This window comes from Nicotiana tabacum, chromosome 5 (assembly GCF_000715075.1).
Source record: "Nicotiana tabacum cultivar K326 chromosome 5, ASM71507v2, whole genome shotgun sequence".
Lineage (NCBI taxonomy): Eukaryota > Viridiplantae > Streptophyta > Magnoliopsida > Solanales > Solanaceae > Nicotiana > Nicotiana tabacum.
Window position 1 is genome coordinate 164,620,872 of NC_134084.1, and position 71,854 is coordinate 164,692,725.

General features: G+C 38.6%; 4 protein-coding genes, 1 long non-coding RNA gene and 1 other non-coding gene across 9 annotated transcripts; 3 read left to right on the forward strand and 3 right to left on the reverse strand.

The window, feature by feature from the left end:
- Positions 1-4,973: 4,973 nt before the first annotated feature.
- On the reverse strand, positions 4,974-6,566 carry LOC107780012 (uncharacterized). Its single transcript, XM_016600520.2, has 3 exons — positions 6,474-6,566; positions 6,001-6,384; positions 4,974-5,612 (listed from the first exon to the last, which is right to left on the reverse strand). Exons 1-3 carry the CDS (start codon positions 6,564-6,566, stop codon positions 4,974-4,976), a joined length of 1,116 nt encoding a protein of 371 aa, XP_016456006.2.
- A 3,146-nt stretch (positions 6,567-9,712) lies between these two features.
- Positions 9,713-9,819, forward strand: LOC142181325 (small nucleolar RNA R71). Its single transcript, XR_012709992.1, has one exon. It is a non-coding gene; the product is annotated as a small nucleolar RNA R71 (small nucleolar RNA).
- A 2,482-nt stretch (positions 9,820-12,301) lies between these two features.
- On the reverse strand, positions 12,302-15,441 carry LOC107780019 (uncharacterized). Of its 3 annotated transcripts, XM_016600534.2 has the most exons (3): positions 14,965-15,303; positions 12,832-13,974; positions 12,302-12,625 (listed from the first exon to the last, which is right to left on the reverse strand). In XM_016600534.2, exons 2-3 carry the CDS (start codon positions 13,812-13,814, stop codon positions 12,616-12,618), a joined length of 993 nt encoding a protein of 330 aa, XP_016456020.1. In that variant the 5' UTR covers positions 13,815-13,974; positions 14,965-15,303; the 3' UTR covers positions 12,302-12,615. The 3 variants fall into 3 exon arrangements, 2 of the variants coding, with proteins under 2 accessions (XP_016456020.1, XP_016456015.2); XR_001646731.2 differs by lacking the exon at positions 12,832-13,974 and having other exon boundaries at positions 14,965-15,441; XM_016600529.2 differs by lacking the exon at positions 14,965-15,303 and having other exon boundaries at positions 12,832-14,958.
- Positions 15,442-24,697: 9,256 nt separating this feature from the next.
- LOC142180667 (uncharacterized) lies at positions 24,698-26,026 on the forward strand. Its single transcript, XR_012709296.1, has 4 exons — positions 24,698-24,813; positions 24,966-25,035; positions 25,380-25,466; positions 25,591-26,026. It is a non-coding gene; the product is annotated as an uncharacterized LOC142180667 (long non-coding RNA).
- Positions 26,027-37,615: 11,589 nt separating this feature from the next.
- LOC107823364 (phosphatidylinositol 4-kinase gamma 8-like) lies at positions 37,616-41,644 on the forward strand. The gene is made up of 4 exons (XM_016649999.2): positions 37,616-37,814; positions 38,635-38,682; positions 38,782-38,839; positions 39,483-41,644. The coding sequence occupies exon 4, from the start codon at positions 39,584-39,586 to the stop codon at positions 41,297-41,299; it is 1,716 nt and encodes a 571-aa protein (XP_016505485.1). The 5' UTR covers positions 37,616-37,814; positions 38,635-38,682; positions 38,782-38,839; positions 39,483-39,583; the 3' UTR covers positions 41,300-41,644.
- Positions 41,645-42,175: 531 nt separating this feature from the next.
- Positions 42,176-47,301, reverse strand: LOC107823363 (uncharacterized). 2 transcript variants are annotated; one of them, XM_016649997.2, is made up of 6 exons: positions 46,838-47,298; positions 45,500-45,586; positions 45,150-45,259; positions 44,670-45,041; positions 42,885-43,596; positions 42,176-42,571 (listed from the first exon to the last, which is right to left on the reverse strand). In XM_016649997.2, exons 1-6 carry the CDS (start codon positions 47,067-47,069, stop codon positions 42,504-42,506), a joined length of 1,581 nt encoding a protein of 526 aa, XP_016505483.2. In that variant the 5' UTR covers positions 47,070-47,298; the 3' UTR covers positions 42,176-42,503. The 2 variants fall into 2 exon arrangements, with proteins under 2 accessions (XP_016505483.2, XP_016505484.2); XM_016649998.2 differs by lacking the exon at positions 45,500-45,586 and having other exon boundaries at positions 46,838-47,301.
- Between the last annotated feature and the right edge of the window lie 24,553 nt (positions 47,302-71,854).

A 71,854-nucleotide genomic window follows, 5' to 3' on the forward strand; every position in this document is an offset into this window, starting at 1 on the left:
GGGGTACCTGATCAATTTCGGGAACATTATGTCCAGGGTGATCACCAGAGTGGTCAACAAGAATGAGAGTTCATACCCTTTCCCGAACTTCCTCACCATTTACTTGGAGGATCAGGAAGTCAAGGGAAGGGACTTTGATACGAAGGTGAAACCAATGAGACCATTCTCCTGGTACAGCCTTCAGGGTTCCGACAACCCTAAGTTCAAGGGCAAAGCCTCCACTTCCACTAGCCAGTCTGAAGAGCTAGGAGTGGTGGCCACTAATTCCGAGCCTCCTACTTCCATACCACAGCCTCCTTATGGACCATCTACTTCCATGCCTACTTCAGTACCTTTTTCATCAACTTACTCTCTCACTGCACTAAGGGTTAACCAGATTTTGTCCAGCATCAACAACTGGATGCACGCAGCGACATCAAAGCTGTTTGTCATTTCTAGCACAGTGGCAACTCAGTCAGCTCTAGTACAACCTCAGGTGCCAGCTTCCATTGAGGAATCACTAAAGGAGATTCTGGACAACTAGAATAAGCTCCTGGACAACCAGAAGATGATTATGGCCACTTTGGAGGCACAGGGAAAGGCAATCATGGACTTGAGCAAGCAAACAAAGAAAATGAAGAAAACTCGGGCTTCCAAGGAGTCGGTAAAGCTGCTGAGGAAGGAAGTGGACAAGATTAGATAAGCTGGCAACATCCCATTGGAGATACTATTGGAGGACCTAGTTCCAACAGCTCAGGCAGCACAGGCACCGGAGCAGGAGGCTGATAGAGAGCCTATGAGGAGAGGGGTGATTCCCTAGCCTGATGACATAGAGATTGAGTTGGAGGACCTTGAGGGAGGTGACCCAGGGACCCAGCCACATGACCCAGCCAATGACCCCATGTAGACAGAGGAATCATAGGAAGTTTTCTTTACTCTCTAACCCCTCTTTGATCTTATTTATGCTTTTAGCATTGAGGACAATGCTAGTTCTTATTTGGGGGGAGGGGGTTCCTATTTTGATTGATACTGGAATGTAATTATGATACTTATTTTTCATTATTGTTATTTTTCACTTTTGGTATGTATATAACTTTACCATTTATTTTTCACTTTTCGTTATTTTTCAATTTAGGTATGTATATAAAGTTACCTTTCCATATGTATATATTCATTCCCCTTTTATGTATATTTGTCTCAATCCCCTATTGTACATATTCAGTTTACTTTCCGTATTTTACTTTATAACTTCTTTTGCAATTTTCCTTAATAGCATAGCTTCTTGTTTTCATTTAGTAGTTTCTTTTTCAATCTGTAGCTTCTTACTTTTTCAAATTTTCGTGATCAATAAGCCTTTGATTTTCTTAATGCCACGGTTCTTTCCAAAGATGGAATTTGTATGAACCGGGTGGCTCTTCCCGATGATGGATGGCATGACAACCTTCTTAAGGATTTGAGCTCGTTTTCTTTATGTTTTTGGGTAAATAGTAGTAATAAATAAAAGTGTCTCAGGCAAAGCTTCACTTGGGCCTAACACATTTACCTTTGACCTTATGGTTAGAGACAAGTTGATTTGAAATGAATGGTGGCAGTTTTGACCTTTAGACTCTTGTGTTGATTAAACAAACATCGAGTGGTTTTTAGGAGCCATTTATTTTGCTCAATCTTAGCTAAGGTTGTTATGGGCCCTCGACTCTGTTCTCTTTAGAAATCCAATAGCTTGTGATGTGAGGTATTGATGTACAAGTCCAAGTTCCGTGTCAATAAGTCTACAACTTGCCCTGAATGTTTGTCTAGGCAAAATTCTAAGTGTAGCTCGACTTGAGAAATGATTATAGGCTCTTCTTGATCCAAATTGAAAACTTGAAAGCATTCATATCCCACCAAATATGATATCCTTAGTCAACCCCGTTGAGCCATAGCCCTTGTTCTTTCAATAATCATGATACATGCCTTTATCCGTTCTAAAATGACCCTCTCTTGGCACCCGATCTTTCCTTAGCACAATTGGCAAAATCATAAGTTTGGGGGGGGAGGGAAGAGGAATGCAAAAGTGATAAAAGGTACAAAATGAAGAAAAGGGAAGGCAAAATAAAAAGAAAAAGAAAGAAAAGACAAAAAGTCAAAAAGAAAGTGAACAATGTAGAAAAAAAAGGGATTCAATAAAAGCAATGATGAAAGGCTTGGATTGATTATAAAGGAGAAAAATGATTATCATGAACAAGAAAGAGTGACAGTGTGTCTATCTAGTCCCCTAAGGAAGAAGAAAATGTCTCAAAGAGTCAAGAAAGTGTGAGCCGAAATGAAAAAATGAAGTGCTTAAGGAATGATGAAATCTACATAGGCCGATATATCCTACCTTAAACCAAAATCCTTCATTACATTCCTGCAAAATCCCTATATAATTTCGAATTGAGTGAGCTTACATTAGTGGTGATTCATATGAGGGTCAAGCTTATGGTACTTAGAGCCAAACTTGTGACATTCCCTTGAGAGAGATGAGTGTATTTTTCCACAATCTTTGTTCTGAGTGCTATAATCTAAAGTGAGATTTGCTTATGGAGAGCAGAGGAGAAAGAGTTTGGGTTCCACGGAGACCTACGTAGTATAACGAGCTTCCTTGATGAGTTAAGTCAACTCTTAAAGCTCTTGTGTCGCACTAGAGCCATGGTGATAAAAAGTTTGTATGTTATTGATAATACATTGGTATTAAGGGTAATTGTTAGTCCCAATTGATGCTTGCTGAAGTCACCTTAGAACAGCTGAAATTCTTCTTTCTTTTACCTTGTGGAGGTGAGAATTACTTTATTTGCTTGAGTACAAGCAAAAGCTTAAGTTTGGGGGAGTTGATAACTATGAATTCTAGCCTATCTTATGCTCTCTTTTGCTTAGGTTTTGGATAAAAATGTGTAAAAGTATTCCCGAAAACTGACTTAGTGTGCTTGTTTGAAGGGTTTGGTCAAAATGAAGCAAGAAAGTCATAACCAACTCATAAAGGATTTAAACCTGCATAAGTTCAAAGCTGAGACAAAAGCGCTGACAGCGAAGGAAAAGAGCGACAATGGAAGGTGTATCGCTGAGGCGGCCATAAATACGCTAACAACGAAATTGAGATTCAGATAAGGCAATTTTGGGCACAACAGATACCACTGACCCCAGTGAAATAGTGCGGCAGCAGAATACTTGATGCGGCCACGGTGTTAAATCTGTTGAGGTCAAATTAAAGATTTAGAGGCTTGAAAATTTGAGCTTAAATAAAAAGCGCGATCTGCAGACATTTTACGCGGCCGTGATCGAAGACAACATTGAGACGGTCTGTTTTACGGGCCTAGCAAAATCAAGCCCAACCCCAGTTTAAAATGGAAGAAACGCGGTCCGCGCTTGCTTTTGTGCAGCTGTGAAAGTTCAAGCGCTGTGGCGCTCAGTATTGTGCTGACAGCGGAATCTCCGTAGGGGTAATTTTGTCCAGTAATTTCAGTTGTATATAAATAGAACTTTTTTAGATTTTTAGTTATCTTTTGTACCGAGGAGCTCGTGAACAGCCATATTTTACTACTTTGAGTAATTTTAGAGTAACTTTAGCTTATATTCTTAGATTTTAATGTTGCAATCAACTTTTATGGCTTATATTTCATCTTCATCTTTGATTTCTACCTTTATTATGAGTAGCTAAATCCATTAGATAGGGTTGTGACCCAACCCTAGTGTGGGTATATAATGGGTCTTCTATTTTAGGGTTTAATTATTTATGGATTAGTGATATTTAGCTTGATTCATGCTTTAATTGTAGTATTGGTGGTTGCAAACATTGATTCATGCCTTTATGACTTAGACTCTTCTTGAGAAAGAGGGACTAAGTCTAGAAAATTAGGCTAATAAGGAATTAGGGTGCACTCAAGAGATTGATAGCCCCAATTAAAGGGTTAAACCTAGAGATAGTAATACCCGACTTGAGCTAATTTTGCTTGTATTGTTTGAACAACCAATTGGGCTTAAGAAAGCCAATTAGGGCAAAGTCACTCAAAATACCGAGAGGTATAGAGTGAGTAATTATGTGTAAAGGTTATATCACGACCCCAAATATAACAAGCTTGTCCTAAATTTTAGATCCCATTAGATACTCGCCTAGGTATAAGTCACTTCCCTAGTGCTTTTTTATCACTTGAGAAAACTTTACAAAAATATTGTACTTAGTTTATTTTCAACAATCAATAGTATTGAAAGTAGAAGAGTAACAAATCCAAACATGTTTAGAAGTACAATTAAGAGAAACACATATAGCTAGATTAGATAGAAATCCAACTCCAAACCAATATTAACTCCCTATGAAAATCGATCCCGACCCTTCAGGTAAAAGCTGCATCGACCACTCCTCACCATTATATAGTGGTGTAGTGTTGGAGCCGATCAAGCACCTGTTGCCTCACCAGGAGGCTTTTTGTGCGGTTGCTTGTCATTATCTCTTTCTTGTTTCTTGGAAGTTTTGCTCGTTGCCGTCATTATGACACCTATGTTCCTGGTTGCATTGGAGTTGAGGCAGTGGTGGTGCGATGGGGGAGTTGCGGTGAGGGTGGTGTTTAAGTTGAGAGGGAAAGGAAAGAATGGGGAAATTGGGGCATTTCAAGTATTTAAAACACTTACCTATTCACACTGATGGGGACGCGACGCGTCCCAATTGGTTTTCCTCACTTTAGACGGATGCGCTGGTTGGCGCTTTAGGTAGACTTCACTGTCTCAAACACTTTCGCCCTTAAATTCTGGCACTGAGGGGAATGTGACGCATCCACTCTATTTTCCCATGCCTGGAGTCTTTTTTTTGGAATAATTACAACAAAAATTACTCCTACAAGATAAAACATATTAAGGAACTCCTAAAAAATCAAAAATATAAAAACGAAAGGGAAAATTTAGTAAATTATGAAAGCAAAATAAAAATCTTGGGTTGCCTCCCAAGAAGTGATTGATTTACCATTGTGGCACGACGATACCACTCCTCAAGCATCCTTCAGTGCAATTGAGGACTTGTGACGATCCACGTCACCACCCCAATAATGCTTGATTCTTTGCCCATTGATCGAGAACGTCCTCTCAGAATTTGGCACTCTTAACTTTATAGCCTTGTATGGTGTCACACATACTATTTTAAAAGGTCCAGACCATCTTGACTTTAATTTTCCAGGAAAAAACTTCAACCTGGATGCGTATAACAATACCAACTGGTCCAACACGAAATGGAGATGCTTGATGTGCTTGTTATGCCACCATTTGGTCTTTTCTTTGTATAGCTTGGAGTTCTCATATACATTCATCCTGAATTCATCTAGATCATTGAGTTGGAGCAATATCTTCTCACCCGCCAACTCCATATCCATATTGAGCATTTTGACGGCCCAAAAGGCCTTGCGTTCTAGCTCAACTGGAAGGTGACATGCTTTGCCATAGATCAACTTGTAAGGCGAGGTACCAATAGGTGTCTTATATGCAGTCCTATACAACCACAGAGCGTCATCCAACCTTGCAGCCCAGTCTTTCCTATTTGCACTAAGTGTTTTCTCCAAAATTTGCTTTATTTCTCTGTTCGATAGCTCTGCTTGCCCACTCGTCTGAGGGTGATATGCGGTGGAAACTTTGTTCTTGACCCCATATTTAGCTAGAAGGTTGTTCAAAAGTCTATAGCAAAAATGTGTACCTTCATCACTTATCAGAGCTCAAGGAGTTCCGAAACGTGTAAAAATGTTCTTCTTGACAAAATTAGCCACCACCTTCGCATCATTAGTAGGTAAAACAATGGCCTCCACCCACTTAGACGGCTAGTCCATTGCTAACAAGATGTATTTGTTCCCTCTAGACAATGGGAATGGTCCCATCAAATCGATCCCTCAAACATCAAAACTCTCCACCTTAATAATGTTCGTAAGCGGCATCTTATTTTTCTAGTGACTGTTCCAGTTTTCTGACATCGATCACACTTCTTCACAAATGAATGGACATCTTTAAACATAGTTGCCAATAGAATCATGCCTGTAGAACTTTTGCAGCTGCTCTATCACCACAATAATGTCCCTCATAAGGTGATGAGTGACAATCATACAAAACATGTTCCATCTCCTTCTCTGGAATGCATATCCTCATCAGGTATTCAGCACATTGCCGATACAAGAATGACTCATCCCAGAAATAATAATTTATGTCATGTAGGAATCGCTTCCTCCCTTCAGGTGGCATTTCTGGAGGAAGTAATCTGCTTACTATGAAATTTACATAATTCGCATACCATGGTGGCGGATCATATGTGACTGCAAAGAGTTTCTCATCTGGGAATGTCTCCTTAATCACCCTTCCTTTTTCCATATGCTCATGATTTTCTAGCCTTGACAAGTCGTTAGCCACCTGATTCTCTATGCCCTTATGATCACGATTTCCAAGTCAAATTCCTGCAAAAGAAGTGCCCATCTAATCAGTCTCTACTTAGCATCTTTTTTTAGATTAAATACCTGATCGCCACATGATTCGTGTACACGATCACATACGTTCCTACGATCAAAACTTGTCAAAAGCATAGACAACTGCCAACAATTCTTTTCCATCGTGGTGTAATTGAGTTGTGCATCAGTTAGGGTCTTGCTAGCATAGTAAATTGAATGAAACAATTTGTTCTTCCTCTATCCAAGCACAACCCCAATTGCTACATTACTCGCATTACACATCAACTCAAAGGGCAGACTCCAGTCAGGTGCGATAATGATTGGCACATAAACCAACTTCAATATCAGATCCCAAATGCCTTTACACAGGTATCACCAAACTTGAATGAGGAATCCTTATTCAAGGAATCCTTTTCTAGCAACATGCATAAGGGATTAGCAATTTTTAAAAAATCTTTAATGAAACGTTTATAAAAACCTGCATGTCCCAAGAAGTTGCGGATGCCCTTAATAGAGATGGGTAGTGGTAGTTTTTCCACTGCCTCCACCTTGGCCTTGTTGACTTCAATTCTTTGCTTGGACACTCGATGTCCCAATACAATACCTTCTTGAACCATAAAATGACACTTCTCCCAATTAAGCATCAGGTTAGTTTCCTCACATCGTACTAGCACCAACTCCAAGTTCTTCAGACAATTATCATAGGACGATCTGAAGACTGAAAAATCATCCATGAACATCTCCATGAATTTCTCCACCGTGTTGGTAAAGATGTCCATCATACACCTTTGAAAAGCCTTCGGTGCATTGCATAACCCGAATGACATCCTTTTAAAGGCGAAGGTGCCATAGGGGCAAGTAAATATAGTCTTTTCCTGATCTTCTGGTACTATCACTATCTGGTTGTAACCAGAGTAACCATCAGAGAAAGCAATAATATTCATGCGCGGCTAGCATGTCCAACATCTGATCAATGAAAAGGAGAGGGGAATGGTCCTTTCGCGTAGCCTTGTTGAGTTTGCTATAATCAATGCATCCCCTCCAGCCCGTCACCGTTCTGGTAGGTATCAACTCATTTTGCTCATTTGCCACAATTGTCATGCCTCCCCTTTTTTGGCACGCACTGCACAAAACTCACCCAATTGATGTCACAAATAGGCAATATGATCCTAGCATCCAACTATTTGATAATCTCCTTTTTTACTACCTCCTTCATAATAAGATTCAATCGTCTCTGCTACTCCACAGTAAGTCTGTATCCATCCTCCAGGAATATTTTATGCATGCAAAATGACGGACTAATTCCATTGATATTGGCAATAGTCCAACCAATAGCCCCTTTCTGTTTAATCAGAACCCGCAACAACTTGTCCTCTTGCAAATGTGATAATGAAGATGCGATGATCACATGTAAGGATTCTGAAACACCTAAGTAAGCGTATCATAAATGAGAAGGTAAGGCTTGAGCTCCAATTTTGGAGTCTCCTCAATAGATGGCTTAGGTGGTGTTAATGTCAATGGCATGTCCATTTCCTCAAATCTCTTCAACCCGTTAACATACTGACATGTCATGTTCAAAACTTGTACAATTTCTTCCACCAACTCATCATCCTTTTCTTCTCATCAGTTAAAGCTCTTCCTAGAGGATCTTTAGATACCAAGTATGGTGTTGTGCCTGCCAATTCATCATCCACAATTGTGATCATTGCCAAATCTTCATAGTGTGCTGGCAATTTAAGTGCTCGGTATACAATGAATACCTCCACCTTTTCACCCACTCTCATGGTCATTTGTACTTCATATACATTAATAATTGCGCGTCCCGTGGCTAGAAATTATCATCCCAAAATAAATGGGACTTCCTGATCAGGCTCGTAATCCAAGATGACAAAATAAACTGGGAATATAAATGTGCCCGCTTGGACCAGCACAACTTGAATGACGCCCTCGGGGCTGGCTAATGATCTATCTGCCAATTGCAATACCATCGTAATTGGTTAAGGAACTCCCAACCCTATCTGTCGAAACACAAACAACGATATCAGATTTATGCTCGCCCCAAGATTACACAATACTCGCCCAACCACATGTTTCTTAATTGAAATTTGAATTGTGAAGCTTCCTGGGTCCTTCAATTTAGGAGGCAACTTATTCTGAATTCTGGAACTACACTCCTTAGTGAGTGCTACAGGTTTGAACTCATTTATCTTGTGCTTGTTTGCCATAATTTCTTTGATGTACTTTGCATACTTTGGCACTTCTTGCAAAATGTCCACCAACAGGATGTTAATCTGCACCTGTTTCAAAATATCAAGGAACTTCTTGTATGCAACATTATCCTTCACTTTTTGCAATCTCTGAGGAAATGGAGGTGGTGTCTTCGCAAAAATTGGTTGTGGTTGCTTTGCCATGACCTCTTCAATTGGCTTCTCTAGTTCCTTTGCATTTTCTGATTTGACTTTTGTGGTGGGCTATTTTTCACTAAACGTCACTTAATTTCTCTTCGTCGAGGGAACTTCTTCTAATTCTGTCCTATTCTTAAATAATATAACATTAATAGGAGCCTTAGGATTAGCCTCAGTGTCGCTTGGTAATGCTCTAGCTAGTTTGGTGTTTTGGGTACTAGCAAGTTGCCCCATCTGTCGCTCTAAATTTCAAATAACAGTAGCTTGATTTTGATTATCAACCAAAATCTTATTGAGAATCTCCTCAATATTACCCATCGGATTCGCGGACTGATTTGCTTGTGGTGGAAGAAACCGTTGATATTGACCTTGTGGTTTGAACTGATTCTGAGCATCCTGATTTCCACCCCAGGAGAAATTTGGGTGGTTTCTCCTATTTGGATTATAAATATTACCATATTGAGTTTGATTAGCTTGGCCTCTATTAGCATTACCCACAAAGTAAACTGACTCTAGATTTGCTGGACATGCCTCGCTAGTATGGCCCTCGCTGCATACTTTGCAGAACATCTACACTTGTTGTACTGGTTGAACCTGTTGCATTGGTGGGAACTGTTGTTGGTTCTGAACCACATTCATCTTGCTAATTTGATTTGATAAAGATGCTACATGCGCAAATAGTGTTGATACAACATCCAATTCAAGTACCCCAATAACTTTATGGCTTGTGTGTCTGCCTGCTTCCCCTTTCCAATCTGGGTTGCTTTTGAAAAACTTGTTCAACATCTGTAGGTCTCATCAAAGCTCTTTTCCAATACTTGACCACCAGCTACTGCATCTACCACTATTTTTATTTCAGGGTGTAGACCTTCAATAAAAGTATGAGCTAGTACCTCATTGGTTTAGTTATGGTGTGGACAATCACTTAGTAGCCCCTTGAATCGCTCCCAGACTATATAAAGTGATTCACCTTCTCTCTGTTTGAAAGAAAATATCTTCCTTCTTATCTTTGCAGTTTTACCATAAGAAAAGAACCTAGCCAAGAATTTGCGAACCAGATCCACGATGCAATAGAGTCAGCTGGCTCAGACTTATTGGCCTCTTCCAACAAAGAAAAAAGGGAACAATGTGAGCATGACATAATCATATGTCACCCCATTAGTGATTTAGGTATCACTAATCTCCAGAAAATTCAGAATATGTTGTTAGGGGTCCTCGTGTGGTAGTCCCATGAACTGTCCACTTGCATGAAGTAGCTGGATCATGATCTGTTTAAGATCGAAAGGCCTAGTGATCCTAGGCTTAACGATACTTAAGGTGACATTAGCAATGATGGGCATAACTGCCTCTTATACCGCCAATGGATGTTCACCCGCCATTTTAACAGGAAGTGGAATGAGTGCGTGTAGATTATTTACTTCCTGAGCTTCTCTCAACCTTCTGCGAAATGCTCTATCAGGTTCTGGGTCAAAATTCTGTAGTCTATCCTGGCTTCTAACCCGTCACATTCAAGCAAAGTACCTGAGATAACAAACCAAGCCAAAAAGAATATTAAAAACTTAACTCGATGAGTAATAAAAGCATAATCTAGTAAACAATTAATTTCTAAGTCCCCCAAAACGACACTAGAAACTTGTTGCCCTAAAATCACACACGCAAGTATACGCAGTCAATCAAGTAATAAAGAGTGAGTAGAGTATCGTTCCCACGAGTATTTGTAATCAATTATCAACTAAATCAAGCGAATTCTAATTTATTAAGTCAAGAACAATTTCAAAGGATTTTTGTTTGATTAATTGTACTAACTACAATTGCGATTAAAAGGAAAACTAATTAATTACCACACTTGGCACGAAGATTTTAATTCAATGAAAAATAAGATTCCAGGGTCATGGTTAAGTAACAATCATGTTCAATTCTTCAATCAAATCGACTTATTAATTTAGCTAGGTTATTAACCTACAAGGACAATAATACTTGTAGAAATTTGACATCTTCTACTCGCCTATTCAATTTATTCTAAACCGTATATTTCTATGAGATTAGAGATAAAAGAACGCATTCATGATTTCTTGCACAATTGGCTAAGCATGGAAAATAGGTATATTTCTATCCGTATTCGCAAATCAATTCCCCAATGACTAGGTTCAAGATCGCGCTCTATTCAATCTTATTGCAATCAAGAATTACCTCTTTCAAGTTCAACTCAAGATTCATATATAGTATTTCACTGTTAGCTAAGCAGTAAAATAATTGAACTCAGGATATGAATAAACAACCCAATATGATAAATTAACTCGTCAAATCAATATTCGAATATCAACATTCATGTAAAATCATAACCCCAGAATAAACGAGTTTAGCCACTCATAATCATGGTAGTAATCTCAATTAACTCCCAAGAATACATAAAAATCTATAAAAGAAGGGAAAAGTAAGAACTCAAGACGAATTCTGTGGTTTCCATACTCTATGATGACTTTGCTTCCCAATGTGTTGGATGATCTAAAAGAGGCGTTTTTGACTTATATATTGCATACAAAAGTCGTGGGCCAAAGTTTTCCTTTTCCTTTTCCAACTCAACTTCAGGGATTGATGTTGAGTTGGAAGCTTCAAGTCTGCCTCAGCTTGAACTTTTCAGCATAAGATACTGGGGTGTATGCTTCGCGTCCACCCTTTGTTCCCTCATCCTTGCTGCGCCCAGGTGTGGATGCTAAGGTGGATGCCTTCTCCCAACTTCACTGCTAAGGATGAACAAAATGGCCTTCCACCATGATCGTTCCAAATGCTTTGCATTTTTCGGCCAAAAAAATAGAACTCTGCGCGATTTGCATATTTTAGTGTGCTATAGACCAGCGATAAAATTTGGCGTGCAACTCTTTGAAAATTAATGATTATGATGACTTATCATCCAAGTATTAACAAAAAGAAGTTCTAAAGAAAAAGAAAGCACTAAACGGGGGAGAGAGAGTGTTCTTCGGAAAGGGCGTTCAAACTTAAAATTATCAAAGACTTACTAGAGAAATTAAGATTAAGAGTATGTTTATACTAAAAGAATTGAAAAAGAGTCTCAAACTCTTAGTTTCTCTTGCCCATTCAAAGTGATTGTTAAAGAAGATTGTGGCAGAAGATTTGTTAAAGCAATTTGAGGCTTTCAATTTTAAGGAAGGAATTTGCAAAAAAGAAAAAAATTAATTAAGTTGACTATTTTGTATTAGTACTAAACTATAATTGAATTTTAAAAAAAGAAGCAGATAAAAGAACAAAATAAAGCAATTTGTTATTAAATAAAACTTACATTGTATTTAACAACAATAACAAACCCAGTATAATTTCATGATAAGTGGAGTCTGGGGAGGGTACGATGTACGCAGACCTTACCTCTACCTTCAAGAAAACAGAGAGGTTATTTCCGGAAGACCCCCGACTTAGGAAAAATAAAAATACTTCAAGAATTAGAAGCCAAAATTAGAGGTGTACGACAACAATGTCTAATTAATAACAACTTAACTGATGAACCACAACTAAGTTCAAGAAATAAGTTCCAACTAGGCAATCAAATGATTACTAAACGGTTATATTGAGCAGCATATATGATAGTTCAATTTTTGTACAAAGAGCAAACAAAGAGCAAGATTTCAGATGGATAACTTTGGCTTATCACTAAGAACAAAATAACCTCAGTCTACAATCTAATGTGCAATGAAACTTTGCTGAAGTAGAATCAACGGGAATATATTAGAAAATGCAGTTCCAGCCAGGATGATCACATAACCCTTATACTTTGTTCTCAATTTGTATGTGGTTTACTTGCACCTGGAACAGACCACATTAAGGACAAAGAGTGCGACCAAATATCAGAACTATCATAGTAACAGGCAGAGAATAACAAAAGGATACATGAGATTTATTGCCAAAGCAACAAAATGGTAAGTGCAAAGGGATGAAGGGTGGAGGAAGAGCAATATACAGAAACACAAGCATATGAAATTAGAAATACCACTCGGAATAAATGAACTTACAATGAAGCACGTAATTGAAAATTTTGTTGCTTAAAAGCATCATAAGTCTCAATTCCATCCGCCCATAATTTTTTCAAATCATCAACCAAAGGTTGGAGATACACATCTATATCCATACCAGGGCTTTTTGGGCCAGGAATAAGCAAGGATAATAAAATATTAGACTGTTTCATGCATAGCCATGGGAGAAGATTATACGGAATCAAGAATACTGGCCACATACTGTAGGCATTACTCATGGAACCAAAAGGATTAAAACCATCTGAAGCAAGTCCAAGTCTTACATTACGTGGATCTGATGCAAAATCCAAATGGTTCTCATCAAAAGTTTTCCATGTCAGTGAGTCAGCTGGATGCCTTAATACTCCATCATCAACTCGCTTATCTTTATGCCACCTCATATCTTCTGCGGTTCGTTTAGTCATAAACAATCGTTGTAATCTTGGGATCAAAGGAAAGTATCTAAGAATTTTCCTAGGAATTCCTTTCTTTCTCTTATTCAATTTACTTGAAGCAACCTCATTGTCATCTTCTCCTCCTTTCCGTACTATCCATCTTTTCTCACCACATTTAGGACATTGCTCAAGATCCGCATATTCCTTTCTATATAAGATGCAATTATTAACACAAGCATCTATTTTCACATAATCCAGACCCAAATCTTTAATAATCTTTTGAACTTCATAAATAGAATTAGGGAGCACATGTCCTTTGGGAAAGGCATCACTTAATAGTTTTAACAAAGAGTCTAATGAAGTATTACTCCAACCATGCAAGCACTTCATTTGAAAAAGACGCATTACAAAAGAGAGCTTCGAGAACTTTTCACAATCTGGATGTAACTTCTGCTCTGCATCCTTTAACAACCGATAAAAACTCTTAGCTTCTGCATTAGGTTCTTCATATCTAGACTCAGCCGACTCATCAGACGGATCATGAGTTATATTATCTATAGGAACACCGTGATACATGTCATGCAACATCTCGAAAGTGGCATCATCATCATTTCCTAAATCTGAATTTGCACTAGAATTTATTTCATCATCTGAAGATGAATCTGACTCACCATGATGAATCCACCTATTATATGTTGGATCTATACCCCACCTAAGTAAATCTATTTTCACTTCTTCTCGTGTTTTCCTACGCACATGGTTACAGTTAGTGCACGAACATTGAATTCTTAAACCAATATTAGGATTTGAAAATGCAAAGTTTAAAAATTGTTCCACGCCATTCAAGTATTCTGGTAATGCCCTATTCCTAAGAAGTATCCAACTTTTATCCATCATATAATAACCTACAAATTATAAAATATTAACTGTCCCTCAATTTTTTGCTGTCAATTTAGCAAAAAAATAAATAAGGAAAAGGTCAGAGAAGGACTGTATACTAAAATACAGTAAAAATAACAGCATATAAATTGAACGAACAGTGATACAAGCGAAGGAACACACTATAGATAAATAGTAATCAGCAAGACTCACCAGACTTTGTAGACGAGAAATAACGAAGCAAAGAATAGACCAGAACCAATTGCTCAGAGATGTAGAATAATAAAGGAGAAAACCTTGCTAGAATGGTAACTGAAATAGGCTAAGGATTAAGGAAAAGATAATTAAAAGGAAGAAACTGGTTTGCCGCTTTTCTTTGGGCGGAAAGTTGAAAAATACTAAGCTAAATCTTAGGCCACTAATCAAACATGTTGAGAAAATTAAGGCGTGAACAGAACTTGTTGAGACAATTAAGGGTTCTACCAAATATAAATTATTGCTAATTTATTATATTTTAAAACAACTATGTTTTCAAATAAAATATGGCAGCAACAAAAAACTTACCCAAAGCAACTAAAATAGTGGGCTAAAAATCCGGAAAAAGTGATTAACAAGAGAAAATTTTGGCGCGTTTGATTTTGGCGGAAAACTGGAAAATAATTAGCTAAGTTTTAGGCCACAACCCACCTATTTTGTAGGCAAAAATAAAGTGTATTGCCAACAATACAAATTTACTGTTGCCAATATCAAAGCAAAATCTCATTAATTTATTTTAAGTCATATTTACATCTGCAACTTATGAGGAAATCAGAGAACTAAATTTCAGCTGCTATTCCAGAAAAATTGATGAAAAACGTACCTTTTTGCAGCGAGCGGGGTCAATGTTTATATCGAAGCTCCTTTTCTTTCAATTTTTGCCAAAATCTTCCTCTAGTTCTCTTCAAAAATTTCAAATTCATGGCTGATGAATTAGCTGGATTCGTCTTTGACAAAAAAGAATTTTGAAAGAGTAATGGTGTCATCGAATTGGAGAATGTTGGGGACTAGTCTTTGAAGCAGAGAGCAATTGACATTACAATTACAAAAAGAAACAGAGAGCAATTTGAGAACGGTGTCAAAGATAGAATTCTTGGTAGCTCCGTCAGTGTAGGTGGCCAAAATGAAAGGGCAATGCTATTACACGTAGCAAATTAAAATGTGAAGGAATTGGATAAAGCCAAGTACACAGTACAATTAGCATTGCTTTTGGTACAACTCTTCAATGCAGTGGTTGGTAACAATGAACCAGACGTTGCTAAAAGTTCTACGATAAATAGCAACAATTTTTTAAAGTTGTTGTCACTTATTACATTAAGCCAACAACACTGTGATTTTTGCAAAAAATTGCTCCCTGTTATAAATATATTATATTATGGATGTTCATTTAGTACTCTGTTGTAAATAATCTTCCTGAAGAAGTTTATCCATATGGGACTCCACCGTAAATATGTTTATCTATTTAGTACTATATTGGAAATAAGCTTCCTGAAGAAGCTTATCACTTCGGTACCCGGTTATGGATAAACATTACCCTAGGTAGAAGATTATCCATACTGGGTATAATAAGTTTATCCATTCAGTACTCCGTTATGGATAAATATTGCTCTCAGTAGAAGATTATCCACAGCAGCTTGCGTAGCAGCTTACACAACAGCTTGCGTAGCAACTTGTAGTAGCAGCTTACACAGCAGCTTGTAGTAGCAGCTTACACAGCAGCTTGTAGTAGCAGCTTACACAGCAGCTTGCATAGCAGCTTCCTTTCTTCTATAAATAGAAGAGATTTCAGTTCATTATGTACATCAGTTTGAGTTCGAATAATATATCAGTTTCTCTCTATACTTGTCTTTACTTTACAGTTTTTATTTTATAACACGTTATCAGCACGAGACTCTGACATCTCGAGTAAATACTTTGAAAGTATTAGAGGTAAGAACTTTCTTTTCCTAAATAATGTCAAATCTTTCTAAACTTGAATTTGTAGCCCTGGATATATCGGGCAAAAGCTACATGTCTTGGGTGCTTGATGCTGAAATTCATCTTGATGCGATGGGTCTGGCAGACACCATCAAGGATAAAAATCAGGCATCAAACCAAGACCGTGCCAAAGCAATGATATTTCTACGACATCACCTTGATGAGGGCCTGAAAATGGAATATCTCACTATTAAAGATCCAGTTATACTGTGGAATAATTTGAAAGATAGATATGACCACCTGAAGATGGTCGTTCTTCCACAGGCACGTTATGATTGGACTCATCTAAGGCTACAAGATTTTAAATCTATCAGTGAGTATAATTTTGCTATGTTCAGAATTATTTCCCAATTAAAATTATGTGGTGATAATATTACTGATCATGATATGTTGGAGAAAACTTTCACCACTTTTCATGCCTCGAATATGCTCCTGCAGCAGCAATATCGAGAGATGGGATTTAAAAAGTATTCTGAACTTATCTCACATCTTCTTATAGCAGAGCAACATAATGGGCTATTAATGAAAAATCATGAAAGCCGGCCTATTGGTTCTTGTCCATTCCCTGAAGTGAATGAGACGAACTTCCACCAAGCTAAACGTGGAAGAGGTCGTGGCCCCAGTCGTGGTCATGGTCATGGTCGGGGAAGAAACCCCAATCATGGTAATAATAATGCACCAAAAAAGCCTCCTCACCACCAGCAGTGGAAAAGGAAGGAACAAAAGCATGAAGCGGTGCAAGCGCCAAATGCAGAAAATGCATGCTATAGATGTGGAGGAAAAGGGCATTGATCACGTACCTGTCGTACGCCAAAACACCTGGTTGAGCTTTATCAAGCCTCCCTGAAGAAGACAGAGAAAAATGCTGAAGCAAATTTTATTTCTGAAGATAATTTAGACTTCATGCATTTGGATGTAGCTGATTACTTTGCACTCCCAGAAGGAGAAATAAGTCATGTAATCGGTAGTGAATCTGTAGAAATGTAAATATTTTAATTTTTGTTGTTTGTAATAGATAGTATGGTTATGTAATTGTTGTACATAAATAAAATTTATGCTTTGATAATGATGTTTACTATAATATATTTTATTTATGTTATTTTGAAGAATATGGATAACCCTCAAATTATGTTTGGATCAAAGACAAATCATGAAGATATGTGTGTTATTGATAGTGGAACAACTCATGCCATATTCAACGATCAGAAATACTTTTCTTATTTGCATAAGGAAAAAACAAATGTTTCAACAATTTCTGGTAATATAAGTTTGATTGAAGGCTCTGGAAGAGCCATAATATTTCTGTCTAAGGGAACAAAACTTATTATAGACAATGCATTGGTCTCCTCCAAGTCCCGAAGAAACTTGTTGAGTTTTATAGATATCCGCCGAAATGGGTATCATGTAGAGACAATAGATGAAATGAACAGGGAATATCTTTGTATTACAAAGAATATTTCTGGCCAGAAATGCATTGTAGAAAAGTTACCAACTTTATCTTCTGGCTTATACTATTCAAAAATTAGTACAATTGAAGCACACTCTATCGTAAACCAGAAGTTTACGGATTCAAATACTTTTGTGCTTTGGCATGACCGTTTGGGCCATCCCGGATCAATAATGATGAGACGAATTACTGAAAATTCGAGTGGGCATCCATTAAAGAACCTGAAGATTCTTACAAATGACGAATTTTCTTGTGATGCTTGTTATCAAGGAAAAATGATCACTAGACCATCACCAATGAAGGTTGGTATTGAATCCCCTGCCTTTTTAGAGCGTATACATGGGGATATATGTGGACCTATTCACCCACCAAGTGGGTTGTTTAGATATTTTATGGTCCTAATAGATGCATCTTCAAGATGGTCTCATGTGTGCCTACTATCATCTCGCAACCTGGCGTTTGCAAAGCTATTAGCCCAAATAATTCGATTAAGGGCACAATTCCCAGATTATCCTATAAAGGCTATTCGCCTTGATAATGCTGGAGAATTCTCATCTCAAGCTTTTGATGATTATTATCTATCCGTTGGGATAAAAGTTGAATATCTTGTAGCTTATGTTCATACTCAAAATGGCCTTGCAGAGTCATTTATTAAACGCATGCAATTAATAGCAAGACCACTACTTATGAAAACAAAATTGCCCACTACTGCTTGGGGCCATGCTATCTTGCATGCAACATCACTTATCTGTCTCAGACCGGCATATTATAATAAATATTCTCCGTCACAATTATTTTTTGGTCATGAACCAAATTTTCGGATGTGCTGTATATATGCTAGTAGCACCACCACAACGTAGTAAGATGGGACCACAAACAAGGACGGGAATATATGTTGGGTTTGAATCACCCTCTATTATTCGCTATCTTGAACCATTAATAGGAGATTTATTTACTGCTCGATTTGCAGATTGTCGGTTTGATGAAACAAATTTTCCACAATTAGGGGGAGAGAAAAAGGAAATCAAAAGAGAAATTGTGTGGAAAATTTCATCATTATCTCACTTTGATCCCCGTACCCCTATATGTTATCAGGAGGTCCAGAAGATCATCCATTTACAGAATATAGCAAATCAAATGCAAGACGCATTTACTGATTTGAAAAGGATAACTAAGTCACATATCCCAGCAGAGAATGTGTTTATCCGAATTGATGTCCCAGTAGGACCATCTACTAGCATGAGAGATAGTGAACCTAAAGCACGCCTGAAGCGTGGTAGGCCTTTGGGTTCTAAGGATCGAAATCCTCGAAAAAGAAAATCGACAAATGATCAAAACGATAATATGAAGGGATCTCCTGAAGAGACCCAAAATTTGATTAGTTCTGAGATTCCTGAAGAAATTAATAAACCCGAAGCTCATGTGAGTGAGGAACTTTTAATAAGTTCGATCGGTGATGGGATTAATTTAAATCGATCTGAAATAGTGGTGGATAATATTTTTGCACTTAATATTATGCAAGATAGTGAGGATCTTGAACCTCGATCTGTCGAAGAATGTCGACAAAGATCTGATTGGCCAAAATGGCAAGAGGCAATTCAATCGGAATTGAAGTCACTTGCTAAAAGAGAGGTCTTTGGATCAGTAGTCCAAACACCTACTGGTATAAAACCAGTTGGTCATAAATGCGTTTTTGTGCGAAAAAAGAATGATAAAAATGAAGTTGAAAGATACAAAGCTCGCCTTGTTGCACAAGGATTCTCACAACGACCTGACATCGATTTTGATGAAACATATTCACTTGTTATGGATGCCATAACATTTCGATATCTCATCAGTTTAGCACTACATGAAAAGCTTGAAATACATCTAATGGATGTAGTTACAGCTTATCTGTAGGTTCACTTGATAATGAAATTTATATGAAAATCCCTGAAGGATTTAAAATGCCTGAAGCAAAATCTCAGGAAATGTATTCAATCAGATTACAAAGATCTTTGTACGGTTTAAAGAAATCTGGGCGCATGTGGTATAATCGCCTTAGTGAATATTTGTTGAAAGAAGGTTACATAAATGATGTTATTTGTCCATGTATTTTTATAAAGAAAATGGCATCAGAATTTATTATACTTGTTGTTTATGTTGATGACATAAATCTTGTTGGAACTCCAAAAGAGCTCCAAAAGGCAACTGAATATCTTAAGAAAGAATTTGAGATGAAAGATCTTGGAAAGACAAAACTTTGTCTTGGTCTGCAAATTGAATATTTAGCAGATGGGATCTTTATCCATCAATCTGCCTATACAGAAAGGGTCTTAAAACGCTTTTACATGGACAAAGCGCACCCATTGAGTACACCAATGGTTGTTCGATCACTTGAAGTGAATAAGAATTTGTTCCGACCTCCAGAAGAGGACGAGGAACTCCTTGGTCCCGAAATACTCTATCTCAGTGCAATTGGTGCACTAATGTATGTTGCTAATGCTACAAGGCCTGACATAGCATTTTCTGTTAATTTACTAGCAAAATATAGTTCTTCTCCTACACGGAGACATTGGAACGGGATTAAGCATATATTGCGATATTTAAAGGGAACTCTTGATATGGGTTTGTTTTATGCTAACAAAGATAGTGCAGACCTTGTTGGTTATACAGATGCAGGTTATTTATCTGATCCCCATAAAGTTCGATCTCAAACCGGCTACGTATTTACATATGGAGGTACTATCATATCATGGCGCTCCACAAAGCAATCTATTGTTGCTACTTCTTCAAATCACGCTGAGATAATAGCTATTCATGAAGCAAGTAAGGAATGCGTATGGTTGAGATCAATAATTCATTTTATTCGAGAAAAATGTGGTTTGGAATGTGAGAAAAGACCCACAATTTTATACGAAGACAATGCTGCATGCATAGCTCAATTGAAGGAGGATTTATAAAAGGAGATAGAACGAAGCACATTTCACCAAAATTATTCTACACACACGATCTTCAGAAAAGTGGTGACATTGATGTGCAACAAATCCGTTCAAGTAATAATCCAGCAGATTTATTCACTAAATCTTTGCCAACTTCAACTTTTGAGAAGATGGTATACAAGATTGGAATGCGGAGACTCAAATATTTGAAACAAGGTTTTCATCGGGGGAGTAAAATACGCGATGCACTCTTTTTCCCTTACTAAGGTTTTTTCCCATGGGGTTTTCCTTATAAGGTTTTTAATGAGGCACCTAGCAATGCGTCTTACTAAATATGTGTACTCTTTTTCCTTCACTGGGATTTTTTCCCACGTGGTTTTTCCTAGTAAAGTTTTAATGAGGCACATTATCTTTTAATGAACATCCAAGGGGGAGTGTTATAAATATATTATATTATGGATGTTCATTTAGTACTCCGTTGTAAATAATCTCCCTGAAGAAGCTTATCCATATGGGACTCCACCGTAAATATGTTTATCTATTTAGTACTATATTGGAAATAAGCTTCCTGAAGAAGCTTATCACTTCGGTACCCAGTTATGGATAAACATTACCCTAGGTAGAAGATTATCCATACCGGGTATAATAAGCTTATCCATTCAGTACTCCGTTATGGATAAATATTGCTCTCAGTAGAAGATTATCCATATCTGGTACTGTAGCAACTTACACAGCAGCTTGCGTAGCAGCTTACACAGCAGCTTGTAGTAGCAGCTTACACAGCAGATTGTAGTAGCAGCTTACACAGCAACTTGTAGTAGCAGCTTACACATCAGCTTCCTTTCTTCTATAAATAGAAGAGATTTCAGTTCATTATGTACATCAGTTTGAGTTCGAATAATATATCAGTTTCTCTCTATACTTGTCTTTACTTTACAGTTTTTATTTTATAACATTGCCATTTTTTTAAATTTAAAATTAATTATCTAAATAATAGAATATAGCAACAATATCATAATATTTGCTAACAAGAAAAATTTTGTTGTTAAAAATAATATGATTTAGCAACAACTTTATGAGGCTGTTGCTATTTGTTTATTTTTGCCAACAATACTATAGGTGTTACTAAAAAATTGTTGCAAATTCCATACTTTCTTGTAGTGATAAGAATAACATGCAACCAAAAATAAATCTATGCTTTAAGCCTCTTACGAGATTGAGGTACACTCCAGATAATCTTCGCCATTGCGATTTATGCACAATTCGTAACTACTGTTTCTGCACAAATTGATAACTACTGCTCTAAACATTCTTAAATACTATTACCATTATTATTTGCCTAATGAATAACGAACGAAGTTATTTATCTGAAGACTGCTATTATCTTTTTTGGTGACGAAGTTCGACAACATCTCTCAATGAAGGTTATAGTTTACTCATATAGTTTTTCCATCTTCTCTACACTTTTGTGTGTTCTGTTTGAAGTGACGTAGGCACTTAACATTGCTACAATATTGTAATGATCAGGAAAAAAATACAACGGCATAATTATGATGGCCATGAACTGAATTTACCAATTTTATTGTACTATTGTCTTCTCGCCATTATCCAAGTCCTCCTCTCCCCCTCCAAAAGACATGTTTACCTGGAGCTAGGGGCGAAGGCACACTCGGGTTAGAGTGGTCAACTGACCACCTTTGTTGGAAAATTACATTGTTTATATTGGTAAAATATTAGATTTTAGAGGTACATAACATGTATTGAACACTCTTTGTCGGATTATTGTTTTACTTATTTCAAGTATGAACACCCTTAAGAAAATTTCTGGCTTCGCCACTGCCTGGAGCAAGTCAGTTTTATTATAATCTGTAATGTATATAGAGAGAGAGGAACATACACTCGGTTACATGGCATTTCCAATTAGCAGAAAATGCATTTTCTACCCCTCTATAGTTTTTTGCCTTTTATTTTACTGACGAACTCTATTTTAAAAGGCGGAATTGGGACCCGCCCGGGGCTCGCTCTAGAGTGGAGCACTCGTAAAACGCCCCTGGGCTTATGTGTGGGGCTTAGTTCCGTGAGACTTACGCCTCGGCCATCGAGGCTTACGCCCCGGACATGCCCAATGCCCAGCGTACTGGATTCGCCTAATAGAACTTTATGCAATTGTATGTAACTAACCTTGTAAATCCTCAAATTTTCTTAATAAATCATTTGACTATTCAAAATTACTTGTTTCTTAATCATAAATCATTAAGTTGAGAGTATTTTATGTCATAATTAAAATAAAAATTATTCCACGCTATCTACTAAAACTGCTATGATAGTTAAATATAAATAAATCTTTCATTTAAAAAGCATTTATTTATTAGCTTTCATCAGACAAGAGGGGTTGTTCTGATGGTAAGCAACCTCCACTTCCAACCAAGAGGTTGTGAGTTCGAGTCTACCCAAGAGCAAGGTGGGAAGTTCTTGGAGGGAATAGATGCCGATGGTCTATTTGGAAACAGCCTCTCTACCCTAGGGTAGGGGTAAGGTCTGCGTACACACTATCCTCCCCAGACCCCACTAAGTGAGATTATACTGGGTTGTTGTTGTTATGTCTTTACTATATAATAGTCTATAAATTTTTTTATAATTATTTTTCTAAATATTATTTTTTCCCGTTTACGAGATACAATGCTTATTAATTTAATAACTCAGCATTAGCTAGTAACTATTTACAAATAATTAATTATCATGGTATTGTATGGTGAATTATGTCACTTTATTAACTTGTTGAGACTTAAAAATAAATGATGCTAGAGAATCAAGTTTAAATTGTGATATTTTTATATAAATTCTCTTTCAAATAGAAAGCATATTAAATAAAAAGGAGTATTTTAAGAAAAATATCAAATTATAATATCGAAATTCTTTCAAGATTCATTACTCCTTAAGAGATACATATAAGATTTCGTATCGAATACACTATTTTTGATATTTGAGTTGTAACGACGTTATAACTAATTTGCATAATATGATATATGTCATACTTTTCGTATTATTCATAGTTGAATTTTAATTTATAAATATTTTAAATAGATTATTTGTTATAATTTTGTGATTTTGACGTAATATCTATAATTATCTTTACTTCATACTATTTTAAAATTCTTGAAATTAGTAAAATTTAAAGATCAATGGGACTTACGCCTCATGTCTCAAGGCTTATGCCTCGCCTCATCAGAGGTAAAACGCCTCGCCTTTTAAAACATTGCTGACGAACAACATATCTTTCTACATAATACTAACAAACCGATTCAGATACCCAGCCGTCTCTTCCCACACTGATTCTTTACTCCCTATTTTCATGCACATACACATCAGTTTATTCCCATAATGATTCTTTAATCTCTTTCCATATCCTTCCAAATACTTCATACTCTTTCATCTCTCTTTTTACACTATTTCTCTCTACTTTTGCCGAATTTCTCTATACTCCACCCTCTCTACCTTCTTTTTCCTGTTCTTTTTCCCCCAAAGTTTAAATTTCGTTCACTCCCTGCTAATCTATATATTCTTTTATACATTTGTGTGCTATTGTGTATCACATTGTAGATTACTAATCCCAGTCTTCAATGCAAAAACAAAATTATTGAACGACATATCTATATGTGCAATATACTTTACTACTCATTTGATTGAAATGTTTATCAAAAAGCCGACTGCATACTTTTACCAACAACTGATTGCAGATTTTAATTTTTTTGGCCTTTTGTTAATTGCAGAAAAATAAATATTGGCATAAGAAACAAGGGCGCATTCCTTTTCAGGCAAGTTTCTATTACTATATACATTCTTCCTTACTTTTAAGATTTGAATTTTCTAAATATCTTTTAGCCTTCATATCTTTACATTCTTTCTACTATTTCACCAATTGAGAAAGGACGAGTGAGAGTGAAAAACAGAAGAAGACATGTTGATATCTTTTTCTCTTTGTCTTGCTAAAGTTCTTTTCTCTAAATCTTTTAAGACCTTAAAGGTAATCACTTCTATAAAGAGAGATTGTAATTGTTTCACAATATATGACTTTATTACCAACTTGATCTTCTTTAGAGAAAGAAAAAAAAGGGGAATTGTAAGATGAAAGATTGCCCATTGTGTTGCAATTTTTTTGTTTTCTTGCTGATGCTTATTTTTTTTCTTCTCCATATGTTTTCTACTTTCAGGGATTTTAAAATGAACTCAAAAGTGGAGAATATGAATTACTAAAGACAAGAGAAATGGATATTTGGTGCTTTTCATTTGAGAAATTCACCGGAAGATATGACTTTTCAGATTAATGGTAGATTCTAGAGTAGCATTCCTTGAATTGGAGTTTTTACCTTCGTCCTTTTGAAAATAAATAAATAAAAGAACTTTTCAATAGCCTTTTTAACGGCTAAGATTGAGAAGGATGATAATGTTATTGATGGTTGTTACCACAAACGTTTGTAGTTGTAGCAAAGACTTACCTTACTGTCAGAGGCGGATCCAGAATTGAAACTCTATGGGTTCAAGTGTTAAGGTATTTAGCATTAAATCTATTATATTTGTTAAGTTATGAGTTAATGTCTACTATCTATTGCAATTTTAGTGACGTTATACACATAAATTTATAATTCTCTTCGAAAGTTATGGGTCCAATTGAATCCATAACTAAAGTGGTACATCCTCCCCAGCTTACTGTCAAAACGATTGATGGCGATGATTTACTTGGTTGTTCGAATGACTTAATTCTAGATGTGGTATTTTGTTCCAACATATCGTGATTCTCAATATATTGATATGATTTCCTTAATCAAGATTCCAGCAGCCATAAGTCAAGTTGTTATTAACTTTAATATCTTATTTGTTCTGTGTCTCTTCTAGGCACATGATGTCTAAGTAGGGGTTGAATCCGTTGTTCCCAATGGAGGATATTGAAGTAATGGGCATTTGAAATGGCAGTCTACAGAAGTTATTTTCTCTTTCAAGCCTCATGACTTTAAAGGATTCTCCTTTCGTTTCTTAAAGCATTTGCAGGGTGATGATATGCAACTTTTATGAGTTTGAAATAGATTTTTACTTTTTCCTTGTGCAGGGAGAAAATAAGGTATAGAAACAAAGGGAAATCTTTTTTGCTGCAAGATGCTGGTTAGCTCTCTGCCTAGCAACAACATTTGTTGATCATCGTGCCCTTGAAGATATATTGGAATTTCAATCATCACCTTTCATTTTTCATTCTTAACTGCTCCTCTTTTTAATCAATATTATTGCAGTATCAAATCATAGTCACTCTATTTTTTCTTTGTACCAGTGAGTCGATGTGGATTAATATAGAAAGTTGTCCTCAACTTTTAGTTAGAGGATGAAGATGAACTTCCTAAGGTGGACATTCAATTGAGCCTCTTTACAAGTTAAATCTTTAGTGACACAATCTTGCGGGAAGACATCCTCTTCAAGAAATGGTTCTGTTCTTAAAAATTTTCATGAAAATATCTTTTTGTCTGGGAATAGAAAGAGTAGGAGATGAGTAAGAGGACTAAGAAATTTGGAAACTCCTTAAGAATAGTCAGATTTGACATAGATGATGAAGACTTCAGTAAGAGCCGGAGATACCTCAAAGTGAAATGTTTAACTCTTCAGTGATCACATAATAATAGTTTCACATTCTTTGAAATAGTTAAAAATAATTCTTTGAAATAGTTAAAAAAAATTAACTTTAGATTCTTGATGCTCCTTTCTTCTTTTTATGTGACTACAAAAGCTGAGTTCTTTGTGTGAACTTTAAATTCTTGATGTTTGAAGGGTAACACAACTAAATGTGCAATTCATTGGTATCAAAGAAAAAGAGAGAATTTACGTATATAATGCAATTTACTCGGAGCTCTATTTTATAAAAAATATTGATTTTGTAATATACCACATATAATTAATTTTTATGCATATATACTTAAAAATTATCTATTCTATCTCAACTAAATCTATAAAAAAATTATTTTTAAATATACATTGCTGCTATTTATAACGGCGCTGTATTGGAAAAAAACAGAGTTTATATTAAAGATGGTGGGGCATGACACGTGGATTAATTAAATGGTCAAAGCGCAACAATTGACTAGGAGGCACGGATGGAGACAGCCACGGGAAGAAGAATTTAAATAGGCACGAGACGGCGTATAGATACGAGTCTCGTACCAATTTAAATTATTTACAGCCAACGGATTAGAAGGCATTGAAGACAAAGATCTGATGACAGAAAGGAGTCCAAATTCATTATTAAATACTTGATACATTACAAAATTGGTATTTAATAGGAATGATTGTATAACGGCTTATTTAATGTCATTTATTACTCATAATTATATCATTAAAGCTGAGGCTTCATTCCTTTACCTAGAATTATCTATAAAAGGAAGAAGTATCATCATTTGTAAGGACACGGAATACTATTGAGAATTCATTGAAATACACTACTATTTGCTTTTTTACCATCATTCTCAAAAGTATTTTATTTTGTCTCCTGATTATCAGTAACCCGAATTTCTTTTTAGCTTTGATCAAAGATTCAGATTTTTGGTTAAACAAATTGGTTCCGTTACCGGAAATCTGATAATCTTTTCTTTTAAACTATATCTTATCTGTATTGTTTATCGTCACCATGTCAAACAACAACACCAACAACAACAGTAATAACACATTGGGAAACCATGAGAATCAAATACATCAAAATCAAGATGACGTGGTTCCCTCTCCTCTAAATTCACCACGTCAATCTCGTGAAGGCACTCCTGTTACTGAATCCCGTGTTGATCAACAAGAGCAATCTGAATATTTTGAAGGAGTTACAACTGAAGCTTTGCAAAAGCTAATTGATGCACAGGTCGGCAAAGCTCTTCAGGCACTTGTTAATCGATTGCCTGCTGCGCCACCCACACCAACTCCTAATAATAATACATTGGAGAATCCTCGTTCTGGTCTTGATAATTCTGGAAACGGAGCAACCCCCAGTGAACCACAGGAAGGGGGACCAGGTAATTTAAATAATTCGTATTTGCAAAATTTAGTACTAACCTTGCAGAAACAGCTTAAGGAACAAAATGAGCGTATTGAACAAATCCCTGGAGTTCCGCCTATAATAAAAGGAGTAGACATGGACAAATACTCACAACAACCATGGAAGCCTAGTGCTGCTCCCCTTCCAGTTCCGAAAAAGTTCAAAATGCCTGACATCCCGAAATATGATGGTACTACAGACCCACGTGACCACGTGACTGCATTTACAACAGGCGTAAAAGGCAACGACTTGACCAAACAAGAAATTGAATCAGTATTGGTCAAGAAATTTGGAGAAACACTCACCAAGGGTGCATTAACCTGGTATTCTCTTTTATCTGAAAATTATATTAATTCTTTTGTTGAGCTTGCAGATTCATTTATTAAAGCCCATTCGGGAGCACAAAAGGTTGAGAAAAGAATGGAAGATATTTTCAAAATCAAACAAGGGGATTCGGAGCTGCTTAGAAACTTTGTTGATAGATTCCAGCGTGAAAGAATAACTCTACCTCGTGTGCCTGACAATTGGGCTGCTATAGCCTTTGCAAGTAATTTAAATGACAAAAGTTCTGAAGCCACGAGACGACTCAAAGAAAGCCTTCGAGAATTTCCTGCAATCACATGGAATGATGTTTACAACAGGTATAGCACGAAGCTGCGAATTGAAGAAGATACCGTACCTAAACTTCATCATGAAGAAAGGGGCGGTACCCGAAGGTCAGAAACCGAAAAAAGATCAGGTAAAAATAGGTACGATCCATATATGGGACCTGCAGGAAAAGACCCATGGTCGAAACAAGATAGCCAGCAATATGATCAAAAATCGAGGAACCGAGATTCTGGCTCTTCTTCAAAATTCAGGAATGATCGGAACAGACAAGAATCACGAGATGATGACAGGAGTTTAAAGGCACGATTCGAAGGATATAATTTTAATGTCTCTACCTCCGAGCTCGTAACTGTTTTAAGAAGCATGGGAGATAAGGTACGGTGGCCAAAAGAGATGCGGTCAAATCCAAGTAGACGCAATCCTGATCATTGGTGCGAATTTCACAACGATCACGGGCACAAAACTCCAGAATGTAGATTCCTGCAGAGTGAAGTGGATCATTTATTGAAGCAAGGATACCTCACTGAGTTATTTAGTGAGAAAGGAAAACAAGCTTATATGAAAAACAGACAAGAGCCACCACAACCTCCTTCACCCAAGAGGACAGTGAATGTCATAAGCGGGGGAGAAGATATTCACGGTATAACCTACACAGCCTCCAACAAGGTTTCTAAGGTAATGATTACACACGGGAAACGGGTGCGGCAGGTCCTTGAAAATGAAAGTATTTCGTTCGATGACGCAGATACCGAAGGGGTGACAACTCCACATAATGACGCACTGGTAATATCTTTACTTATACATGATACTAATGTAAAACGAGTTTTGATTGATCCAGGGAGTTCTGTAAATATTATATTACTAAGGGTACTACGGAAAATGCAAGCTGAAGACAAAATGATACCCAAGGCGCACACCTTGTCAGGCTTCGACAATTCAAGTGTAGTAACAAAAGGTGAGGTATTTCTAACAACTTTTGTTATGGGTGTTGTGAAGGAAACTAAATTTCAGGTAGTTGATATGGAAATGGCCTACAATATGATCATGGGGAGACCATGGATACACGATATGGATGTTGTCCCATCAACTCTACATCAGGTTATTAAATTCCCATCACCATGGGGAATTTGCCAAATTCGTGGGGATCAACAGATGGCTAGAAGTGTCAATGCTGTAACAAGTACGAGCACCGCAAATAAAGAAAAATAGCAATTACAGGAAACAGTTAAAGGTAAAAAAGATCAAACTTTAACTGAACAGGAAAAGACGGATTTGGACTCAAGACCTGACACAATTCAAGAACCTGAAGAAAATGAAAACATCAAAAAGACAATTGAAGAGCTTGAGGCAGTGATGTTATTTGATCAATGGTCTGAATGGAAGGTTTATGTCGGGGCCAATTTAAGCACGAACATGCGAGGTATGATAATCGAATTTTTAAAAGCTAACTTAGACTGCTTTGCTTGGTCCCGCGCTGATATGATAGGGATACCACCAAATGTGATGACTCACAAACTCAATGAGGACCCTTCTTTCACACCAATAAAGCAAAAGAAACGGAAGCAAGGTGCCTTCAAGAACCAGGTGATTCAGGATGAAGTCCAAAAATTATTAAAAATCGGATCAATCCGTGAGGTAAAATATCCTACTTGGTTAGCTAACACGGTAGTTGTACCCAATAAAAATGGTAAGTGGCGTGTTTGTGTAGATTATACCGATTTAAATAAAGCCTGTCCAAAAGATTCCTTTCCCTTACCGCATATAGACCAACTAATTGATGCAACCGCAGGTCATGAACTTTTAAGTTTTTTAGATGCATACTCGGGATATAATCAAATTAAATTGGATCCTGGTGATGAAGAAAAAACTTCTTTCATCACAGACAGGGGGACTTACTGTTATAAAGTAATGCCCTTTGGCCTCAAAAATGCTGGGGCAACCTATCAAAGGTTGGTCACCAAAATGTTCCAAGAACATTTAGGGAAAACAATGGAGGTATATATAGACGATATGCTCGTCAAAACCCAGCAATCTCATGATCATATTTCTCATCTATCTGTTACTTTTGAAATTTTGCGAAAATTTAATATGAAACTCAACCCAGAAAAATGTGCATTTGGAGTTGCATCAGGTAAGTTTTTGGGTTTTCTTGTTTCTAATCGTGGTATTGAAGTGAATCCTTCTCAGATCAAAGCAATAGAAGAAATCCCTGAAATCCTTACTAATAAAAAGGAAGTACAAAGATTAACGGGAAGAATTGCAGCTTTGGGGAGATTTATTTCCAATCCTCAGAAAGGTGTTTTAAGTTTTTCTCTGCACTTAAAAAGCAAGATCATTTTGAATGGAATGAAGATTGTCAACAAGCCCTTAGAAATTTGAAAGCTTATTTGTCAAAACCACCGTTGTTGGTAAAACCAAAGGTAGGGGAAAAACTTCTCATTTATCTGGCCGTATCTGAAGTCGCAGTGAGTGCTGTTTTAGTCCGCGAGGACCAAGGTAAACAATCTCCTATTTATTATGTAAGTAAGTCCTTATTGGAAGTTGAGACACGATACCCACAGCTAGAAAAATTAGCATTAGCTTTGATCATGGCATCTAGAAAATTAAGACCTTATTTTCAATGTCATCCCATTGTTGTAGTTACTGCTTTTCCGCTTCAAAATATTTTACATAAATACGAACTTTCAGGAAGATTAGCAAAATGGGCTATAGAACTAAGTGAATATGAAGTTATTTATCAACCTAGGACCGCTATAAAGTCTCAAGTACTAGCTGATTTCGTGGCTGATTTTAGCCAGGGGATGCATTTAGAAGCAGAAAAAGAATTACTAGTTTTTAATGGTGCGAACCCGGGGACTTGGGTTTTATTCACTGACGGTTCATCTAATGTAAAAGGGACAGGCCTAGGAATAGTCCTCGTACCACCTTGCGGGTGAAACCATTAGACAGGCTATAAAATGTCATTCTATAACTAACAATGAAGCAGAGTATGAGGCTGTAATTGCAGGTTTAGAATTGGCACGAGAACTCGGCATAACACAGATTATAATCAAGAGTGATTCTCAACTCGTGGTTAATCAGATGCTGGGGACTTATACAGCCAGAGAGTCACGAATGCAAGAATACCTCGCAAAGGTACGGGAGTTAATAAAGCAATTCCAAACTTGGAAAGTAGTGCAGATCCCAAGAGATGAGAATGTAGAGGCAGATGCTTTAGCAAATCTGGTATCCGCAGCAGACGTGGCAAACAATACAGATGCTTCAGTCATACATCTATTTCATTCCGTTCTTGAATCTAATAAAAAAGAGGTAAATTTTAATCATCTAACATGGGATTGGAGAAACGAAATTGTTGCCTTTTTAAAGCACGGTACCGTGCCTAATGACAAAGGAAAGGCTCACGCGCTTCGCAAAAAAGCTGCACGATATTGTTTATATCAAGGAAATCTTTATCGAAAGATGTTCGGCGGACCACTAGCAAGGTGTCTCGGACCCTTTCAAACCGAATATGTCATGAGAGAAGTACATGAAGGACATTGTGGGAATCACGCAGGAGGACGGTCACTGGTAAGAACGTTAATTCGCACCGGATATTATTGGCCTAAGATGGAAGAAGAGGCAACCAGTTTTGTGTCCAAATGTGATAAATGTCAAAGGTACGGCAATAATATGCATAGACCAGCTGAGTTACTACATCCTGTTATAGCCCCATGGCCCTTTATGAAATGGGGAATGGATATCGTAGGTCCACTTCCACAAGCAAAAGGTCAGGTAAAATTTCACTAAATGGGTAGAAGCAGGGGCATTTAAACAGGTACGAGAAAAAGAAGTTAAAGACTTCATATGGCGAAATATAATATGTCGCTTTGGAGTACCAAAGGAGATTGTGTGTGACAATGGACCACAATTCATTGGAGCTCAAATCACAGAATTTCTTCGAAGTTGGCAGATCAAAAGAATAACGTCTACGCCATATCATCCAGTAGGGAATGGACAAGCAGAATCTACTAACAAAGTCATTATCAATAACTTGAAAAAGAGGTTACAAGATTCAAAAGGTAATTGGCCTGAGGTGTTACCTGGAGTATTATGGGCTTATCGTACAACGACCAAAACAGGCACTGGAGAAACACCATTTTCAATGGTTTATGGTACGGAAGCCTTAATTCCAGTTGAAATAGGTGAGCCAAGCACACGATACGATCAGGAAACGGAGGAATCTAATAATGAAGAGATGCGGGTTAGCCTAGATTTACTTGAAGGAAGAAGAGAAGCTGCTTTGATAAGGATGGCAGCACAAAAGCAAGTAATAAAACGATATTACAATAGGAAAGCACGCCTCAGATTTTTCAAAATTGGGGACTTCGTGCTTAAAAAGGTGTTCCAATCTGCAAAGGCTGCTAACTCAGGAAAGTTAAGTCCAACATGGGAAGGACCGTACAAAGTCCGTGGCATTGCGGGAAAAGGAGCATACCAGTTGGAGACAATGGATGGTAAAGTGTTACCCTCACATTGGAATGCTGTCCACTTAAAAAGATATTACTTTTGAGAAAGTACCTACGGTCAGGTATCATCATGTTAAAATTTCTCTCTTGGTTTATTAATATTTTACTAACGATTTTAGATGCTAGGCAAAATATCCTAACTCGTGCCAAATGATGAGTCACAACCTGCAAGGCAAAATGGAGTATTCTTAAATTCCTAGCCCAGGGTTACAATTAATCTGATGGAAATACACACGAGTTAGGCGGTCTTCATCTACAATCGCACCTTCGGGTCCCGCATATGTTTCTGTTTCAGGAAAAAGGGCCAAAGTAAAAGAAATAAACAAGTGCTCGAGGCTTCATACTTTACCGCTCAAACACTTGGGGGACTACAATACTGTACACAGATACGTGTAGAAATGCAAATACGAATATCGAACGATAGAAGTCAAGTGTTGAGAAAAAATTATGAAGTCTTCAGCATTCATGAGAACAACAGAGTCATCTCTCAAACTCATAAACAAAGTCACCTCTCAAACCCTTCTTAATATGTAAAGATAGGGTCATGACTATGTACTGAAACAGGTTATTAAGAAAAACCTTGTTTATTTTATGTTATGTACAAATCTGTTACAAGAAAAACAGTTACGAGAAAGTTGTAGATGTATTGTAATACATGTAACAGTCAAACACTTGTTAAAAGTTTATGAATAAAAACTTGCCAAAGTTGTTTCATACAAAACGTGTGTTTTCCTATTTCTTTCATCGTATTATAACACCATTATGAAGTTGAGACGTCTTCTTCATTAAGTGTCGATAAAATAAAAGGGCCCTCTTTTATAAGCCTCATGTTGATATTCCATGAGAAGAATCGTAAAGCATTTTAAAAGGATAAAAATGCTAAGCTATTCCATGAGTCCTAGATAAATAGGCAAGAATAGAATATGCAGAAGTACCGATAAAACTTTTTTTTAAAAAAACTAAGTACAAACTTAGTCAACTAAGCATTTGTTTTTTTTTTTTACAAATGCCCCATTATGTTAACTGGAGACTTTATCAAAAGATCCTTTACAGCAATTTCATTTTTAGCTAGTCACTGAAGGGTTTGGAGCATCAGAAGTTTCACCCTCGGAAGGAGGAATTGTAATCCCAATTGTTGCAGTAGTCACTTCTTCATTTAAAAGTTCTTCTGTTCCAGGAACTTCAAGTGCAGAGGAAGGAGTATCAGTAGACTGTTGGCTTTTCTCGATGGTATCTACGACTTTGGCCAGTTCAGACTACAAGTCAAAACCTTCTTGAGCAGCTTCCGTCAAAGCATCACGACGAGATTTCAGGAAAGCCCAACTCACCTCTATGTTGAAGTTTTCCTCCAGCAGTCCATATTCCTTTTCCCACATAGCAAGATCGTTTTTTAAGATTTGGTGCTCAGCTAAATGGGAATCAAGGGAAGCTTCAAGAGAGGCATGAGAACTCTTCAAGGCATGAATCTCATCAGAAGAGGTCTGTAAGTCAGCCTGAGCTTGAGTCAAGCTTTGCACTAACTCTCCTGTATACTCTTCCTTCTTAGCCAAAAGTGCCTTCAGCTCCCTAATTTCTTCACTAGCCTTGGATAATTGTTCTGACAAAGAGCATTCCAAAAGCTCTTTGTCTCTTTTCAATTGGCTTGAAGAAGTTTTGGCAGTTGCCAGTTCAGAAGTTAAACCACGGTTTTGCTGCTCCAGGAAATTTTTATTTTCTTGCAACTCCTCTATGGTCCCTTGGGCATTCTCAAACTGTTCCTTCCAATTGGTTGCTTCAAGCTGGGCTCCCCTAGCTATTTCTTCGGCCTGGTGGACAGTCTTTTCAGACTCACGGGCTTTTCTTTCCAGAAGGGAAATTCTTCCCATTAATTCTGTGTCAATAAGGTTAGCCTACAGAGACAACTCATAGAAATAAGAGATTGAAGATAATTAAAAAAAACTTGTTGGTAAGAAGAGAAAATACCTTCAAAGTAGAATGAACTATGTCATTCATCAGAGTTAAGCAGCTATGGCTCTCCATCTTCTTCTTCTCGATATCTCCAATTAGGGGCTCGAGCCAAACATCGGCTCTACCAGTCTTCCTCAAGAGGCTATGATTGGCAAGAACTTCCAGAGTAACACTTCTCATAGTCATACTTCCACTGCTAGAACCCGTCTCTGTACGATGAACAGAGGGAAGAGGAGCAATGGAAGGAATGGAAGGAATGGAAGGAGAAGATGAAGAAACAGGAATGGAAGGAGAAGATGTAGAAACCAACGCAGGAGCAGAAGCAGGTGCAGTAGAAACAGCCAAGGGAACGGACATAGGAGCGGTAGAAACTGGCTAAAGAACGGAAGTCGTCAAAGCTGGTAAAGAAATACTTACGGTTGGCAGAGGAATGGAGGAAATAGGAACAAATGAGGAAAGAGAAGCTTCATCAAAAACAGGGTCGAGCTCGCCACTCCCGAAACCACTGTCAAAAAGATGCTGAATTGACTCATTATTATCTTTTGGTTCGGTGTCCTCGTCAGAATGAATCAAAACAGGCTCGGTGGTGGAGGTTCGAGCAGGAGTGTTTTCAATTTCATCATCAATGATTATTCGCCTCCTGACCCTTGGCCTGGTAATTAGGGAGGTACCCTCCTCTTCTTCTTCAGAACTTTCCTTTATAGCTTTCCTTTTTGGCAGCAAGGCTCGAGCCTTATCCAAATCAAGAGCAGCATTCGCAGACATGCGAATGGCCATAGCTACTTCAGCTGTCATTCCTCTAATGCCAAATCATGATTAAAGGATGGATATATATGATCAAAGTTGAGGAAAAAATGCTTAACATGTAAAAAAACATATAAAAAGGGGGATACCATGTGTTTTGACCTTCCAGTCATGTAAGGAAGAAATTGATTTCCAAGTTCTTTGCTCCCTAGAAGCAATCTTCAAAAGTGAGTCTACCCAACCACGGAAGTTGGGAATAGGTTCCACATCTCCCATGGTTGCTACAAAAAACCAAGAAGAGACAAGGTTAAAAACAAAATTTCTTTTGAAATTCTCAAAAGTAGGTATGGTAAATAAAAGAAACCTACGTTCAAAATTCTACTTCTCAGGGAAGGGAATATTTGTTTCGCCAATCAAGTCCACCGTACGAACAGCGACGTAACGGATATACCATCCACGATCTTTGTCATCTTCAGGATTTACCAAAACTTTTTGCTCCTTGCAGTTAAGGTAAAAACCCCATGGCGTATTAAGTTAGGATGGTACAGATGAATGAGGTGAGAAAAGGTGAAATTGACATTGGCTTTGGAGGATAAATATCTCAAACAAGCCACTGTTCTCCACACTAATGGACCGATTTGGGCCAAACAAATTGTAAAGAAACGACAAAAATCGAGAATAACTGGGTCAATCGGAGGATTAAAACCTAAAGTGAAGGGGTAAGTATAAACAGAAGAATACCCACTTCTAAAAGAGGAAATTCTTTGATTTGGGGAAGGAATTGACATTCGGAGACTATCCTTCCAGTTACAATCTTTTCTTATGGTGGGGATTGTAAGCTCGGTTACTATTGTGGGGTAAGTATCGGCTTTTTCTAAATTTGCAACTTGTTTTTGAAGAGACGTTTTATCACTTTCAAAAGACAAAATCGCTGGGAACTATTTCATCAACTGAGGGTTCTTGAGAAGAATCAAGAATTTCCCTACTTTTAGAAGAAGGGGCCTTTGGGATAGAACTCCTTGAAGAAGAACCAGAGGAGCCGCCTCGAGTAGATTCTAACCCTGTTCGAAGCCTACCTCCTCCGCCTCTTCTGTGTCTAACAGGGGCGTTGGGGAATTGATCTAGAATTGGAACTTTTTTACGGTTAGGGTTTGAAGAAGACATTGTTAAGAAGGAAGTGTGTGCTGAAGATTTGTGAAGAAGACAAAGGAAGAAAAAGTTATGTGTAAAATGGGAACCGTCAACCTTAGAAGTGTAATGATGGAAAGCCTATAATAAAGGCAGCTATCACTTCGTAAATAGTGAGAATGAAGAAGTCTCGAAAAAGGGTGTGAATAGCGGAATCAATTAGAAAATGACACATGGGCATAACATTAAATGGAAAAGACTACTGAGGCGTTAATACTGTCATGAGCATTAATTGTGGCAAAAATTCCTTTTTCATGAAGATCCACTTCCCAATTATTTAATTGATAAATAAATGGAAAGTGGAGGGACTATCTGTATTGGGAAAAAACTGAGTTTATATTAAAGATGATGTGGCATGACACGTGGATTAATTAAATGGTCAAAGCGCAACAATTGACTAGGAGGCACGGATGGAGACAGCCACGGGAAGAAGAATTTAAATAGGCACGAGACGACGTATAGATACGAGTCTCGTACCAATTTAAATTATTTACAGCCAACGGATTAGAAGGCATTGAAGACAAAGATCTGATGACAGAAAGGAGTCCAAATTCATTATTAAATACTTGATACGTTACAAAATTGGTATTTAATAGGAATGATTGTATAACGGCTTATTTAATGTCATTTATTACTCATAATTATATCATTAAAGCTGAGGCTTCATTCCTTTACCTAGAATTATCTATAAAAGGAAGAAGTATCATCATTTGTAAGGACACGGAATACTATTGAGAATTCATTGAAATACACTACTATTTGCTTTTTTACCATCATTATCAAAAGTATTTTATTTTGTCTCCTGATTATCAGTAACCCGAATTTCTTTTTAGCTTTGATCAAAGACTCAGATTTTTGGTTAAATAGGCGCGAAGCGCGGAAAATTCCCTAGTTCTTAACTATTTTAATACATTACTTCAATTTATCACGAACGAATTAACCGAATTGGGTAAAAAAAAAAAATCATTCACATAATTATGGAAAATGGTTTAGCGAGAAGCGCGGGAATGAGAGGAAGTCATTGTAACTGTTTTACCAGTTTTTCAAAAGTGAGAGAGAATTCTTTTGCTAAAAGAAAGATAACTCCCCAGAGACTGGGGACATACAAGGAAGAAAAACAAACAAAAAAAAACCAAAAAAAAAAAGGACAGAGAAGAAGGGGGGGCCTTTTGTCTCTCAAGAATTTATAAGTGAAAGGAATTTTAATTTTCTCTCTGTCTATCTCACGCTCAGCCGTTGCTGTTCGTCTCCCTGAATGCCTCACCAGTATTCAGGGTAATTATTTTCATTATTCATTTCATTTTTAAGGGAATTATTAGTTTTTGTTGTTTTTCTTTAGAATCTGTTAGAAATCTGCTTAGATTGTAAATCTTCTTGATTTTTATGCAAAGATTGAGATTTGTTGCTCTATCATTGTCGTATGTGGTGCAAGAGATGGGGCTGCTCTTCTCTTAACAAGAGATCTCGGGTTCGAGCCCTAGGTATGGAAAAATCCTTTGTAGGGAGCGCTTCCCCCGAATGGGACCCTACGCAGCGCGAATCCGGATATAGTCGGACTCCAATACGGATACTGCCGGGTGGGAAACTCAAAAAAAAAAAAAAAACACGTTTAATACTCCTCTCTTTCATAGAACAGATGCATGTTAAATGCAAGGGCTCTACTAGAAATTCGCGGAAATCCGTCCAAGAATACTGGTCCAAGTCGGTCGGTATATTAGTAAAACCGACCGATATTGTTCTGCTGGTATAAGCATGGTCGGTAATGCATACCGACCGAAATCTAGTAGTGGGGTGGACTAGATGGGTGTTTTTGTAGTGGTATATAATTGATATAGAAGAGGGAAAAAGATTACTACATTTTCATTGAGTATGATTTTCACATTTTTCCGTAGTTTTCTAAATATGTAAATTTTATTCCAAAACTTTTTGGGAAATTGATGTGGAATTCGCACCAAAAATTAGATATATTGACCCTCAAACTTCAAACCTGTGATTCTTGTTGGGATGGAAAGAGCAAATAGGATGAGGAAAATGGTAGAATTTAAGGGATTTTGATCAAAGTTGATGGTAACATTCTTCTAATAATTTTTTGTAGTCAATTGTGGCGACTATTAAGCGGAGGAGCGAGGGAACCAACAGGATGGTATGTGAAATTCTGTACATTTCAATTTCTCAACCATATCCTATTATTTGTATGTATAGTTGTTCATTCCCAGTATATAATTCATGGGAAATTTCACAGGGTTCAGATATAGCAATGTGGTTATTTGAGTTTTGCAGCCTCCTTTCGCAATTTTTAGGTAAGTCTTTATATTTTCCAAATCATTCCTTATCATTTTCTTTCAAGAATTCAATAGTTAAGTATTGCGAGATCACCTCTTGGTCAATTTCAGAAAGAAAGTTCTTTTGGGATGAAGAAACCTGAAAATGTTGCATTTGTTGGGTATAGGCGAGCCTTTTTCAAGGTTGGGGTCAAGTATAGTGGGATTTCTATTGTTATTGTTTCTGGATTTGCTTTATACGATGCATCAGCTAACCTAGAATATGACCCTTAATAGGAAGGTGTGGAGGTCGAGGATTAAGGTTGTAGGTTACTAGGTAGTTGTGCGGGTTTCCGGACGTTTCCAGTGTAATTAGTTGTCTTGTATTCTAATATTGTAGATTTCTATCTTCATGTTGTTCCTTTTGCCTTGTTTTCTTTTATTTTGTTCTCGTTTTTGCTTGTTGCCACTGCTCTTTTCTCATTTTTCCTCGTGCCGAGGGTCTACTGGAAACATCCTCTCCACATTCACTGTAGGGGTAAGGTCTGCATACTATCTCCCCTCCCCAGACCCTATTTATGGGACTATACTGGGTTTGTTGTTGTTGTTGTTGATGCATTTCTTTACTTTTCTTGCAAGATGTAAATGCATAGTGATTTTGTTCACCATTTTAAATTTTCAGACAATGTGAAGGATGTTCTCAACAAGGAAGACTAACTCTCTAGGATTCACTTATTAAAAGAAGCTCCCTTAGCATGCACTTCTATTGTTGTTTTTACTTGAATGAGATTCTCCAAGATGGCTGTAGCTATCAATCCCCAAAATCACGGGTTCAAGCAATTTGTTCGACCTCCAAGATGTAAGCTTCCATCGTTCTCTCAGCTCGATTACAACATTCTTGAATCAACCCAAACAAACCTTACACATTCACTACATCATGTTGCCTTTGAATTCCCCAATATCCACAAAAGCGTTTCCACACCGTGTTTATCCCTCTTCACGAGATCAGACGAAGATATTGACAATAATCCAAGAATTGAAATCATTGGTGGCCGACGAGCTCCTAAAGTGCATGCTTTAGTTGTTGAGGTTGCCATAGCTATGGCTTCTGGAATCAAACCTGAGTTATTATCAAGTGGCCTAGGTGGTGCTTACCTTTTTCGGGCGACAAATGGTAATGCAATAGCAGTGGCAAAACCAGCTGATGAGGAACCTCTAGCTTTGAATAATCCAAAAGGATTTGCAGGTCGGATGCTAGGCCAACCGGGCATGAAACGCTCCATCAAGATAGGTGAAACTGGTGTTCGTGAATCGGCTGCCTATCTTCTTGATCATGATGGATTTGCTGGTGTTCCTCCAACAACATTAGTCAAGATTTCTCATGTTACATTCAATATAAACGATTTGCAATCTGTTTCTGGTTCGACTTATAAAATTGCCTCGCTTCAACGGTTTATGGAACATGATTGTGATGCAGGAGACTTAGGTGCTTCTGGCTTTTCAGTCGCTTCAATTCATCGTATTGGAATTTTGGATATGCGACTTCTGAATCTTGACAGACATGCTGGAAATATTCTGGTGAAGCAAGGGAAAGAACGCTATGCAGTTGGTTCTGCTGAACTTGTACCTATAGATCATGGACTTTGCTTGCCAGAATCACTTGATGATCCATACTTTGAATGGCTACATTGGCCTCAAGCCTCCATACCATTTTCGGAGTCTGAAATGGAGTATATATGTGATCTTGATCCATTTAAGGATGCAGATTTACTAAGAAATGAACTTCCTTCTATTAGAGAATCATCCATTCGGGTTCTTGTGGTATGCACCATTCTCTTAAAACAAGCTGCAACTTCAGGGCTTTGTCTAGCTCAAATCGGAGAAATGATGACTCGGAAATGTTATGGAGGACAGGAAGAATGGAGTGCATTAGAAAAGATATGTTTCAATGCCAGGGTTAACATGGAGAGTAAAATAAAAGAGGATAATATAAGTGTCGGTGAAGAGAAAGAGAAAAATGGAGTTTTTCAATTTGATGATGAAGATGGTGATAGCTCAAATCAAGAAGATGAGGAAACTGATGGTGAAATCTTGCAGGGATCCGCTTTAAAAGTTAAGCCACCGAAAATTCTAAGGTTTTCATCTGTTAGGTCTATGGGTAGATTGGTTAATTCATCAATGTTTGATTATGAAGAAGAATGTGATTTCCTAAACAACACTTCTCACAATTCAGATACCTTAATAGAGGATGATGGTGTTAAGGAAGATGATATCGACGATGAGGAAGATCATAAAGCTGGTGTCCTGTTGAGGAGCATGAGCTTTGGTACAAAAAATTACAAGAATGATAATGGTGAAGGAATTTCTTTTGGTGAAATGAGTAGTGAACAATGGAGCTTATTCTTAGAGTTTTTTGAGAAGCTTTTGCCTGAGGCTTTTGAGGGCAAAAACTGCATGTGTTTGTCTAAGCAAAGATTGGGATCTTCTTGTGAATTCTGAAGAGAATTCTGGTTTATGAGAAGAGAACCACCTGTGTAATTTCAACCAAGTGTAAATTAGCAGTCAAAGTACTCAAAGGTAGAATTTTAGATAGATCTTAGCATGAATGGCAAAGAGATGGGCAAATTTGCCATCCTTTCCATATTAGTCTTCTTGTTTTTTTCTACTTTCTGCAGGAGTTGTTTTCTACTCCTCTGGAGGAGTTGTCCTCTCTTTTTACATTTTTATTGTTCAAAAAATGCAGCCTCCGAATAGTTTGGGAGTGAGGCGTAATTGTTGTTTGTATTCATTGTTTAAAATATAAAGACTCGAAGAAAAAGAAAGACTAGAGAATTCTATGTTTAACATTATGTTTTTTTTTTATACTGTAAATTGTATTGGATGATGAAAAGTTTCAAATAAATTTTATGCCAAATACAAGCAAGTATTTTTGGCTATGTTATATGGATTCAACTATGGGTATGAATCTAATACATAAGTGCAGATAAGTCACAGTATATTTTATGGTAATTTTTTTATTATTATCTTGATGTTGTTACTGCTTGTTTTCTTATTATTTTGCTGTTGATATTGCTGGTTATTACTGCTTTCCTTTTTTTTTTAATCGGAAACAGTCTCTCTACCCTCAACTACACACTACCCTCCCCAGGCCCCACTCATGGGATTGTTGTTGTTGTTGCATATTTTATGATTCGGAGGTTGGATCTATCACCCAATGCCACTGATGCATATAAATAAAGTGATAAACATATCTTTGTGCTGAACCATCATATACAACCAAAAAGTAGAGTCTGCAAATGACAAAGTAAGAACAAACTGTCATTCACTAGAATCAGTACTAAGGATCATAGATGATGGATTTGGAAGATATTATGAGCAAAAAGGATTATTATACATTTGTTGGTTGTGCTTTTCCCTCCTTATGTTTATGCAAGAGGGATGATACATAACAGTGGCAATGCGTAATCATAGGCCTGTCATCGCTATGACTTTGACCTGAAAATGCATCTTCGCGCTGAATCTTCATGGAAATATTTACAAGAATATAAGGACATATGTTCATCCAAGCATGAAGGATGCCCTTTTGGCATTGCTCTCTATGCAAACTCCTCAAGTTTGTCTCTTTGCCTGGGTGGAATGACGTGGAACTCGTTTTTAGAGGCAAATTTTGTTGTGACAATAAATAATTGTCCTCCTCCGGCTGCTATGGATGTAGTACAAGTAAAAACAGCAGGAGACTCCAGAATTTTGAAGAATGAATCCCTTTAGAAGCTGCAAATGTATAGTACATCAGTGCATCAATTTAACATTAAGGAAAATAATTATAACTAACACAGTGACGAAAACACAAGTATGATTTTGCTTTGTGAATAAAGGCACCAGCTGGTTAAAACTAATATGTTCAAAATCAAAACTGAATGAACATATCTATCATTAGAGAAGAAGAAATCCACTTGCTTTAATTCCCCCTCCTTTTCCAGGACTGGTACAAGGGTGGGAAAAAATTGAAGACTGATGAACTGACATGCAAGTTTATCGGCTTCCCTGTTTGAAAAGCAGACTAGATTATTAAGAAAGTACTCACATGAAGATGGCAAGGGTGAAGCTGAAGTAAATCTGTTAGGAGGCTCTGCAACAGAATTACTCTTTGGCAGAGGCTGAACATGAGCATATACTACATTGGGCAATGGACTTGATGCGGCGAGTCCATGTGGCATCGGAGTTGGAGCATGTATTTGCCGGTGTGGCGATGGAGTAATATGAGGTGCATGGACTGGTGCTCGAGCAGGAACCATATGCGGGCGACCCTTCGCCTTTCTTGGATATCTCCCAAAATGACAAGGAGGTTGGGCCTCATGACTCTTGTGCTTTGCAGGTGTAGGAGCAGGTGCAAGTACTTTAACAGATGCTGGTGCAGGTACGGGTACAGGTGAAACTTTCCTGCTAATAGATCCACCTTTCTCAACTCTTGGAGCGGGTGATATTGCAGGAGCGAGATTTGAATCTCGATTGTGGTGGTGGTGATGGTGAGGTAGAGGAGCTGGAGAAGGTGACGGGCTACCACTATCACCACCTCGAGAGTGCGGTAGAAAAGAGGACAGGCTAACTTGTTTAACCCTTCCAAATACAGTGTTATTGAGGCCAAGGTTGTCGGAATGAGAACCGATGGTCTGGGACAACTGCTTCAACCTTGACCTGGTGGAATTTATCCCAACTGCATAAAGAACTTTGCACTGAACAATAGTGGGAGGATCTACTGTTGAACCTCTTGTATTTGTCAAGCTGATATACAAGTTCTGCATTGTAAAGAGAAAGAACAAAGAAAAATCAGCATGCTAACACAAAAGATGAGTGCTCTTTATCAAGTAATAAACCACCAAAGATGAATGTTTTTCAAGTAATAAACACGTAATAAAAATAAAAAAGCAGCCAACCAGCGCATAACGAAACCAAGAAATCCTCTACCTTGATCAAGGGGATATTGCATTTAGTGCATGTAGATATAAGATATGAAGAAAAAATATGTTTAAGTATGTCCGTGTTTGAAAGGGTCTTTGTTGGAGAGCAGCAGATTGCAAAATTGAGACATTGGAAAACTTTTGCCTTTTGGATAAAGCAATGCATATATATGGATTTACTGAGCCATATTGACGGTTATAACTAGAACTATAGTTTTAGTGACAACTATTTTCGGTGCTCATGAGATTCGCTGAATCAGTATCAAATTTCAAACGCAAACATAACCAAGGCCCCTCATGATCTTAGTCATGTAGACCTTTTTAGAAGAAATGGTAAACAATGATACTCCTTTCCACATAAGTTAGATAGTTTTGCAAGGACCTCTATTTTTCAAACAAGATCAAGTGAATGATTACCGAGGGACAGCACTATCAGATATATATACATCCTAAAACAACCTTCAGTACAGTCATGATCAGGTATAGTCATGGAAAACCATTAAACTTGAAGCAGAAATATGAAAACGAAGTATAGATAGAGGGGTTTCATAATTTAAACAATCTATAGTGCACCCTCTATATACCATTTTACTTTGATATAATTATTTCCCATTCAAATAACTTCCGGCATGAATTAGGAGATTATACCCATATAACAAATAGAAAATGTTAGATTAAGAAGAAAGGCAGAAGTCGTACTACAATAAATCAGTCATACAAGATAAGAAATACAAAGGCTAAATGTGTAAAGAAAGAAAAATAAGCCAGAGGAAAGTAGAGTTGGAAACAGGACCAGAGGTTACAAAGAACTTGCTTAATAACAAAAACAACTTTAAAAGCATGAATAATAATATCAGAGGAAAGAGAAGATATATAAGTCAATGCAGCTAACAGCAACCATAGTCACAGACCTCATATGATGAAAGATGTAACCCTGATTTGAGCTGGCTTGTTAGTTCATGAAAATTATCTTGAATTTCATCAATTGAGAAGTTCAAGGTGAAGTTGAAAAGAATCTGGACTTGCTGCATGAGGAATCCGCTCTGTTTAGGGCTCACAGTAATCCCTCCTCTGAACTTCAGCACATCAAAGGAAAACGGATCGCCAAACAAAGATGCTGTCAAGTGCAGAGCTGATTGGCCAGTAAGCACAGTTTCAAATTCCGACCTGACTAAACTCAGAGCAGTTAGAGAGACCCTTATATTTTTCACTGCAGAATCAACTGCAAAGACAACCTCCGTTATGTTCGGTCCAGCTATATTTTCTAATGATATTATCTCCACCTGTTAGAAGCAGCAAATCAGTTTGAGAGGGAAGAAATGGCAAAAGAAAATTAAGCTAAGGAAAGGAAGAATAATAGAGATAACCTAGAGAGGGATTATTGGACGTACTTTAGTATTGGAAACACTTATTTCATCAAAAATATCATCTGCAAGTTGCACAATATAATCCTTCACAAAGGGAACTGGCTCAAGCATGAAACTGGCAACTATATCATGACCTGGAAAACGCAGACACGAGCACATCGATGTGAAAAGCTGGAAATATATGCAATGAGCAAAAGATCAATTTCAATCATCTATGAAATAGGTATTTGTTATCAAATATAAGTAGGATAGTTAGATAACTAAGACATTTTACAAGAGAAACAAACCAAAAGTCTTAAAGGCTAAAGCAAATAAAACCAGGTTCACATATCTTAATGCTACACGCAGATGAAGTTTCATTTTTATTTTGATACCTGTTTGATAATTTAATTGTTCAATGGCTAAATGTCTATGTTCCCCAGCATACACTTGTTGCTGGATATCAATAAAATTACCTTGACCTGATCAAACGAAAATGTCCAATGGGTGAATACGCAATCCAGACATTGACTCAAGAAATGAAGATAATTACTGGAGAATTAAAATTGTGAAGATAACACCAATTAGAGAAATCAAATGGGCAGGAGATGTGAGGCATTAGGATGCTACTAAGAGTAAATCACGATTTAGAGCTCCAAGTATACTACTACAAAATTATCAATAGACCATCTTATCAAAGCAAAATTATCAATAGACCAAAAGCTCATCCAGTGACAAGAACATATGCAAACATTAAACAACTAGGCCAAACTTCAATTAAGACATGTCTTCTTCTAGAATTTCCAAAGATTTTGCTCGATGTCCAGCACACAAATGAGAAGGGCAAAACTAATTGTCTGCGACCAATGCATAATAATTTCAGAATACCATCAAAAGGAGCCATTTGAAAAGGGCACCTCTGAAGGTTCAGTTGGGTTGTTTAGCTCAAATAAAGGTAATCAGGCTACGGAAGCAAATGAAGCATCAATTTAGAGAAGAACAAGGCACGACAAATGCTAAGATTTTTTGCTCAACCACCATGAGTTCAATGCGTACACTGAAGCAGTTAAAAGTCAATTCATCGTCACATAATGTTCACCTGATAAAGCATGAGAACACCAAATTCCTCAGAATAGCTACACATCCATTATTTAATTTTTCGTTTCCAATTAAACTGTACATTCTTTTCTAACTGAGACACACTAGGTATCAATTCGGTTGTTATTGACCGTACTGATATATTGCCTCTTTTCGTCTTCTTGAGCCGAGGGTCTTTCGGAAACAGCCTCTCTATCCGTCAGGTAGGGATAAGGTCTGCGTACACACTACCCTCCCCATACCCCACTAGTGGGATTTCACTGGTCGTTGTTGTTGTTGTTGTTGTTGTTGTTCACAATAGGTATCTATTCTGATGCTACAGTCAATATGTCAATATAAGGACCAAAATGCGATCCCCATCTGAACTGTATATCAAGTTAGCAGCAAACAATTTTCCTCTTAATTCCACCTCACTAATTGAAAATTCACTTCATTCAAGTAAACTAGAAGAACCCCAAAAATTAAACATAACAAAAACATTTCCTGAACTAAACCAGAAGCTTATGCTAACCCCTCATAAAATGGTAATTCAGATTTCAAACAAGGTACAAAACCAGATTATAAACTCATAATAACAATCTAACAGAAAATTATACCTTAAAACTTTTTTAATAAGTAAGCGGAAAAGATTTAACCTTTATACTTGTTGTCAAGATCCAGATACCTCAGATCTCCATTCTTGAAAAGTGGCAATAAGAAAATAGCAGAAAGCAAAACTCCCATACCAAGCAGCAATACAAATACACATTTAAAACTCAACAACCCCTTTAACCTACTGCATCCCCTGCACCTATCCTCTGCATATTGGTATGTACTCTGTGCATCCAATGAAGTACCTACTGGTTGCTCTTCTTCTCCCTTCCCCATTGGGAACAGTAATAGCAATGTGAGTTTTCTCTCCTTTTCCTAATCTCCATTTCTAAACAAAGAATTCATGGCTTCTTTTTTTTCCCTGTTCTTGGAGAAAATAAAGAGAGAAAATTCCTTTGAAGAGTGGTAATATATGTGTGTGTGTGTGTGTTTCTTGGGTTAGGGTTAGGATGGAAGTAGGAAGTTGGAAGAGTAAAGTTCACTTACTGCAAAGCAACTGTTCTTAGATAGTGAGAAAAGCAGACAGCTTTTGTTGTTTTGCTAAAATGGCGTATTATCAACTCCACAGTTGTTTTTTGGATGTTGTAATAAACTCACGTAAAAACGGAAAAGATTGAAATACACGGAGTACGTATTTTTTTTAATGAGTTATAACAAGGTATAAGGGTGGTATAAATTTTAATATCATTTTAATACTCGGTTTGGTTAGCAAATCATGTATAAGTTATTCCGGTGTTAATTTTAATATCAGGATAACTTATACCTTATAGAATGTGGGGTAATTAGCACCGGTATAACTTATACCTTCTTCTTAGAAATTATGCAATTGTCATTCTTAATACAACATATCAAACAATGAATAAACAACAATCTCAGCATAACTAATCCCAACATAACTTATCCCAATATAACTTATACATGCATAACTTATACCGGTATAAATCGTATTCCAACCAAACGACCCCTAAAATGAAGTAAAGTTATGAACACTAACACTGCAAAAAGATTTTACACCAATATTGTAGTTTAACATATAGGGTGAGGTGATTAGGCATGATATGACTCTGCTCCAGCTTATCGAGGACATGACTTTCGATAGAAAGGTGTGAATGTCGAAAATTAGGGTGCTGGGTTGATAGATAGTCTAGAGTTTTGCCTTGTCTTACTAGTAGTAGTAGTACTAGTCGGGTACCTTCCTATTACTAGTCCTTTGTTTCTAGACGGTATGTATGTATTAGCAATAGGATTGACAATATTCTTGCAGTTTCATATCCCTGGATCTCTGTCATTATTCGTTGTATTATTTGCTTACACTATCTTATTACATTGCGACACTATCTTATTACATTGATGTTGCTATCTATTGCTCCATTTTTTTTATGTTCTTGAGCCGAGGGTATTTCGGGAACAACCTCTCTACCTTCATAAGTAGGGGTAATGACTGCGTACACACTATCCTCCCCTGTTGTGATTGTAGTTTAACATATGATAATAGGTTATTATTTTTTATTGTATAAATTAATATTTGTCATAAAATTTATCTAATTGTATGCATATTTTTACAATATCAATATGGGAAACTTAAACTTTTTCAAAAAAGGTAAAATTGAGTAACAACTAATCCACAATTTCAAATTTGTTGACCAATAGCAGAAAAAGCAAGTAAATGAACTTTTAGTTTAACCATTATTAACGAGGAGAGAGTTACAAGGGATAAGTGTTTTAAAGTAAATGCCAAGAAAAGCATTCACTTTGCTATACTTAAAATTGGCATTATTATTGGTCTCTAGTATTCAAACGTGGAGCTAGCGTATGGAAAGCATTTTCGGGAGTTTAAGTCTAAATTATACATTCATTTTAAGAAATTCATTTAATATGTATAAATTATTAATTTAAATTTACTAATGAAAAAAAATTAGAACTTGACGCGATCAACAAACTCATACAATGCTAGGACTTGTTACAAGCCAATACGAAAATGAAAGAAAATTACTGAAAGCTGAACTCATGAGCTTTAAATCTTGGCGTCGCCTTTATCAATACTCTCTGTGTTGCTAATATTATTATTAATTTTTTAATACATAATTTTTTATGCGACCATTAAATCACGGGTTCAAACCATGAAATCAACATCAGAACAACCCATTTGAATGTGTCCTTCACCAAATCTTGCATCTATGCAGAATGCTTCGAGCTACGATTTTTACTAACCAAAACACCACAAACATTTCTCACAAAAATAATTTATATACAACACAATTATATATAAAAATGAAAACAAAAATGGAAAAATGGGGGTGGTGGCAAGCGAGGAATGTAGTGACCAAAGGACATGGTTCCATGCCAATGGCACTACCTACAGAACCTGTCAGGGGATAATTGATAAACCGTCGTAAGTCGAAGGAAAACACCAGTGCCCGAGCACCAGCTTCGGACTTGCTCTATCGGCTTAGGGACGAGTCCGAGGGGGAAGAGCCTTTTGCAGCCCGCGAGCCGTCTGTGCTCGAGGAACCGGTGGCATCCGAGAGGGGGAACAATGGAGGCCAATCCCTCTCAAGTTCAGGAGGCCGACGCAGCAGTGTGGGTCGAGAACCCTCAAGACGCTGGTTCTACCCCGCCCGGTGTCATTGACATAATGGGATTGCCTTCGTTGATGAAATCAATGTTTGGTAAAGCTCAAGCAATGAAGGAGCGATCGAATGAGGGGGTCCATGGATCGAACGATCCCCTCCAAAGCTTTTTTGATGGTATGGATTCCACTGCCACGGAGGACACTACCAGATTATGTGACTTAGAAGTCCCGAGGAAAAGTCTATCCTCGGGGGGAGGTGGGTCTAAATCGAGCCCGAGACTGGTCAACCGGTTCCCTGCCCCGAGTGCAGATCCTGGTCGGAAGCAGTTAATTATCATCACTGTTCCGGAGGATGCCCACTTTTCGCACCTATTAGGGTAGCCAGTTACCTTCGGTGGTTGGTAATCGAAGAATAACAGGCAAAAATAAATGAAGTAGATACCCTATGACTGTTCAACGTAGCACAACAAGCGTTGAACCGAGTAAGGTGCTACCAAACCATTTTTATTTTTCAGCTTTGGTTATTGGTGATCTTAATATTTCTTCTCATATTTGCAGGCCTTGGTACTTCACCACGAGACCTTCCTCCGGTACCGAGATAAGCTGAGCCAACTCGAGGTCGAAGTCAAAGAGCTCACTAAGAAGAGAGACATGTACAAACTTCTCAGTGAGAAACATGAAGGAAAGGCTAAGAGACATCAAGTTGAGCTAGACGCTGCTCAGAAAGAACACGCCGACTTGGTGGAATAGGTAAAAGTCTTTGAATTTTGTGACGATGAGCTAGGCATGGTGACTAATAGTCAGAACTAGCAGGTCCAGTAGAAGATTGATCGAACGAGCAGCTCCGGGTCGAGATGAATGTAATCAAGGTTGAGGCAGAAGAGTGGAGAGGAAACTGCCCGGGCGCAATTGGCCTCGGCGAAGGCTCAACTTCAAGTGATGAAGGAAAAGGCTGAGGCATGGTCCTAGAAAATTGAGGAGCTCAAGTCTCAACTGGGCTCGGTTGTTGCCAATCGGGAGACCCTTGCCAAGGAGCTCAAAGCGGCCAAGTTGGCGGCTAAAATAACTAAGGCCGTTGTCGACGAGATGGTAGCCCAGTATAAAGCCAATGCTGAGGCAGCCCAGGACCACTTGAAAGACATTGTTGAGTGTGAGAAGCGGCAGTCGCGAAAAGAGGCCCTCGAAGAGGTTCATGCTCGGGGTTTTGATTTAACGGCCTAGATCGAAAATACTAAGGGGCTCAAGGCCGAGGCTAAGAGGTTGGCTTACCCCGAGGACGAAGAAGACTCTGATGGTCCTGGTGATGAGGCAGATTCCGGTGAGGATCAGGCTACTTAGATGCCTTGTAGATTTTTTTTGTTGAGGCCATTTGGCATTTGTAAAAATCTTTGTCGAGGCCGTTTGCCCTTTGTAAAATCTTGTAATATATATATGCAAGGCTTTTTACCTTCAACAATTTTCAAGCTTTTTTGCTTTTTCTTTTGTAAAGATATCGAATGTCTTAGTACATAATAATTAGGTCTTGTTCGGAGGTCCGAACATGCCTTGTTCCTAATACTATTTTGCTTAAGACTCGGGGGGGGGGGAGGGGGGCTCAGTACGACCGAAAGCTTTCCCCAAAGTACTTAGAATATTTTAGATTATAATTTACCGAGGGTAGCCTTTTGAACCTATTTAGAAGTTTTGAAGGCCTTATGTTTTGGTTATGGGTCTCGGATGTCTCCAAGCGGTTCTAAGACGACCGTAGCCTTTTGAGTTTGGGTGTTTCCCAATGGGCTTGATACCTCAAGTCATCGGGGCTTACCCAAGACAACTATTCTTGAACAGGGATGGTTGTAGCCTTTTAAGTTCGGGCATTGCCTGATAGGCTTTGTGCCCCCAGGACCCGATATCCTGGGCCGTCCGAGCCTACTTCGGACGACAGTCCCTGAGTGAAGTGGACTTCGGACTTGATGTCTTTAGGGGACCAAATGTAAGAAATAAAATAACAAAAAATTTTAAGGGACCAAATATTTATCCGTAAGGTAGAAACTTCCTTTCATTTGTATGCGTAGTATACAAGGTTATACTTATGTACAAGCCTTGTATCGGGGCTTAGGTGGTCTATGTGGGCACGGTTCTTTTGACCGTTTGTCCCTTATAGTAAATTCTATCGACCGAGCCTAGACTATTCAAGCACAAAGTTTCTTTCCTTGCTAAAATTATTATCCGATGGTGATACACCCCAGTATTAGAGAAGCCTCAGATATTGTTGATGCGATCCTTGGCACCGGTTCATGGTCGGTCTTCAACACTAAGTTAGCACGATCCAATGTTGCCTCGTTAAAAACCTTTCCAGAAAACTCATTTTCGACAAAATCGATCCAAAGGGAAAAGATTGCAACATGTGCTTTCAGGCCTAAAAGTTACATCATTTCTTGAATATCACCTGAAAATGTTCGTCTAACATGTAAATAAAAGAAATGAATGGGATCGTACCTTAGCAGTAGTATCGTTTTAAGTGAGTTATGTTCCAGTTGTTCGATAGTCGCTCACCATTCATTGCTCCGAGTTTGTATGATCCTTTTCTAGTGATCTCGATAATTTGATATGGACCTTTCCAGTTTGGTCCCAATTTCCCTTTGTCGGGTTTCGGGTGCTTAGTGTGACTTTACTTAACACCAAGTCCTCGACATTGAAGTGTCGAAGGTTGGCTCTTCAATTGTAATATCTTTTGATCCGGTTCTTTTAGGCAACCAACCAGATGAGGGCGGCCTAGCGCCTTTCATCTAATAGTCCCAGACTCGTATTTATGGCCTCGTCACTTGACTCTTTGGTCGCATATCGGAATCTGAGACTTGGTTCTCCTACTTCAACTGGTATTAGGGCCTTGGTGTCCTAAACTAACGAGAATGGGGTAGCCCCAGTATTCGACTTAGAGGTCGTCTGATTTGCCCATAGGACTTCGGAAAAGATTTCCTTCCATTTTCCTTTGGCATCGGTCAACCTCTTTTTGAGCTTTTGGAGTATGCTTTTGCTCGTGGACTCCACTTTCCCGTTTCCACTAGGGTGATAGGGCGTCGATAGGTTCCTTTTGATCTTATAATCCTCGAAAAACTTGCTCACTTTGTTGTCGATGAATTGCTTCCCATTGTCACACATGATCTCGGCCGGCATCCCGAACCGACATATTATGTGGTCCTAGATGAAATCAATGACCTCTTTCTGCCTTACTTTCTCAAATGTCTGGGCTTCCACCCATTTAGAAAAATAGTCAGTCATAAACAATATAAATTAAGCCTTACCGGGTGCCCAAGGAAGGGGCCGGCGATGTCCATCCCCCATTTCATGAACGGCCAGGGGGACAGGATTGAATGTAGCAGATCTTCAGGCTGATGAATCATCAGAGCGTGCCTTTGACATCCATCGCATTTTCATACGAACTCCTTCACGTCCTTTTCTATGTCGATCCAGCGGCTCTGATTACTTTTCAAACTAATGATTCGACACCTGAATGGTTTCAGCAAGTGCCTTCGTGCACCTCCCTCAGGACACACTCGGTATCTCCTGATCCTAGACATATTGCAAGTGGGCCATCGAACATTCTCTAGAACAGGGTACCATCCTCGGACAAGCTAAATCGGGCCGCCTTCGTACGTGGAGCCCTCGATTCCTTAGGATTCGAGGGCAGTTTCCCTGTCTTTAGATACTCTATATACTTATTTCTCCAGTCCCAAGTTAGGCTTTTTGAGTTTATCTCGGCATGACCTTCTTCCAATACCAATCTCATGAGCTGTACTACCGCCCTAAGTTGAACTCATCGTCATCGGTCGACGATCCCAAGTTAGCGAGAGCATCAACCTCAATGTTTTGATCCTGAGGCACATGTTGTAGGGTCCACTCCTTGAACCAATGCAATATTACCTGTAAGTTATCTAGATATCTCTGCATTCATTCCTCCCTGACTTCGAACGTCCCATTAACTTGGTTCACCACAAGGAGGGAGTCGTACTTAGCTTTGATCACCTTTGCCCCAAAGCTTTTGGCCAGTTCGAGACATGTAATCATGGCCTCATACTTGGCCTCATTGTTAGTTAATGTTACAATCCTAATAGATTGTCTAACTATATTACCCGATGGTGGCTTCAATACGATGCCAAGTCCAGACCCCTTTGCATTCGAGGCACCATCCATAAAGAGGGTCTAGATTCCCAAGGAAGTCCTCGAGTTCAACAATAATTCTCTTTCAACCTTGGGTATCAGGACCGACATAAAGTCGGCCATGAAGTCTGCCAAAAATTTGGATTTAATGGCGGTTCAGGGTCGATATTCAATATCATACCCGTTGATTTCCTCGACCCATTTAGCCAATCGTCCTAAGAGTTCGGGCTTATGCATTATGTTCCTCAATGGTTAAGTAGTTACAACACATATAGGGTGGCATTGGAAGTATAGTTTTAGCTTCCTAGATGAGCTTAGCAAAGTGAGCGCCAATTTTTCTAGGTGAGGATACCTAGTTTCGGCCTTGCCTAGAGTTCTGCTTATATAATAGATAGGAAATTGTATACCTTATTCCCGGACCAAGACTCCACTTACCCCCATCTCAGATACTGCCAAGTATAGGTACAACTGTTCGCCTGCCTTCGGAGTTTGAAGCAAAGGTGGGCTCGAGAGGTACTATTTAGGTTCCTCCAAGGCTTTTTGACACTTTGGAGTCCATGAGAAGTTATTCTTATTTTTTCAATAGTGAGAAGAATTTATAGCTCTTGTCAGAAGATCTATGAATCGACCCAAGGTGGCTATACGACCGGTTAACCTTTGAACGGCTTTGACGACGTCCACAACAGTTATGTCTTCAATAGCCTTAATCTTATTGGGGTTAATCTCGATCCCTCTGTTGGACACCATAAATCCAAGAAATTTCTCGAACTCGACTTCGAACGTGCATTTCTCCGGGTTCAGCTTCATATTGTATTTCTTCAATATGTTGAAGATTTCCTGCAAATGTTTTAATGATCATCTGCTTACAGGGACTTAACTAATATGTCGTCAATGTAAACGTCCATTTTTTTCCTATTTGTTATTCGAACATCCGATTTACTAGACGTTGGTAAGTGGCACCGACGTTTTTTAGTCTGAATGGCATTACGTTATAGCAGTAGGTACCATACGTAGTAATGAAGGACATTTTTTCCTAATCCCCTTGGGTCCATCCGAATTTGGTTGTACCCGGAATAGGCATCGAGAAAACTGAGGATCTCGTGGTTGGTCGTGGCATCGATCATGCGATCGATGTTGGGTAAAGGGAAGAGTCCTTGGGGCTTGCCTTATTCAAATCTTTATAGTCTACACACGTTCTTAATTTATTCCCTTTTTTAGGGACTACCACTATGTTTGCTAGCAAATTCGGGTATTTAACTTCCTGATTGACCCTATTTTAAAGAGTTTAGATACCTCATCTTTGATGAGTGCATGTTTGACTTCAAATTGAGGTCTCATTTTTTATTTGACTAGATGAAACTTCGAGTCCAAGCTTAGTTTATGAGTGGTTATTTCTAGGGGGATCCCTGTCATATCAAGGTGGGACCAAGCAAAATAATCCACGTTAGCCATAAGGAATTGTTGAGTTTTTTCCTGAGCTCAGGACTTAACCCCGTGCCCATGTATACCTTATGATTGGGCAAGTGCTCGATCAGTACGACTTGCTCCAGCTCCTCGACCGTTGACTTAATGGCATTGGAATAATCAGGGATTATGAATAACCTAGGGACTCCATGTAGACACCTGATTTTTGACCCTCCCCGAGAATTTTTACATTTTTAGCGTGAATATGTGAAATTGGGTCTAATATAGCTATTTTAACTATTTTACTTTATTTCGTCGCAAAAGGAAAAACTTACAAAAATATATATATAAATTTTAGTTTATAAACTTGAAAAAATACAAAAATTGTACTTTATTTTTGTATTTTATATAATTTCGAAAATTACCAAAAATAGTTCTGTTAATGTTTTGTAGTCATTTTAATTTTTAAAAAATACAAAAAATATCACTTTATATTTTATCTTTATATAAAAACGAAAATTACAAAAAAATAGTTTTATTAGTATTTTGTAGCTATTTTAATCTTGAAAAATATTTAAAAAAATAAAATAAATATAGTTTGTTTTAAATATTAGTCTTATTTTTTATAGTTATTTTGCTTACATAATTAGTTGAGCAACGTCGTGTTCTTATTTCTCGGGTCCGGGCAAAAGAATAATATTCGGGTTCAAACTACCCGTTTTTAGGCCTAATTTTCGGACCTAGCCCATAATAATCTGAGTCCACCACACGTGGGGAACACGGACGGAACACCACACACGGGGAACCCCACCACGCGTGGGGGACACAAGTCTTGAACCCCACCACGCGTGGGGCTCATTTTTCTTGGCATTGGGTATCAAATACACAGGCAAACACAGAAGGAAAGGGAACGGACAGACTTTGAAATTTTACGTGCACTGTTCATGCTTCTTATTCCTAAAGAAGAAGAAGAAAAAACCCTAGCAAGACCTACCCCAAAACCAGTCGAAACCCCTACTCCCTCACGTCCAAAACGCCACCACCAAGCGTCCGTCAACCACCAGCTCCCCCCCTCGTTGTCACTGTCCATCAACAACCCACCAGCCAGCGCGCTCCAGGCTCCACCAAAACAACCATCGTCTACCACCATGCTGCCCGCTACCAGCTGAACCAGCACGACCCAGCTTCTATCAAAAAGCAATTGCTGTTGCTTCGTCGCCTTCCCCACGCACAGCCCGATCAACCACCGGCAGTTCACCATTGCGGCTTCACTCTTCTCCAGTCGCGTCGTCACCCTTCCAAATGACCCTCCATAGCTGCTCCTTCCTCAATCCAAAAATCAGCTGCGCTCCACCATTAACACCAAGAAGCAAACTCCTTTCAGCGGGGCCCTCTAAATGTATATATTAAAACACTTAGAATTCGAGGACAGGCCGTTTAGCGAATTTTACGGCCTTCCCCAAATAACAATACGCTAGTTGCATTAGGCACGTCTTTAATAACTTATCTTCAGTAATTCGGGTGCACATTTATGTGACCCAAATCCAAATCTCAACCGAGTCGAGATATGTCAATAACCACGGGTGCATTGATGTAACGTGGTTCGAGATATGTTTTCACGACGTTGAAATTCTCGTAAAAAATAATGATAAAAGCGGTTAAAAGATAAAATTTGCACATAAGTTCATATTTGTATAAAATCAGATTAACCAAGCCGAATATAACAGTTGAGCGACCGTGCTAGAACCACGGAACTCGGGAATGCCTAACACCTTCTCCCGGATTAACAGAATTCCTTATCCGGATTTCTGGTGCGCAGACTGTAATATGGAGTCATTCTTTTCCTCGATTCGGGATTAAAATTGGTGACTTGGGACACCCTAAATCTCCCAAGTGGCGACTCTGAAATAAACAAACACATCCCGTTTCGATTGTCCTTTAATTGGAAAAAACTCCCTTGCACCCTCGCGGGTGCGAAAAAAGGAGGTGTGACAGCTCTGGCGACTCTGCTGGGGACAAACTCTAGAACCACTGGTTTAGGGTTAGAATTCGAGCTTAGATAAATTGTTATATTTGGTTTTATCTGATTTTTACATATTTGAGCCTAATGTGCTAAATGCTGTTTTTACCGCTTTGATATTATCTGAACTGTATATAAACTATGCCAAAACCTTTATCTTCTTACCTCCGGGAAGAAGCTCGCTGGTCGAGGCTCCCTATTCTGTTAGTGTCAATACCTGAAATAAGAAAGAGGACGGATAAGTTACGAAGCCGGATGGCCTTTTGGTTCCCGGTAAGTTGCCCCCTCCTCGACTCGAGTTGTCCGCTCGGGTACACAGTCTAGAACATATACCCAGGTTATAAACCTAGTATAACGAAACCTCATGCCGGATACCTAGTAGGAACGCTTATTTGCATCACGTTGCATTTGACTTAGGGGACTCAACACAGGGGTTGGGTCCGTCTAGGACAAGCAACCTGAAAATAATGGACCATCTTTTGGCATCCTATGTGCTACATGGTGTATTTGTTCAAGGGTGAATGGGTCATTCGGCGGACCAATGATAGTTGAGGACAAATGGCACTCCTTATCATGCTGATCACGTTAAATAAGAAAGTTGCACGATTTTTTAGATAAGCATGCTATTATGTTAATTAAGCACATGGGGAACATTGTGGAATTGAAGAAGCCTTGGTATTCCACATGTCCCCCACGCTTCATTTTTTGGGAAAAGCACATGGGGAACATTTGTGGAATCCAAGAAGTCTTGGAATCCTCTATGTCCCCCATGCTTCATTTTTGGGAAAAGCACATGGGGACCATTTGCGGAATCCAAGAAGTCTTGGAATTCCCTATGTCCCCCACGCTTCATTTTTGGGAAAAAGCACATGGGGAACATTTGTGGAATCCAAGAAGTCTTGGAATTCCCTATGTCCCCCATGCCACATTTTTGAAAAATAATAATAAATATAAAAAATAAATATATATATAAAAAACATGAAAATTCAAAAGATTTTGTATGTTGTCATCATTTTCCACAAATTAAAAAAAAAATCGTGAAAAGAGGAGAAAATAACAGTGTAGAGATATAGCTACTTATTTTTAGAAAAAAAAAAACAATGTCCAAGTAGTATCGAAACTCTGCCGAAATTCTGAAAAAAAAAGGAATGTTTTATGTTTTACGTTAGTTAGTTTGTTTGTTATGAACGAAAAATAATAGTTTATTTGTTTGTTGTGAAAAAAAATAGAAAATGGAAAAGGGTCTTCTCAAAAATAGTTTATTTGCCCGAACTACGCGGGTTTGATTCTCACCGGATGTGAGATACGTAGGCAACCCTCATCGGGTCCAACCCCACCTTTTTTGCTAAAATAGCCAATAAATAAATAAATAAATAAAAAATGTCAAAATTTTAATTTTGTCATGAATAAGTCGGGTGATGTTGTTTTGTCAAAAATAGCCGAATGTTCCCCAAAGGGACGCCGGAGGGCTGACTTTGCATAAACAACCACTTTTCGGGTCATGTTTAAGATTTGGTCTAGTGGACCCCCACAGCCTTAAAAATCTTCGTCCCCGAGGCGTTGAAAGGACGTGTTTGCAATGTTGGGTTTTCTATTTTTGAAAAATGATAAAAAGAGTCATAAATAAGTCGGGTGATATTGTTTTTGTCAAAAATAGCTGAATGTTCCCGAAAGGGGCTAACTTTGTATAAACAGCCACCTTGGGTCATTTTTTTTAGGGATTGTGGTCCAGTTGACCCACACAGCCTTAAAATCCTTCGTCCCCGAGGTGTTGAAGGGCCGTGTTTGCAACACCAGATTTTTATTGTAATTTGAAAAGAAAAAAAAACACAAAGAGTCAGCGGTCAGGTGAATACCGTTTGAATTTTTTGTCATAATAAGTCGAGCCAGCTTCGGCCGCGTCTTAAACTATTCTTGCCGAAATAGCCTTAGAGTATCTTTCAGTTGTCGAAAGGTTATTTTCGTAAAAGAACGGACAGGTTTGTAAAGTGTCATAAAATAATCCTCCTCGGCCTCAAAATTCATGTGAAAGATGGAAGGGGCCACGTTTGCAAAAACAACCATTTGGTTAAAATTAGCAAACGGAGGAAGGAAGTTGGCCATTTGTTTTGGCGTTTGTAAATCTTTTGATTAAAATATGTGGGTTGTTTGATTTTCGAGTTTGTAAGTCATCTTCAAACCCTTGAAACCCGGTCTATTTTAATATGAAAATTGAAAAAAAAATGTTTATTATTGTTTATCTCTTATTGGTCCGAACTACGCAAGGTCTGATTCATGTGGGGTCATGATACGTAGGCAATCTCCATAAGATTCGACCGCCATTAATAAAGAAAAAGAAAATACAAAATAGAATAAAATACAGGGGTTCCCAAAGTACTTCAAAGGGGCAAATAAGCAAGCCGGGATGACGCATGTTGTTTGAAGCAAAGCATGTTAGAAATGGTTAACTGCCTAGGGGCATTGCATCTTCAATGTGTTGTTATCAAATCTGTTAAACTCTAAAAGCTAACAAGTTTGTTGTTTTCCGAATCTCAAACAGTTAGTTGTTAAAGAGTTCTGGCAACACACCCTTACCAAACTAGATCCAAAGGACCGATAACAACAAGCATGACTACTTCAGAGAATAGTACGGAGGAAGAAAGGCCGATGAGCCAGTTGTTAAAGGAAGCGATGAAAAAGATAGAAAGGATGAGACTAGAGATGAATGCAATGCAGCTAGCTCTAGCCAAAGCAAAAAAGAGCCCTGAACCACTGGGGCATATGCCGGAATACCCTCACTCTGGCCCCTCAACTAGCCTCCCGAATCACCGTTGTCTTCAGGATAGAAGCTCCCATGATTCCCAAGCTCCACCACCCCATCAACCTCTCCCAACACCAAATATTCCCACTTCTGTGGGACCCACATCAGCCGCCCTGCAAAGAACGACCAGCGAGCCATTGTTTCAGGCTCCTGATACGCAATACTATCCCTCTGAGCCCACATTTCATGCACCAGAACCCCATACCTACAACCCGCACTTAGAGGTACCGGCAGAGATTGAAAAGCCGGTTAAAATCCCCGAACAAGATGAGGTGACGAGGAAGTTCAAGAGCCTGGAGCAGTCCTTCAGGAACCTGCACGGATTGGGCAACCAGGTCAGCATGGCCTACAAGGATCTATGCCCTTTCCCGGACGTCCAACTCCCGGCTGGGTTCAAGATGCCTAAGTTTGATTTATATGAAGGGCACGGTGATCCCATGGTGCATTTGCGGGGATTCTGTAGCAAAATGAGAGGGGAAGGTGGCAAAGATGAGCTGCTGATAGCTTATTTCGGCCAAAGTCTAAGTGGATCGGCACTAGAATGGTATACCAGGCAGGATTCCAGCAGATGGTACACTTGGGATGATCTGGCGCAGGCTTTCGCAAGTCATTTTCAATACAATCTCAAGATAGTCCCTAACCGTCTCACATTGCTGAGGACTGGAAAGAAGCCTGGGGAAAGTTTTCGTGAGTTTGGTTTCCGCTGTAGAGAACAAGCGGCCAGAGTTGATCCTCCCATGAAAGAGGGAGAAATGGCGGACTACTTCTTGCAAACACTGGATCCAACTTACTTTGGTCACTTGGTGACAACGGTTGGGAAATCCTTCAATGAAGTGGTAAAGATAGGGGTCATGATAGAGGAGGGTCTAAGGTCTGACAAAATCCTAAATTACTCAGCGCTCAAGGCAATGACCCAGGCTATTCAGAGCGGCGCGGGAGGTGCGCTCGAGGTCGCATCAGTCGAAGCAGGTACTGGGTCCAAATTCAGAGGTCCTTCCCCTCACTACTAGCCCAGGCCCAGTCATCCAAATTATCCACACACTCCATACAACCTTCCACAACCCTACTACCCACCATCAGAGCCACTCTTTTCAGCCCATCATGCCCAAGCCTGCCCCCGAGCTCCATATAATCCGCCTCAGTATTATCCTCTGAACAAGGCCCGGTCGCAGGGTCAACCATCAGGTCACCCCCAATGGTGAGAGCCAGCACCACATAATGCATTCTTGCCTTCACAACGCTTTCAAGCACCCAACGACCCTAGAAAACAGGGGCATGGGGGGAAACAAAGGCAAGGAAACAATTTCACGCCAATTGGGGAGTTCTACACAAGTTTGTTTGAAAAGCTAAAGCTTTCAGGACTGATTGAGCCACTCCTTGGCTATACTCCAGATCCATATGCAAAGGGGTTCAATCCTGCTGTACGATGCATGTACCACTCTAATGTCCAAGGACATAGCATTGAAGACTGTCGTTCTTTGAAAAAGGAAATCGAAAGAATGATTCAGGAAGGGGCAATTGTGATCGACGACAGTGACAGGGAGCAGGCGAATCATCTTGAGAACTTGTTGACTGATGTTGATAATACTGAAGTTGGGGATGGTCTTGGCAATGTTGATATAGAGCTCAATGGCTAAAATGCCATGCTTTGCAGTTGGAAGATACTCCATTTTGGGTCAGCCGGAGATGTCGTGCTTGGATAGTTGGAAAGACACTCCATTTTTGGTCAACCGGAGAGGATCTTTGATTGGTCTATTTTGTTGTCATTTCCGTTGTTCGGATTATTAGGATTGTAATTCGGATTTGTTTTGTGTCAATATCTTTCCGCTTATCTTTCCGTTTTGTCATAGCGGTTTGTTTAAGTTTTGTCCAGGTTGTTAGGATTTTATTCCGGTTTGCTTTGTTTTTAAAACCATTTGTTCAGTCCAATGCAAAAAATTCAGTCTTTGATTATTCCCAGTCATCTTTCTGTTTAGTCATTTTATCATTTTTTATTCAACGCCGATTCTAGTGACATGACATGCGCGCACAGTTTGGGCTTAGCATTTAAAGTTAATCATAAAACCTCGAAAAGGTGATCAGACCATTTAAAGGAAATAAGAACGGTTTGAGATTATTCAGAGCCCGAGTCATGTGGAACTGGGGCAAGTGAAACACAAAGAAAAACCGTTAAAAGCAAGATTCGCCAAATTGGCATGAGGGCCGTTCAAGATAATGAGGGTGAGAGTGTCACCCAACGGTGCTTTTGAAATGGCAAGGAAAAATAAAATGTTTAACATAATTGTCAAGTCCGGCACCATCGGAACAGACTATAAATCTATGTTCAAATTGTGTTGTTTGCACTTGGCATGTTTTGAAGACTGGAATGACGAAGGCATTTCGTTCTGCTACCTAAACACTTTATCCTTCGTTAACCCCTTTTGAGCCTTATTGTTTTCTTTCGTACCCCTCGTTCGGAATCAGTAAAAACGACTAGAAAATGCAAGCACATGGCATAAAAAACGAAAAAAAAGAAAAATGAAAGAAGAAAAAAGAAAAAGAAAACAAAAAAAAAACAAAAGAAAGTCGGAATGAAAAGAGGAATTGGGAACTACGTTTGACCTGATTCCTCAAAGAGGATACGTAGGCGCTTCACGGCTCGGTCATAGTTTTGAAAAATGAAAAAAAATGAAAAAAAAAAATCAATTAAGATATCCCCAAGCAAGAAACTGGGGCAGAGGTTGCGGTTGTTGTAAATAAATCTAGTTCCGAAGGTTGTAATTTTTAACCCATAATTTATTTTGAATTTTTGAGCCTTTTATACCCTTTCTTTCTAACCCTATCCAAAACCCACATTACGGTCCAAAGAAAGACCTTCTGATCAGTCTTCAAAAGATGCCAAGTCAGACAAATGAAGAGTCTTACCGGCGAACCTAACATTCTGTTCCACAGCAGAAAGGACTCTAATCTCCAACAGAAAGAGTCATACCGGCAACACTCCAAATCCCCAGCTGGAAAGTGATACAAATGAGAGAGTCTTATTAGTGAAAACCTTCACAGGCACCATAAGGCGATGAAAGCTGAGAGAAAAACCAAAATGAGAGAAGCTTGATAGTGAAAACCTTTCGGGCACTACAAGTCGAATAAGATTGGGAATCAGATGGGGAATCGTCAAGGGAAGGTCTTTAAAGACGATTGACGGCAGAGGATAGGCCACATGTGCATGTCATGATTATTAGAGTCAGTGTCGGCGTTTGATAGGCTTTTATTTATAGTTTATTTTGTTAAAGAGTCATCTTTTTCCTTTGTCTTTTATTCGGTTCCCCTTTTGTTTATCTTTCTCCTTTCATAGAAACATTCCCCAGTAGAGTCTGTTTGATCAGAACCAGTGGGAAATGACTTCAAAATAGGTCATCAGCTTTCCAATTATGCAAGACGAGATCTGACTAGTACACCCAAGTGGTACAAGTCAGGAAGGAACATGCGCAAAACCCATGTCAAGAAGGGTATCCCCATCAAGATGAGATTGATAAAAGGGATGGGCCAGTGTCAGCAATTAATTTCATCCCCAGCAAGTTGTGATAGCATAATGGAACACAAAGCTGGGAAAGGAGAAAGAGGAAACCATCCCCCAACAAGAGTGGCACGACCGCTTACCATGTTTTTAAACTAACAAAATTTTCTTTGATTTAGAAACAGGGAAAATGAACGTTATTGATGGCGGAAAGACAGGCCATAAAGAAAATCATCGAACCGGGGCAGAAAATTTTCTCATTGTGAAAATTTTCTTGAAGGCAGGTACCCATTTGGGGAAAGAGAAAGGTAACACCAGTCTCAAGGGAGCTGTTCTTTGAACCAGTGTTATCCCCAAGCTTTAATAAAGGAAGCTGAATCCCCAGCGGACCGAACAAAAGATTGAAACTTGTGTTTGGAAAGGCAAAGGGCCAGTGTCGCTCCCAGCAGGCTTCAGAAGAGTGGAGCACCAATTTTGAAGGAATGAAATTCCTCAGCAGTGTTATCCCCAACATGTTTTGAGGTAAGACATTTCCAAGTTTTGAGGATATGTCGGGTTCATCCGCCCTCGAATAGGATATGTTGGGTTCATCCGCCCTCAAATAGGATAGTTTGGGTTCATCCTCCCTCAAATAGGATAGTTTGGGTTCATCCGCCCTCGAATAGGATATGTCGGGTTCATCCGCCCTCAAATAGGATATGCCGGGTTCATCCGCCCTCAAATAGGATATGTCGGGTTCATCCGCCCTCAAATAGGATAGTTTGGGTTCATCCGCCCTCAAATAGGATAGTTTGGGTTCATCCGCCCTCAAATAGGATGTTATTTTCAAAGTTATTGATGAAGACAGGCGCCCACCTGAATAACGAGAGGAATACATTTCTGTCTTTTCATTTCTGTTCTAGGTCACCCACCAGTATAATGCGGGCATATCATTTTTCATGTCTTTACTATTAGGCTCCCACCTGCATAACAAGGGAATACATTTCATGTCTTTACCAACAGGCGTCCACCTGAATAACGAGAGGAATACTTTTATGTCTTAGTTTAGACAGGCGCCCACCTGAATAACGAGAGGAATACTTTTTGTCTGTGCATTTCATATTTTAGGCGCCCACCTGTATAACAAGGGAATACATTTTGTGTCTTTACCATTAGGCGCCCACCTGTATAACAAGGGAATACATTCCACGTCTTTACCCATAGGAGATGCATTTCCTCCTAAGTTTGTTTTAGTTTCACCCATAGGAGATGCATTTCCTCCTAAGTTCGTCTTTACCCATAGGAGATGTATTTCCTCCTAAGTTATTTTTACCAATAGGAGACGCACTTCCTAAGTAAGTTTCACCAACAGGAGACGCACATCCTAAGTAAGTTTCACCAAGAGGAGACGCACATCCTAAGTTAGTTTCACCAACAGGAGACACACATCCTAAGTAAGTTTCACTAAGAGGAGACGCACATCCTAAGTTAGTTTCACCAACAGGAGACGCACATCCTAAGTAAGTTTCACCAACAGGAGACGCACATCCTAAGTAAGTTTCACCAAGAGGAGACGCACATCCTAAGTAAGTTTCACCAACAAGAGACGCACATCCTAAGTAAGTTTCACCAACATGAGACGCACATCCTAAGTAAGTTTCACCAAGAGGAGACACACATCCTAAGTAAGTTTCACCAACAGGAGACGTACATCCTAAGTAAGTTTCACCAACAGAAGACGCACATCCTAAGTTAAGTTTCACCAACAGGAAACGCACATCCTAAGTTAGTTTCACCAACAGGAGACGCACATCCTAAGTAAGTTTCACCAAGAGGAGACGCACATCCTAAGTTAAGTTTCACCAACAGGAGACGCACATCCTAAGTTAGTTTCACCAACAGGAGACGCACTTCCTAAGTAAGTTTCACCAAGAGGAGACGCACATCCTAAGTAAGTTTCACCAAGAGGAGACGCACATCCTAAGTTAGTTTCACCAATAGGAGCCGCACTTCCTAAGTTAAGTTTCACCAATAGGAGACGCACGTCCTAAGGAGCGCACTTCCTAAGATAAGTTTCACCAAGAGGAGATGCACTTCCTAAGAATAGTTTCACCAAGAGGAGACGCACTTCCTAAGTTAAGTTTCACCAATAGGAGACGCACATCCTAAAGAGACGCACTTCCTAAGAATAGTTTCACCAAGAGGAGACGCACTTCCTAAGAATAGTTTCACCAAGAGTACACGCACTTCCTAAGTTAAGTTTCACCAATAGGAGATGCACATCCTAAGGAGAATAGTTTCACCAATAGGAGACGCACGTCCTTAGGAGACGCACTTCCTAAGATAAGTTTCACCAAGAGGAGACGCACTTCCTAAGAATAGTTTCACCAATAGGAGACGCACTTCCTAAGTTAAGTTTCGCCAACAGGAGACGCACGTCCTAAGGAGATGCACTTCCTAAGTTAAGTTTCACCAATAGGAGACGCACTTCCTAAGATAGTTTTACCAATAGGAGACGCACTTCCTAAGTTTAGTTTTTTCCAATAGGAGACGCACTTCCTAAAGTTATTGTACCCAATAGGAGACGCACTTCCTTAAGTTTAGTTTTGCCCATAGGAGACGCACTTCCTAAGTTTACTTTTACCCCATAGGAGACGCACTTCCTAAGTTTACTTTTACCCCATAGGAGACGCACTTCCTAAATTAAGATTTCACGCATAGGAGACGCACTTCCTAAATTATTTTCATTCATAGGAGACGCACTTCCTAGTTCAAAATCATTAAGGTTTCACCCATAGGAGACGCACTTCCTAAGACTATTTTACCCCTAGGAGACGCACTTCCTAAGTTTAATTTCATGCATAGGAAACGCACTTCCTGAATTAAGTTTTTATTATTAGGAGACGCACTTCCTAGTCTGGTTCGCTCAGGTTATACTTTTGCTTTAGGAGACACACTTCCTAGTTCTAGTCACTGAAGTTTTCACCCTTAGGAGACGCACTTCCTAGTTTAGTTCATTCCGATTCGACCATAGGAGACGCACTTCCTAGTTTTAGTCATTGAGATTTTATTTTAGCAGACACATTTGCTAGCAAGAGTTTTTGGTTTTACTCGTAGGATATGCACATCCTAGCCTAGTCTTTAGTTTACTCTCATCATTGCATCAGTAGTGTAAATGAGTTACAATTTTGCTAACGACTCACAAACCTTCCCAGTGCAAACTGGGTTATGAAATTTCAGTTGTGTTGTTTGTTTTGGTTGTCAGGAGCCTGCCTGTAGAGCAGAGGTTGTTGTATGTCGAAGATCGAAGAAGTCAGGAGTCCGCCTGTAGAACAGAGGAATAGTTTTCGAGACCAAGCAGTGACCCACTGGACAGTAGAAGGCTACAGCTAAAATCCCCAGCATTCAACCAAGTTATAAATAGCAGAAGCTCGCCTCAAGAATGCGAGTCAACAGTCTGAGATGGTCAACAAAAGCTAGTCACAAAAACAAAAACAAAAAAAAAATGAATGAATCCGAACCACGGAAGTGGAGAACAGATGTGATCTGCTCAAAAACTAGCGCCTACAACTAGCAAGTATCAAGGTTCAAATCCAAAGTCTGTATGAAGCACCATTCAAAACTCAAGACCAAGTTTCAGAAGACTTAAAGATAGGAATCCTTGTAACTAGTAGCTGATAGGCTTAGTTAGTCTTTTTCAGTTTTCATCTTTGATGTAATGACAGGACCGCGGACCGGAACCTCAACGGAACGGCACCTCGATCGGCTCTTCACCTCGGTACACTCTACCATCTCTCTCATATCTGAACTACACGTGACCTGATTCCTGTATAACCAAGGATATGTAGGCAGCTCAGATACCAGGGCTCGGTCACATCACCTTCCTTTCCGTAGTGTAGTCCCTCCAAGTAATGGTCGTGTCAAAAACATGTCTAGTCGTTCTTTGTTGGAAAACTCTTCGTGTTTCCAGTCAAAGAGGGGCAGCTGTAGACACCTAATTTTTGACCCTCCCCGAGAATTTTCACATTTTTAGCGTGAATATGTTAAATTGGGTCTAATATAGCTATTTTAACTATTTTACTTTATTTCGTCGCAAAAGGAAAAACTTACAAAAATATATATATAAATTTTAGTTTATAAACTTGAAAAAATACAAAAATTGTACTTTATTTTTGTATTTTATATAATTTCGAAAATTACCAAAAATAGTTCTGTTAATGTTTTGTAGTCATTTTAATTTTGAAAAAATACAAAAAATATTACTTTATATTTTATCTTTATATAAAAACGAAAATTACAAAAAAATAGTTTTATTAATATTTTGTAGCTATTTTAATCTTGAAAAATATTAAAAAAAATAAAATAAATATAGTTTGTTTTAAATATTAGTCTTATTTTTGATAGTTATTTTGCTTACATAATCAGCTGAGCAACGTCGTGTTCTTATTTTTCGGATCCGGGCAAAAGAATAATATTCGGGTTCAAACTACCCATTTTTAGGCCTAATTTTCGGACCTAGCCCATAATAATCCTAGTCCACCACACGTGGGGAACACGGACGGAACACCACACACGGGGAACCCCACCACGCGTGGGGGACACAAGTCTTGAACCCCACCACGCGTGGGGCTCATTTTTCTTGGCATTGGGTATCAAATACACGGGCAAACACAGAAGGAAAGGGAACGGACAGACTTTGAAATTTTACATGCACTGTTCATGCTTCTTCTTCCTAAAGAAGAAGAAGAAAAAACCCTAGCAAGACCTACCCCAAAACCAGTCGAAACCCCTACTCCCTCACGTCCAAAACGCCACCACCAAGCGTCTGTCAACCACCAGCTCCCCCCCTCGTCGTCACTGTCCATCAACAACCCACCAGCCAGCGCGCTCCATGCTCCACCAAAACAACCATCGTCTACCACCATGCTGCCCGCTACCAGCTGAACCAGCACGACCCAGCTTCTATCAAACAGCAACTATTGTTGCTTCGTCGCCTTCCCCACGCACAGCCCGAACAACCACCGGCAGTCCACCATTGCGGCTTAACTCTTCTAAAGTCGCGTTGTCACCCTTCCAAATGACCCTCCATAGCTGCTCCTTCCTCAATCCAAAAATCAGCTGCGCTCCACCATTAACACCAAGAAGCAAACTCCTTTCTTACTACCCTTATAGGCTAAGAGTTCAGAGAGCTCGAAGTTTCAGCTCTTCATAATAGTTTTCGAATGCCATTTCTGGTCAGGAAGAGGTCCGTTTGAGATCGTCGTTGCTTGTTTCCGATTTGAGATCTGTCCGGCATCTTTGGTTCAAGCGTCAGTTGTTTTGAGTTTTGGGTTGTAGTGTTTGCTCGATTTCTGCCCATGTACCATTGCTTTGACACATTAACAGGTACCGTTCTTTCCTTCTTTTACGTTGTTAATTTGGAAGCTCTATTCCATCACGAATCGGGTATCTATTGTTCTCTTTTGGCAGAGTAATACATGTGCTTAAAATTGTGTAACAGTAGATGTTCTTGAAAGTTCTGCAGTAATGATAGTGCCTGAAATTTGTGTTAATTCTCAGCTTTGGTTGTTTCATTTAATTGGATTGATGAGGGCGTCATTTATTTTTTGAATAGGAGTTAATTGAAATCCTGGTTTGGGCCAAGTTTATGTATTGAATAAAGAATTTATTAAGCTTACTCATGTTTAATCTTCGAATATTGTAAAACTTATTGTCTTTATCAATGTAATTTAATCAAGTCGGTTAGTTCACATCACTGGCATGCTCTTAGGTGCATTTTCAATCTATTACTGTAATTATGTACACGCTCGCATGATACGAGTACGGTTCAAAAAATGAATATCCGTAATTCACTTAGTTGAATGCCTTTCCTTTAATAAAATGGAGGTGTGTCGCGCCAAATAAAATCTCAAAATGCATGACCCTCACTTAATTAGAATTTTAATCCTTAGAATTCGAGGCGTGTCATTTAGCAAATTCTATGGCCCTCGCAAAGTTGTAAACGCGCAATTGCTCTAGGCGCGTTAGTTAAAAATTTACCTTCCTAAATTCGGGTGCGCATTTATGTGACCCAAATCCAAGTCTCAACGGAGTCGAAATGTGTCTCTAATCACGGGTACATTGATTGTGACGTGGTCTGAGATGCATTTCCATGACGTTGCAAATTCCTTTTAAAAAAATAATGAATGAGACGAGCCTCGACAAACAAAAAATGCACAAGCTGCGGGGCCCTCTAAATGTATATATTAAAACACTTAGAATTCGAGGACAGGCCGTTTAGCGAATTTTACGGCCTTACCCAAATAACAATACGCTAGTTGCATTAGGCACGTCTTTAATAACTTATCTTCAGTAATTCGGGTGCACATTTATGTGACCCAAATCCAAATCTCAACCGAGTCGAGATATGTCAATAACCACGGGTGCATTGATGTAACGTGGTTCGAGATATGTTTTCACGACGTTGCAATTCTCGTAAAAAATAATGCTAAAAGCGGTTAAAAGATAAAATTTGCACATAAGTTCATATTTGTATAAAATCAGATAATCAAGCCGAATATAACAGTTGAGCGACCGTGCTAGAACCACGGAACTCGGGAATGCCTAACACCTTCTCCCGGGTTAACAGAATTCCTTATCCGGATTTCTGGTGCGCAGACTGTAATATGGAGTCATTCTTTTCCTCGATTCGGGATTAAAATTGGTGACTTGGGACACCCTAAATCTCCCAAGTGGCGACTCTGAAATAAACAAACTCATCCCGTTTCGATTGTCCTTTAATTGGAAAAAACTCTCTTGCACCCTCGCGGATGCGGAAAAAGGAGGTATGACACCCCATAGTCGTCGTCTTCATCGGCCTCCTACTTCACTGATTGGGTCGGGACCGGTGTTAGTAATTGCTATTTGGCTTATTCCTTGGTGACCGAACCCAGACTTTTTGTCATTGTAAGTGCGGATATCGGGATCACCTCTTTGACCTCGAACATTTCTTTCGTAGCTGATTGTTCCCCGTAGATTATTTTAATCCCTCCCGACATTGGGAATTTTAACACATGGTGCAGGGTCGAAGGTATTGCTCTCATGTTGTGGATCTATGGCCTCCTGAACAGAGCGTTGTACCTCATATTTCCTTCGATTACATAAAACTTGGCTTCCTAGATGGTCCTGGCAAAGTTCACCGGTAATGTTATCTCCCATTTGGTGGTTTCACATGCCATATTGAATCCGTTTAAAACTCGAACTGCATGCACGATTTGATTTTGTAGATCGAGCTATTCCACGACCCTCAATCTGATGATATTGACCGAGCTACCTGGATCAATTAACACATACTTAACTCGCGATTTATTTATGAGTACAAATATTACTAGTGCATCGTTGTTTTCACGCCCCCTTTTTTCCCTCTGCAGAGAGAAGTCCGGGTTTCGACATTCATGGGGGGTAATAACTCATTTCCTTTTGGGAATTTGGGTTTTTGAAGAGTCTCCACCTAACAGATTATGGTGCGTTAGGGCACCCAGAGCGATTAACTCTTGGATTGGTTTGCATTACCAGAGATTTAGGGTAAGGGCTCAAAATAACCTTGAGGGGAAGGTGTTAGACACCCGTCTTGGTCCACAACGGTGGGTCCCAGCCGAACTTATACTTATGAACTAGTCCATTAACAAATAAATAGTTTTAAACACATAATTACAAATAAGAGCAGGTTTGGACATTACATGACTCAAATAATGAGACAAAGGAAAAACTTAAACAAAATGTATACATATAGGAAAAGTTTAAGCAGGGGAATTTTGGGGAATGAGGGGTCCTAGGTTTGTTAGCCTACAGGATCATCCCACGCAATGTCCGGTAAACAATCCTCAATGAGGGGCTACACGTGACATTAGCGCGTAGTCATCATTTCCATATCTACCCTTCCCACCCCTTAGCGGTTATTAAAGCAAGTGTTGTTTAACGATCTTTATTGTGTGCTATTACCCGTCCTTCTTAATGGTCCTGGAGGAAATCAGGACCTCTACCTATAGGCAGTTCTAGACAGACCCTTAAGGTTTAAAAGGAGAAAATGCTAGGCGACAAGGAAGAACAAATAGGACTTTAGCAAATAAGGCAGAAAAGAAGCAATTAGAGGCTCAGGTTTACCTCCACAAATAATGCACATAAGCAACACGACTCAAATACTAATAAGGGCAGTATTATTAAACAGGATCCTAAGGCATGATGTCTAAGTGAATATCGAAACGTAGAAGATAAGTAGTTTATTTTATAAACTCAGAAGTAGTGGCCCTATCAGTTTGCCTACTGATTTTAAGCATGTTAACCATTAAACAGTAAACACATAAAGAGGGGCAGTTTCCAGTTTTAAAAAAATTTGATTACCTAGGGCTTGCCTAGGCGTGGGATCATGCACAAGATTTACCATAGTTATTAAAAATAGTTTAGAAGTTATTATACTTAAAGTATGGTGTTCTAAGCGTTGTAAATCTGAGAATACAAGGAGTTATTACCAGTCTATTTAAAACAGTAGAATCAGAGGTGATACCATCTTATGTCCTTTTTCATGCATCAGTAGTTTAACTAGGTGTGACTGAGCGAGTATGAACGAGATCCTAAAATAGGGTGTCTAATATGCACATATAAAATGCAGAATGGT

Excerpts from the sequence above, each read along its gene's own strand:
- LOC107780019 (XM_016600529.2), bottom strand. The coding sequence starts at position 14,123 with ATGATGGATAAAAGTTGGATACTTCTTAGGAATAGGGCATTACCAGAA.
- LOC107823363 (XM_016649997.2), bottom strand. The coding sequence starts at position 47,069 with ATGGGGAAGGGAGAAGAAGAGCAACCAGTAGGTACTTCATTGGATGCA. Across the intron at positions 45,587-46,837 it reads TCTTGACAACAAGTATAAAG|GTCAAGGTAATTTTATTGAT; the intron begins GTTAAATCTTTT and ends TCGTTTGATCAG. Across the intron at positions 45,042-45,149 it reads TAAGTGTTTCCAATACTAAA|GTGGAGATAATATCATTAGA; the intron begins GTACGTCCAATA and ends TGCTTCTAACAG.
- LOC107780012 (XM_016600520.2), bottom strand. The coding sequence starts at position 6,566 with ATGGAAAAGAATTGTTGGCAGTTGTCTATGCTTTTGACAAGTTTTGAT. Across the intron at positions 6,385-6,473 it reads ACGAATCATGTGGCGATCAG|GGCATAGAGAATCAGGTGGC; the intron begins GTATTTAATCTA and ends CGTGATCATAAG. Across the intron at positions 5,613-6,000 it reads CAGCTGCAAAAGTTCTACAG|AACAAAGTTTCCACCGCATA; the intron begins GCATGATTCTAT and ends TATGGGGTCAAG.
- LOC107823364 (XM_016649999.2), top strand. The coding sequence starts at position 39,584 with ATGAGATTCTCCAAGATGGCTGTAGCTATCAATCCCCAAAATCACGGG.